Below are 72089 nucleotides of genomic sequence, written 5' to 3'. Positions count from 1 at the left end.
GTAATAGGTTGCACAGGAAGAACATTTTTAAAGTAAACAAGTGATGCATCTATTTATATATGGTATGAATACATTTGCATTACTGTGTGTGTAGAAAAGCAAATAAACTACCCCAATGTCATGCAGAAGCTAACATTAACATTTAAAATCCATGGGAGAAGGTGCTATGAAGATCCATTTTTTATGTCTTTAATAGCCAGAAGGAATTATCTTGAGGGACAGAAGGAACAGATGTTATCAAAACAGTGGTTAGATAAAAGAAACTGGGCTGGCAAAACTAAACTCAGACAAGACCCTTCCTAATTCTAAGAAAGATAAAAGGAGGGAGGAGAAAGCACATTCAAACTTGAAAGGTTCTGTTACTGTGCAACAAAAGTAATATTGGACTGCATCTCATTGATTTCCTAGTCTGATCTATCTTGGGGGTGACAGTTTCTTATAAAAAGTGAAAAATTACGAACTTAAAATGCAGTATTTTCCTATTACAACATTTGTGAATGATTTCCCCAAATGTAGGAAACACATAGTTCAAAAACAATTTTCTGACTTAGAGACTGCACACCTCACTCACAAAGTAACTCTGGGCAGTGTACAATTAAAAATGGTCCTAATTGTATATGAAACACATACAGGTGAAAGTCGAACAATTAGAATATTGTGCAAAAGTTCATTTATTTCAGTAATGCAACTTAAAAGGTGAACCTAATATATGAGATAGACTCATTATGTGCAAAGTAAGATAGTTCAAGCCATGATGTGGCATAATTGAGATGATTATGGCTTACAGCTCATGAAAACCCCAAATCCACAATCTCAGAAAATTGGAATATTGTGAAAAGGTTCAATATTCTAGGCTCAAAGTGTCCCACTCTAATCAGCTAATTAAGCCATAACACCTGCAAAGGGTTCCTGAGCCTTTCAATGGTCTCTCAGTCTGGTTCAGTAGGAAGCCCAATCATGGGAAAGACTGCTGACCTGACAGTTGTGCAGAAAACCATCATTGACACCCTCCATAAGGAGGGAAAGCCTCAAAAGGTAATTGCAAAAGAAGTTGGATGTTCCCAAGTGCTGTATCAAAGCATATTAATAGAAAGTTATGTGGAAGGGAAAAGTGTGGAAGAAAAAGGTGCACAAGCAGCAGGGATGACCGCAGCCTGGAGAGGATTGTCAGGAAAAGGCCATTCAAAAGTGTTGGGGACTTTCACAAGGAGTGGATTGAGGCTGGAGTCAGTGCATCAAGAGCCACCACACACAGATGGATCCTGGACATGGACTTCAAATGTCGTATTCCTCTTGTCAAGCTGCTCCTGAACAACAAACGTCAGAAGCGTCTTACCTGGACTAAAGAAAAACAGAACTGGTCTGTTGCTCAGCGGTCCAAAGTTCTCTTTTCTGATGAGAACAACTTTTGCATCTCATTTGGAAACCAAGGACCCAGAGTCTGGCGGAAGAATGGAGAGGCACACACTGCAAGATGCTTGAAGTCCAGTGTGAAGTTTCCACAGTCTGTGTTGATTTGGGGAGCCATGTCATCTGCTGGTGTTGGTCCACTATGCTTCATTAAATCCAGGGTCAATGCAGCTGTCTACCAGGAGATTTTGGAGCACTTCAGGCTTCCTTCCACATGAGCTGTATGGGGATGCTGACTTCATTTTCCAGCAGGACTTGGCACCGGCCCACACTGCCAAAAGCACCAAAACCTGGTTCAATGACTGTGGGATTACTGTGCTTGATTGGCCAGCAAACTCGCCTGACCTGAACCCCATAGAGCATCTATGGGGCATTGCCAAGAGAAAGATGAGAGACATGAGACCAAACAATGCAGAAGAGCTAAAGGCCGCTATTGAAGCATCCTGGTCTTTCATAACGCCTCAGCAGTGCCACAGGCTGATACCTTCCATGCCACTCCGCATTGAGGCAGTCATTGCTGCAAAAGGGGCCCAAACCAAGTACTGAGTACATATGCATGCTTATATTTTTCAGAGGTCCAATATTGTTCTATAGACAATCCTTGTTTTATTGATGTAATATTCTAATTTTTTGAGATTGTGGATTTGGGGTTTTCATGAGCCGTAAGCCATAATTATCACAATTATGACAAATCACAGCTTGAACTATCTTGCTTTGCATGTAATGAGTCTATCCCATATATTAGTTTCACCTTTTAAGTTGCATTACTGAAATAAATGAACTTTTGCATGATATTCTAATTTTTCGAGTTTCACCTGTAGTTTAAATAGAGAGAAATCTTCTATAGATAGATTTTAGTTCAAATTTACTTTTCTTTTCCCAACTTTCACCAGCAGCAGGCTTGAAAATCTGCAGTAACGTGTCTCACTTTTTTAAGAATATTCTCTTACTCCTTCCAGACCAGAGTATCAGCTCTATAAAGTAAACAAGACTAAGAAAATAATGCCACATAGGTCAGGATAGTAACAATAATAATTCATGAACCTAAACTTCATCTTGTTCCTGATCTGGATTATTGATTGTGCAAAACTTTAATTAGTATATAAGCAAATACTTTCATTCAACAAGAAGTAAGAATATTGTGAATGGATTTATATACTTAGCACAAATTTCTGAATATGGGTTTATCAAGTCAGAATCTATTCATATATTTCTGACAGTTCCTGTTCAGATATTGATGAAATTCAGCATTTTAGAAACATTTGTAGAATCATCCTATATATTCTGTGTGAGATGTCAGCATTCAAACCGTTTCAGCACACTCATTCATAAATGAATAAAGATTGGAACGTAGTGATTAGTTCTTAATAATACAGAAAGGAGGGAAATGTTTTAAAAATATATAAAACATTATAATTATTTTAAAAATATTTTATAGGCAATGTTAATATAAATATCTAAAAAAAATGTCTTGCATACTGAGCAAAGCATTTTGTCAAATACAATATTGATACCGTCTTTCAGTAAAAATGCAAATGACATTCTACCTGTCCCCAATGACATAATGTTTTAACAGATGTGAAATCAGGAAAAATTCCAACATAAACATCTGCTCGACTCTGGAAAACAAGAGAAATTGAAAAGATTTTAATATCTATCAGTGTGTTGTACATACGTCCTAGCTGATGTGGGCAACAGTAGCCTCTAGTATTCTTAGTTTGCATGCGTGAGCATGCTTAGAGTAAAACAAGGCTTCAATTACCTTAATGACCTACAGACCAAATGTGCCCAGACTGATTTAACTTATTACATTTAGAAAGGAATACTGTATGTGGCATGAGTATGAATAAAGCTGGTAATAATTTGTAACATAGAATTCTCACACTAATAATGAGGATTAACATTATATAAGCACAAGCCAAGGATAGATTCATTCACAAGAAATTGGCTCCCTCCCTGTACTGAATGTGTCGGAGGAAGAAAGCCACAATTTCACAGTTTTGCATTACCTATAGATTCCAAATCTGAAAACAATGTCACCTGCTGTAATATTTGTATTGTATCGTCAACCATTCCCCTTATCTTATTAATCTGAGCTCAGAGATCATTGTTCGTGTACTAAGGAGATCAGGTATCTATCCTATTCTTTGTCTCAACTCAGTGCAATTGATCAATGGCATGAGGGGCAGAAGAGGTGATTGCTGGTTCATCTGGTGTTAACTATCACAATTAAAAGATTAAGACTTGGAATGTAAGAAAGGTATGTGGTAAAAAACATCAATTAGTAAAAGAAAGAAAGAAAAATAGGTATTCTGTAGGTTTGCAAAACTAGTAAAAGAGATGATATACATTTGAATGGAAGGTGGTCTGATCTTCTACAACAGAACTGAGGAATACCTGAAGGGTTTATGGCGTGCTATTTTAGACACAATTATTTTAAAAGAAGAAAAAAGTAAAAAGAAATAAACCATCAAAGTAATGCATGATGGAATTTTGGCAGCACAATCCTGTAAGATGTAGGCGATGCCAAAAAAAGTGGGGGGGGGGGAATATAGGGAGGTTTACAAAGTCAAGATGGTGGCTGCCACTGTGTGATGGAAACCCTGTTCCTGTTTACATATCTTGCATATGACAGAGTTGACCACCTTTGACAACCTGCCCCTCGCTTTTTTTACAATCTCCTCCCCCCCCCACCCGCCTCCCCAGAGCTGCTGCTACTTAGGATATAATGGAAGCAAAAACCAGGCTGGATGATAACTGAGGTCTGAGGGAACCCAGGATCAAGTTCAGCTGCAGCAATGAAACCTCATGGTTTAATTCAATAGCTTTTTTTTTAACCTCAAACTATTACAAGGATTATTTTTGTGAGAAAACTGGAGGAAGTAGTGCTATATACCTACTTTAAAGTTCGTGAGAAAAGGTAAGAAGTACATCTAAATAACAACTCTACTTTACCAATACTTTGTTTTACAGATATTTTGCCAGGCATTATTATTACATTTAATTTTTCTATACCTATTTGTAATTTTTTTTTTTTTCACTAGAGAATATTCAGTGAAAATCTTGGTGAATAAAATGGGAATTTCAAACATTGATTCCAACACAGGGATGTCAAACTTGCGGGCTGCAGGCCAGATGCATCACACTCTGGCCACGCCCACCCCTGGTTTAGCGAAGAGGAAAAAAGTTGTGATATGTCACATGGCAATGATTTGATGATGCAAGTTTGACACCCTTGCTCTAATAATATCTATTATTATTGTGGGAGCAGGCCTTCCTGTCTCCCTATAACATGGGTGTCAAACTCTCATCATCATGGCATCGTCACATGACGTATTGAGACTATTTTTCCCTTAGCTAAACCTGGCATGGGCGTGGCCAGCACATGACACATCCGGGCCGTGAGTTTGAAAGCCCTGTCCTATAAGAATCCTTTTGACTTTTTCATCCCCAAATATCAAGCAACCATATAATTTCATATTGAGTTGTAATTACCCTATTTGTACAGTTTTGATGCTACAGACATAAATTCAGAGCAGATTTCTAAGAGTTGTTTTTCACTTTGTGTTTGTTCAGTTGACAAAACAGTTATTTCAGGATTCTATAGTCTAATCAGTAAAGGAGAGAGGCTGTTCAAAATATATTGTATAAATATAGGTAAAAATATGTCCTTCAATCATTCAGGTGTAAGATATTACATTGTTGTTGTTTGGATGACTTAAGTTGTTGTTTTTTTCCTCTTCCTTTCCCACCTCCTCTATAGAATTACAATAAAAGTAGAGCTTACTGTACTTACTGTATTTAGGTTTTTTGCATTATATCCTCCCATATAAAAAATACCTTGAAGGCAAAGCTTATCAAACATGGCATGGCTACATCCATAGGCTAGGAAGGCTTTTAATTTGTTACTTAAAAGATAATATTCCTTCTTGCCCCATATTAGCTGTAAAATAAACATGCATAAATATTAAGTGTTCTTCCTTTACCTGCCCAACTATGCATTGTCAGTCTGTGATTATAAATCTACGCACGTTCACATGCATACAGATGGTCCTTGTTTAACGACCGGTCTCATAGCAACAATTCAAACTTATGACAGACTCTCCCAAAACTACTAAAGATCCAGTTCTGGAGTGGCTGCACACACATTCACAATCACATGACCACTTAGAAACTGGCCCACCAACCTGACCATGATTTACAATGTTTTTTTGCCTGTTTCTGGCCTTTGGGGACGGTTTCCAGCAAAAAACACCCATAGGAAAATGTGGATTCACTTAACAATCATGGTATTCTCTTAATGACCACCACAAAAAAGTAATAAAATGGGGTCCACTCCAGTTCAGTGCCATGATGTACATCATCATGACTTACAATGCAAATTCTGGGATTCATTATACTCATACCTTAAGGACTACCTGTACACTAAACACAAACATTAAGTCTAAAAGTGTCTTCAGTGTCCAATCCTAACAATGGCCCAGTACGATGCCACAGTTAATGGTACTGAAAGATTTAAAAAGATCAGGATAAAAGACCACACTTTTGGTCGCCATGTTACAAAAAAGATGTTGAGACTTTGGAAAAAGTGCAAAGAGCAACTAAGATGATGAAAGAGCTAGAGACTAAAACATATGAAGAACAGTTGCAGGATTTGGGTATAGCTAGTCTAGAGAAAAGAAGAACTGGGGGGACATGAGAGCAGTATTCCACTATTTAAGAGGCTGTCAGAAAGAAGAGAGGGTCAAATTATTTTCCGAAACACCAGAGGGCAAGACAAGAAACAATGGATGGAAACTAATGAAGCAATCTGGAATTCAGGAGAAACTTCCTAACAGTGAAGACAATTAATCAGTGGAGAGGGTTTGCCTTCAGAAGTTGTGGGTGCTTCATCACTGAAAGTTTTTAAGAAGAGACTGGAAAACCACCTATCTAAAATTGTATAGGATCTCCTGCTTGAGCAGGGGATTGGACTAGAAGTCCTCCAAGCAGGGGTGGGATTCTACCATTTCACATCTATTCACTAGAACTGGTTGTTAACACTCTAAGCAGTTCAGAGAACTGGTTGTTAGAAGGAATCACCGGCCTAATCCTGTAAGGAAGGCAGGAAGGAAACATTCTGGTGTTGCTTATAGAAACTGCCTCTCCTTTAACCCTTATTACATTCTTGGCAGGACTAGACTTCCTGTCTCAGGAACGTCTCTGGAGTTTTTTCCCCCTCCTTTGCTGGTACTTTGCTTGTGTGGAGTGACCATTCAAAGGTACAATGGCACTGAAAAAAATGACTTATGACCATTTTTCACACTTATGACTGTTGCAGCATCCCCACAGTCATGACAGGGCCGGCGAGGAGATGCGTGCCTCAATGTGATATTGAGTTGGCCACACCCAGCCAATAACATGACCGCCAAGCCATGTCCACCCAGTCACATGACTACTAAGCTATGCTCACCAACTAAGCCATGCCCACAGAACCGGTTGTTAAAAATTTGAATCCCACCCCTGCCTCCAAGATCCCTTCCAGCTCTATTCTGACTTTGAATTTGAGGATGGATACATTTCCTAGATTCAGAACTTGACAAAGGTTATCCATTAGTGTAACCGTTGCCAACTCCAAGCCATATCCAGCCTTAAACTCTGACTGAAGGGATTGAGATAATCTACTTCCCCTAGGATGCACTATAGCAACCTTCAAGGCTGCCAACAGTATCCCCTGCAATTTTTTTCAGGAGTATATACCTTCAAAAATCCACATTTTTCAGAAATTCATTATATGTCTCCTATTTAATAAATATAAAGTTAAATTGATATACTAAAGTAGGGCTGTCAAACTGACGGCCCATGGAAAGATGTGTCATGCGCAGGCCATGCCCATCCCAGCTCCGCAAATGGGAAAAACGTTGCAAGACATCATGGCAATGTGACACCACAAGTTTAACACCTGTGTACTAAAGAAAAGAGTGGTGATATGCAAAACTTTGGACATAGGAAACATTTCTTCAATAGAACAGATGGTTGGGGGTCAAAATGGGTTGAGGAAAATGAGGAAAAAGGAGATAAGCTTCTGCTTATGAGGAAATGAGGAAAGTGTCAGGATTAATGCAGTTTTGATTTGCAAGCTACTATGCTGCTCCTCCCTCTCTTTCTGTTGGCAACTCTAAAAAGACCATAGAAATAGTTTATGAGTTGAGAGAAAGATCAAAGGGGCTAAGAAGATGGGAGCAGCTCAATTCGTGGGACGTGCTTCACTGGGATATTGTTAGTGGCTGAGGGCAAGGAGGAGAGGGGCTAGGAAAACCAGTGGGATATGATGCATTAGGATATCAACAAAATATCAATAGCAGGCAACAGAGTGGGAAGGCATGAAGAAGACTGAGGTAGGATGGGCCTGTGGAATATGATAAAGGGAAAGAGTAGCTGACATACATTACTATTATCTTCCTCGGCCCATCTGAATTTGTTTTGCTGGAAACTCTAACCGACCACATCACTGGTTCTACTGAATCATGGTTGACTCCAGCCAGTTCAGAACTGACTCAAAACCCCTGCTACACATTGAGTTGTTCCAGGCTTGAAATAAAATATTTTCCCCGTTTCTTAAACACTTCTCAAAGGTGGTTACAAAATGTTTTCCGCAAAGGGAGATGATTGCAAACCAAGCACATGCTGCTCAAAATGATTGTGAAGTGCTTATATTACGAAAAAGATGTAGTAATACCTATGTGAATTTTAAAGCACTTTTCTCTGAAAAAGTATTAACTGAGATACATGTAATTCTGCTGCTTCTGAAAAAAAAGTATTTTGTTCTAAAGCTGTATTTCTTAACCTTGGCAACTTTAAGTTGTGTGGACTTAATTCCCAGAATTCTCCAGCCAGCACTGAAACACACATATCTTAAATTTGCCAAAGTTAAGAAATATTGTTCTAAACCATGGCTGGACAATTAATTTCCTCAAGGGGCCATATGAGAAACTGACACTAGTGTGGAGGGTTACCATCACCAAACCATACCCTCCCCACCGTCTCCACAGGCCAGACACAGGTAGTCAAAGGGCCAGATATGACCCGCAAGCCATAAATTGGCCAGGTCTGTCCTAAAGTATCAAGGAAGTATCAACTAAAATTGAAAGTTTAACACATTTAACTTTATTAGCAATATTTAGGTGGTAACTCTTTATAGAGATACATGTAATTCTTTAATGATTTTTATTTAAAAATCCGTTAGAATTGATCTATTTTTTCTACTAAAACAGGTTATGTTACAATTATCAATAAATCTCACTGCACAAGTCATCCTTTTAATACATTTCTCCAGAAAACTAAACAAAAAGAGAGCCTGTTTTTTCAAAACTTCTGTATGAAAAGAACGAGTTTAATATACTATAGTAAGAAAAACAAGAGATATACTTACTTTTCTTAGTCCAGCAGGAATTTTTCCCAGTGCTTGGGGAAGTCCTGTAATACCCCTTAATGTGTAAGCAGGTGTGAAACACAGAAAGAGATTCACTTTTTGTGTTAGGTGGGGCAGGAGTGAAAAGGCAATAAATCCTGCAAAAGAGAAGAAGAATTTAGCTTTCAAATTGCATGATGACCAATATCTGCACTGCTGTCTATATACCACTACAAGTTTTATTTCTGTTTAGTTTTAACTTTTGGGCTGAATCCTGTAGTGCATTTTCAAGATTCTCTTGTTTTCTGTGAAGGAAGGAAGCTTCTTTAAAATTCAGGCTTAAGGGCAGGAGGAGTTATGCAACCTCAACGACAGGCTGGGAAGGAGGAGTGTCTATTTTATACTGTATTCAAAGAAGTAACATGTATTAAGGCTAGATACTCAAACAGAGCCTTCCTTTCCGATGAAACTACTAGGAACAAAAAAGTGACCACATGACCACTTTGACTGTTCTGGGAAATAAAATTGCCCTGTAGGAATCTAACTTTTTGCAAATACAAAATATACATGGGGCATTTTATTTCAAAAGCAAAAGCCCCTCAGACCCTCACACATCCCCAATTACAATTACATTGTTACCCTTCCAGCTTTCACCCAGAGCAGAACATCATTACTCTACTGGAAGGTCTCAAAATGACTATTTTGGGAAAACAAGACTTTAACTGCTCCACTGAACAAGGCATCTCAACAAACAAAATAGGTTTGTAACACATTAAAAATTTAATTGATAAGGAGCTTGTAATACGTTTAGCAACCTATAGTATCTTCTTCTTCCTTCCCCCTTCCAACTTTATACCAATTTAAATTCAACATGTAAGCACTCTTTGCATCTGATGAAATGAGCTTCAGCTGACAAAGCTGATGTCTTTTAAGCAAAGTTGTCAGTTTGAAAAGGTGATACCAAACTCCTTCTGAATATTTAAAGAAATTCTTCCTTCTTTCCATCTCAGTGTTATTACTCCCTCCACACATGTAAATATAAGGACAGGGTGAGTGAATATTTGGAACACCATTCATTTTCAAACTAAGAAACGATATATAGTGAGCAACTCTTTTGCATGACAAGTAAGATGTCACCTTAATAATCCAGTTTAAAATCAGACTGTATTAATCTGAGCATTTATAAGGGAAGAATATGATAAATTTAAAAGACCAGATCATGTTACTGAAGGAAATGCTAACATTCCTTTTGAGAACCAATTTGATATGGAGTTATGGTGCTGGGCTAGGTGTAGAGAGAATCTAGTCTTCTCTTAGGCATAGATGTCACCTAGACATGGGGCAAGTCATTCTGACTCAAACTTCATCAGGTCCAGCCCTATAATAAGCTGGCCAAAAATTGAAAATCCCATGTCACATCATGCATGGATAGCTTTGCTCTAAGAACTAAGCAAGCATAATAAAAAACAAGTATATAAATGGAGGGCTTAGAAGAAATCAATTTGTAGGACACAATTCCAAAAACTAATAAATGAAGAAAAAAACTTTGGAGAAAAACTGAAGGTAAGGTGGAGTGAGATATGACATTCACTCGCAGAACCCTATATTATGGCTTCAAAGGAGCAACTTTGAAGTTTCTCTATGAAAAATTGCAGTGCCCCCTTCCAATTGGTAGAAGCTGTAATGTTTCCCTTCACTTCATCAGAAGTGGCTATACAATAGGTGCAATGCTTGCACAAAAGACATTTCGGTCAAATGAAAGTAGTTAAACTAAGCAACTTGGCTCTGATTTTGTAATTTCGGTACCAAATCCAATTCACTACTCAGCTGAGTTGAGACACATGCAAATTATCTAACAGGGGCAAACTGATTGCAAATCAGTTTGAGCTCACAACTCAAACACTATATTTTTTATATTCTTATCAAATTGTGGCAAGAATACATATGCCCATTTTTAACTTACCTAGTGTTCCTCCCTGGCCGTGACCAAAGTAATATAATCTATTTTGCTTTGTTTTCTGCAGAATGAATGCTATAGTTGCTGGGATATCATATATGGCCATTTCATGAAAACTGTTAACAAAGAGACACATACACACAAACAAAAGTCAGTGATGATCCTGCTCACCTATCCTATCTTCTCTGGATCTTAGGACAGAATTGCAATTTCTCTCTACCTACAGCCAGAGAAAGAGAAAGGCTAGTATAAGGCACTCTGGAAAGTGGAGATGTCAGTAAAAGCCAGGCATTCAGTCTATTCTATACCCCAATAAATGGCCTTGAAACTAGGAGTCCTGCAACCAGAACAGAGAGGTCATCCTCACAGCAGTCTAAAATGTTCCTTGAATCTTGGCAGTTCAACTGATGAAATATGTTGGATTGTATCCAAGCCAAAAGATTGTGTCAGAAGAAGGAAACCAAAGCATTAATACTGGAGAAGAATACTGGAGAAGACAAATTTTAGCTGTCTCATCCATGAGCTTGGATGAGACAAAGGCAATGTCATGGTGACACATCATATAAAAGATGCTTACAATGGCACATGATTGTGTCTTGTTTGTGGGACATGGGAAATAGTACCTGCAATTTGATGAGGGACTAACACAATATCTAATCCTTTAAAGAACTGCTTTTTAAACATTGCCTGCATTCTTTTCCTTCTTTTGTGTCCTCTTTGGTAAATCCAGAGTGCTAAGATACTCATTACTACTTCACTTATCCTAAATTCAATTTCTTATATTTTTAAAACAACTTCTTATTGCAAAGAACAATTTTAGAAAACTGTACTGTTTCTTTTATTCAGTGAATACCTGTGCAAATATTTTTAAGTTGTCATGGAAAATAATAGTTATTTACAAAAAGTCTCTTGTTCCTTTCTTTTATTGATTTTGGAATGGTCTTTATTCTAACTCATGAAAAAAGAGGGAAGCAAGAGTGAGAGAAAACCTCTGAAGCAGTAGGACATCAGCAAGCTAGTTTTAGTGGCATGATTTCTGATCCATCCTTTCAGCTGAAGTGGCTGTTATATTAGTTCAGTTCACAGATAACTCTCATTATTATTTCATTTATCTTGATTGTGAAAGAGAATGTTGCCCTAAAACATTATACAGTAGATATTATTGTTGGAATACATTGTTGGAATGTATTTTGTGCAACAATTACAGCCAACAGTAGATGATAGTGTTTATAGGTTTGCATCTATGTTATATACTCTATGTCTTTTTGTTCTGAGAAAAGTTTCCTGTTTCCTGTTGCAGTAAAGCAGTAAAGCACATGGTGACTGTGCACTTTTTTTTTGTTCTGTAGAGCTAACAATTATAGAAACTTGGTTGAAGGATAAGTTGGATTGATTTTCATCTAATTCTGCTACTTGGTTTCTCAGGGCAGCATCAGTGCAGCAAGTAGAATACAGGGGAAGATAAGAGTTTCTCTGTCCTTTAGTGTCATCCCCAAATAAACCTAAAATTTAGGATTAGTATAGCTTTGAAGGCTTTAACTTGGCATATTGTTGTTGAATAAGGACCAGCCTGGGATTTCACAGCTACCATGCTCCTGACTCAACCTATAAGTGAAGCAAATGTTCAATTTAGAATTTATTTCAGAGTCAACGGAAGAGGTTGGACTGCCTTTTGAGGAGCCAACCCCAATCTCTGTTGTGGCAAAATCACCAACTGCTGAAATTGTGAGAATCTTAGGAAATTACTTTTTTTTCTTTTGAGATGGAGGAAGAAATTGGACAAGCAGGTTTTTATGTGGGAAGTCTGGTTGTAACATGATACATCTTTGTTGAAACATTCCAGTTAAGATAGATTATATTTAAGCAGTGATGGATTAAGGGTCACTAGTGCCTAAGCATTGACAAATCTTGGTGCCTCCCTCCTTTGTACATACTGTACAAATGAAGCCATATTCTCAACTTTGTGGTACCCACTCTGGGCCTGGTACCCTACGCATGTGCATAGGCTGCTTAGTGGTTAATACACCACTGCGTTTAAGAGATATAATGCCATAAACACTCAATTCCATAAACATCCAGATATTGCTTTCACGTGCTTGGTTGTCAAAAGAGGTAGGTGTAATATTTCTGGGTGTGACCAGAACTATAGAATGCTATTTTGAACTTAGTTGCAGGCATGCTTTTTCTGTGATGGCAACCACACTTTGGAATGCTCTGTCTTCTGAAGTTCCTTAGGCTTTTGTTAAGCACCTGTCATAGACTTTACTTCTTCAGTCAGGCTTAATGAACGTTAGATGAGTGCTTTTGAATTTCTTTTCCTTTTCCTTTCCCTTCTTCATTGTTTGATATATTTTTTATTGTTTACATATAAATATATTGAATACAGTGTAATTGGCCATGGCATCCCAATTGCCATAAAACAGAAGTAAAAACAAAATAACATATGCAAATATATATATACAAATTTTTGTACAAAAATTTCTGACCATCATATGTTAACTCATCTTTTCTTTTCCTTTCCCTTCTTCATTTTTAATGTCTATGTTTCTATATTATTTTTAGCTTACCATGTTTATTATGCATTGCATATTTTCCAAATCACTATGTGGTGCTTTCCTACAGGGAGTATTGTAAAATGATGTTATAATAACTCCCTTGAACATATGATATACCCAAACTCCTTTAATTTTTGACAATTTTCATGTAAAATCTACATACAAATCTACATTTACACACAAAATCCAGTACTGGAATGTATATAATTTTAAAAGCAAAATTAATTTCTAATACTGAAAACTTTGGCATTAGCTGTGCTACAAAAATCTCACATTCATACCATGCTATATATTGTTCATAATTCAATCAAATTTGTTCACATACCAGTAGATATATAAATATTCTTTAAAATTTACTATCCATTGTCCCTATGTATTATCTCTTGAATTTACCTGAATTCCCAGAATTCTTGCTGGTCAATTGAAAATTTCTGGTGTCTTCTAGACCACGTGGTCCCTCTGATATTTATTATCCAGACATCATAACCAGCATCTGATAGAAAAAACCCCAGACTGTTGCTGGGAAGATTTGCAATCCAACATCTCCCTTCAAACAGCAAACCATGTACTAATAAAACAACTTGCTTAGGCCCTGGGAAAGAAATCATGAGTTTATTACTAATTAGCTATGTTGTATATACAGTATATATCATCCCTGTTCATCAAATTGTTGAGAACAAAGGAGTAGTAGAAATACAGGAGCAGGATCTAATATCCTACATTCTATCTCACTCTGCTGCCACTATGTACACAAAAAGGTTAAAATTTGAATAACCAAAAACTAATCTGCTAAATAAATAAACATCAAGCCTTCAATATTTTACTAGCTGTACTGAGTGGTGTGTCTCTAATCCAAATATGAGGATTAACTGGGTGTGTGCTAGGTGCAAATTAAATTGAAAATTCCCTACAGTAATTTTCTAATCATCCATTGATACTGCCCCATATTTCTGGAGAAGCCTATACAATACTTCTCAACAATTGTAAAAACATTTGAGTATTGTGAATTTCTGAGTTTGGTTGTTTGGTTGAAGATGTTTGATTACCCAATTAGGTAATATCATCAGTGCAAGTGGGTGTGGGCTTTGCTCCCTAATTATAAACAGTAGTTGCCTGCCTGGCAGAGATGTGATTTTTCCTTGGTAATTTCTTGATTAGAGTATTGGTTTCTGCTTGATTGTCCGTTGTTAATTGCTGTTAATCTGGGTGTTGATTGCATGGTAAGCAATATAGATATACCTGTCAGATGAGCAAAAAGTCTTCCAGAAATAATTCTGTTTAACTTAAGATAATAGCCATCATCAGTCAGGACTTCATATTCTTCACTGGAATATCCCCAGTAATGGATAATTTGAGGCTGCAAATAAAATATTATCTTTGGCCAGAATCAGTTATATAGTCACTATTGTTCATTAGATCAAGAACTTAGAAGATCTCTAGTTCCTATATTAGAATTATCAGTGCCAAACAAAGCCAACATCTTTGTGGCTTCACTTGTAATTTTAATGAGAGAACAATTTCAGAAAAATTACAGGATAAAAAGGGAAGAAATAATGAATATTGGAAGTATCAAAACTAGTCTTGCTCTAAACATTAGAATCTTCATATCTGCTTTACTCTATTACCATCAATCTGTGAAATTAGATATTTTATAGAATGCCTCGAAAATCTATAGCCAGGGGTCCCCAAATCTATAGCTGCAGGCCAGTACCTGGTTGTGGCCTGTTTGGATCTGTGCCATGGAAGTGGCAGACGAGCACGTGCATATGTGTGCAGTAGATCCATTTGCACGAGCAGTGGGCAAGTGCATGCATACATGAAGCTCCATTTGTGCTAGTAGTAGATATGCATGCCTGCCTCTAGCAAAATGGAGCTGTATGGCGGTGCTCCCTTGCCTACAGCTCACATGGAACCATCCGCTCTCCCCTTGCCAGTTTGCAAAGCCAGAAAGGTTGGGGAATGCTGATCTACAGAATGCCAAAAATGGGATATTGGAGTACGAAATGCTTAATATTTCATACATTTCCTAGGCATTCCCTAGGCATTCTATGCAATGCCAAAAGGCAAACTGACAAAATATAAAATACTACTAAAATGCCATTCTAGCCTTCCTTGTTGCAATAGGTAGGTCAATAGTAATCTTTTTCTCTTGGTTTTTTTTTTTTTTTTTTTTAGTAAGAAAGTCCTAAGCTTTATTTCACATTTCTTCCTTCATTTTCATATATGTCTTTTCAATAAAGAGTTAGCCTTCTCTGCTGCTGATCCCTTTTTGTGGACATCTTGCTCCCAGAGTTGAGGAAATCCCCCCACATTTCTTGGCCTTCCACAAAGGAATCAAAACTTGGTTCTGTAGCCTTGCAATTAAGGGGCTGGTCAGTCCCTTGAAAGCCCCATCTCGCCTATAATAATCGAACACTAAATGGTCATTTTAGAATTTTCCCCCTTTTAATGTTTAATTGTCATTATTTTATAAATCTGAAATTTTTAACCTTAATTTCATTTTTAATTTCTAATGTTATTTTTATACATTGTTTTATTTCTTGGTTATATTATGGTATATTGTACACTGCCCAGAGCATTTCTTTGAGGAAGATGAGCAGTTTAGAAATATGAATTATAACTAAATAAATAATTGAAATTTTAAGCATGATTGTAATGTGTGAATCCAATATTCTGTTTTCAAAGGCATCCAGATAAGCAACTTACAATTGTCATGAATTCTTGAGGATTCAAATGGCTTATAGATCCTTCTGAATTTTTAGTCTGCTGGATTAAGCATGCCATTACCAGAAACAGCCACATCCTAGCTCTGTATAGATTAATAACAGAAAAAAAATATTGAAACGCTTGAAAAATATTAGATTGATAAGAGTAGTTGGATCCCATTCATCTGAGCCCATCATGGTGGACAATTGATAGTATTTTGGGGGGGAGAAGGAGGTTACCACATTCCAGATGTGCATATCTCGTTTTCCAAACTACAATTATTGTAATTGTAGTAGTGCACTTTTGAAGTAAATAATTGGTTTCTATTACATACAGTAGCCTAACTGAACAAATCATTACTGTCTATTTAGAGACCATATTTTTTTTGTATATAGCTTTTTGGTTTGTTCCCTTCTGTAGCCCCTTTTTACCCTCCTTCCCAAACATTTCAGTCTTTTCTACCAGCCAGTCGTTTGCCATATCACTTTTTCTGATCTTACTAACTCCTTGCTGAGATCCTAAGCAACTTAACTAACCATCTTCTTCCAAAGCTCCATTCCAACTCTTCCTTGATTCCTATAACATTGCCAATCCTCACAGCACAAATATAACATTAGCCAGCCTGACATTTTACATATTTCCTCTAAAAGACAAAACTGCCCACAGATTATCTGAGGAAACAATCTCCTTTCTGGCTCTTTCCAAGGAGTGGTAGATACAGATAAAGATCAATAATCTTTTTTTTTTCTTTTTCCTTTACTATAATTCTTTCTTTTCAGATTTTTGTTGTATTATTTTGCCACACTTTCTAATTTTCTTATTATTTTTTATTTTTATTTTCTTATTATTTTACCACCACCGCCGCCACCCCCCAAAAATCCTTAATCTTAAACAAATGTTAACAACAGGACCAATACCATCTCACCTTGCTGTAACCTTGTCCGGCACAGAATAAAAAGACAAGGTTTCAACTGAGAGCTGAAACCAGAAGCTGCCATCTTGCCTTTTTTTTAAAAAAAATCCCCTCCTAAGAACACTCCTGGTCACCCCCTTCCATATGTATTGCATTACAAATCCCATCATCCCCAGCCAGTATTAATAATCACATCTGTTCTTTTCAAATAAATAATCTACAGTATAAATATCATTTAAGTGTAATTTCATGGAGAGGGGGGAGACATGTCATACTTACCAACAAAAAAACCAATGGTAATATTTGTTTAAAGGGGGGAAATAGAAAGAAGACAGGAAGAATAACCTCCTTTGCTTTAAATGTTCCTCAAAATAACTGAAAAAGAGAGAGAGGGAAAATGATGCTTTTCCCCAAAACACATGAAAACATTTTTAACTAGAGAAGGAAGCTCAGTCCTCCTGTTTGGCAATACATTTACTCCCGGTGCTTTACACCCTTAATCCTCCACCAGCATAATTACTCTGGCTTATAATTATAATTTTTCAAAATGATTTCACAAATGGCAAAAATAATTGACTATATATTTCCCACAGATCCTATCATTAAGTGAATAGTTAAAATTATTGAAAGTATTACACCAGATTTACAAAATCACTAAAAAAAGTTTTTCTTTTTTTTACAGCCTCAGTTGAAATGTTCTGTACATTTTTATTTTTAAGAAAAAGCTTGGCCCAAATTGTGGATAGCTAACATCAGGAAACTACTGCCATATCTTATGCATCTGTAGGCCTCACTAGTCTAGAAATACGAAAAATGACTAAATAATCCATTCTTCCTCATATTGAACAATTTCCTTGTGTAAGGAAAGAGGGAGAAAAGAAAATCACTTGTAAGATGTTGCACATTTTTTTTAGGAGGAATTAGTTTAGACAGCTTTAAGGCAGAAACAGGGCTCCAACCACAGATCTAAGTGGCCCATCAGCTTGGATTATGCAGCCAGTCAAGGATTAATCTTGGCTTTCTCCTGCCGGAAGAAATAAATAGTACCAAGCCTGGAGGCTTTGCTCTTTTGACAGATGGGCTAAAAAGGCAACTACCCATGGAAGTGAAGTTTATTCAAGACTTTTAGAGATACCTATCTAACTACGATAGGAGGAACAGTCCTTCTCTGCCTACTTTCCAAGCTTTGCCCCTCCTTGCTGCATTCCAGGGAGGGAAGGCCCATGGAAAATTAGAGAAGACAGGCTATGCCTTCTTCTTTTAAGCGGTGTCACAGAAGTAAAATTTCTAAATATTAGTTTGTTACTCAGCAGCCATCTGAATTCATCGGAATGAAGACAACAGTAGGAAAGCAACCAGTATTTTATGGTACCATTGAAAACATAAACATTTGATTAAATGGGGTGTTAAAGGGGGGTGTTTGGTTGTTCCACTTTGACCTTTTTATTTACATTAAGGGCAGCAAAATAGAGGTGGAAAATAGGACTCTTCTCTATACTCTACTTTGAATGATACAGTTCGGTGAATGAGAACGATGAATCCACATCAGCCAAAAATCCCAATATTAAGGAGACGATTTTGTGAGAGGATGGTTTATAGCTAAAATGGTGAGGAAAAATAAAATACTCAGAAAATTCTGCAACGTGGTTTTCAGGCTTTGTGGAATAAGAGAAAAATATCTTCCTTTTTTTCAGGGGGAAAAAACAATAGCCTTAGCAACAGCAGCAACATGTTCTATGTTATTAAATGTTCAGAGCTGTTTTTGAAATGCTAGTAATGGAATGTAAATGTGAAACTGTCTTCAAATCAAGCCCCTGGGAACCATTAAGGAACCATATATTGAGAAAAGGCCTTTGTCATGCCTTCAGCATAGAGTTTGTGTATGTATGTACTGCTGTTGTTGTCTGACATGTGTTGAGCCCCATCTGGTGGCCGGGGACAAACCTGTCATTGTTTCGATAGAACATCGGTTTTCATAGCATTTTTTACCCTTTCACCCTGAGAAACCAGACCCCATTTTGTAACGTTCTGGAGTAACAGAAACATTTAGAAGAATCCAGCTTAGTCTTCTGAAAACAAAAATCTATATCCCATACATAGCATTGCTGTTTCACTGTTCTGTCAAGCTACACATAGGGTGATGTGTAGTGAGGACAGAACAGACCTTCGTTAATTTATTTTAATTTTCTTACTTTTTTAAAAAAAATGTTTTGTTTTCCCTCTTCAGTTTAGCCTAGTCATTTCACATTCATCTGCTTAGCAGAGTTGATCCTGTTTAGCTTTTAACTGTAGAAAAGCTTCAATGGGTGGTACTACATGCTTGAAAATGCAGAATATATTCAATTCTACTGTATTGTACAGTGTGAGGATAAATAATCCTACAAAATGTGAAAACCCTTAAAAAGCACAAAACATGACTACTTATATGTTATTTCTGGGTATTATATATGATTCACACGTGAATTCTAAATTTTCTATATGGGGGGAAGAGGTAAATCTCTACTTCCAAACTGGAACAACTAAAGATGCTTTTGGCTACATCAGCAAAGAGCTGGCATTATGTCTGAGATCATCCTGAAGACATGTCCCTCAAAAAGAAGTGTCATCCTGCAGCAAGCAGGTTGCAAATAGTAAGTAGTTTAGGAGGAGATACCATTAGCCAGTATTAGACTGATACACAAAAATATCCCTACTCCGTATCACCCACACAAATTTAGTCCCCTACACTAAAAAATATTTAGGTTCAATAGTAACTGAATGACCATACCTGAGTTGAAAAATGTAGACAGATGGCTATAGTAGTATAGAGTTTTCTTTCTTTTTTTTAAACAAATTTTATTCATTTTTTCATATAAAAACAAAAAGCTCTTTTTAGTGGACAACATATTTCCGGGTCATCACTTTTACATACAAATATGACAATAGTTATATATTCATATATGCATACTTAATTCTATTATTACCTTTTCCATTCCAAACTTTCAGAAAGGAGAGAAACAAGCAAATTAATCCTAGTCTCTTACTTTAATCTCAATCAAAACATCTTTTCATTTCATTTCAATTATTTCAAATATAATCCTTTAATATTTATTTTAAAAATAAAAATAAACAATATATGTATGCCTAATAATAATAATAATATTTACCAATGTCTCTCCTTCCTTTTAATGGTCTATATTAATTTATTAATTTAAGTAGTTCTTTAATCTGTCATATTCTGTTTCCATCACACATTCTTTTTATAGATTCTAGATTAATACAAGTTTTAACACAAAAGAAAAAGAAACAAGTATAGGTTTCCCCTCTTTTACTGCTTTGAATGTGACACTCAGTGGTCAAAATATACCTTTATTCCCTCATCTTAATTCCCAATAAACCATTATTTTTAAGTAGTTACAATAATAATCATTACATCTTTTCATTTGGATTCCGCAACATATTTTCCCCCCTTAATTTTATTTCTAATTTCAAAAAAGTAAAAGGGAAAAAATTGACTATTCAATTTCTGGTCACTGATATTGACCTCATTTTTAAACAACTTCACATTCATTTCAATTATTACAATTTCTTCAATAAACCTTAACTTTTCTTTTAAGAATAAAAAATAAAAATGTATATTCATCCAATAAGAGTTATCAGTATCTATCCCTCCTTTAATAATCCATATTACCCTATTTTCTAAATATTTTTTTAATTGCAGATATATTCTTGTTACCCCTTGTCACTCTGCAGAATCCCCTTTTTAATTTATCAACCATTATATCTGAAAAAGCGATTTCTTTTCATCATTTTACTATTTCCATAGTTCTTTATTTCATGCACCTGTTTCTTCCTGCTTCCCCTCCCCCTCTTTTCCCCATATCTTTTGTCATTCCGGTTTATATCCCTCTCTTTCTTGATATCTTCCTTTCCCCTTTTCTTCTGGATCTTTCCACTTCTCCCGATTTCACAGGTATTCCCCTTTTTAATTACCTTCTTAAATCTCAACTTTTAAGCTTTCTTTCTTCCCCCTCATCTTTGTAGTGTTCTTTGTGTTAATTGTCTATTTAAGATGTCTTCTCCTTGAATCGACTCCTCCTCCTCTGAAGTTCTTTCTTCTTGTTCTTCAGACACCATTTCCATTTGTTCTAACACAGAGCAAAGTGATTCGCCTCTTTCCTGTAGTAATTCTCTCATATTTTTAAGTTCCATTTTTAATTCCCGAAGAGATATCATCATTACACACTCTTATATTTTATAATCGTTGAAGTCCACAAAAAACATGCTTACTTTCCTTCTTTCTTCTTTCAGTTTTCTAAAGTTCTCAATTATTCCAGCCTAGGGTCTATACCAAAAACATCAATCAATCCCACAATCAGTCTTTCCTTGCTTCTTTCTTTATTCTGGTTCAGCTTTCACTTTCTAAGATTCTTACTTTGTTTCAATATTTCTTTAACATTATGTCAACACAAGTCCATACAGAAACAGGATGCTTTCCCTTTCGTTTGAGCTCAAGTTTTTGTCAGAAGATGGCATTCTCCATTATAGAAAGTCTTCACATTTTTCCCCTATTTTTTTATTTAGGGTTTTTTGAACTTCAGTATTCCAGCACAATCCAGTCTCCAATTTGTAAATTTTATTATTATTATTATTTGACAATTTTAAGTCCAGCTTTATTTTATGCCTGTTTATTGCCAAAATATTTTAGTCCAATTTAATTAAATCTTTAGTTCCAGCTTCTTCCTTTCCCAGTTCGAAGCCCCGCTTAGCTGTCAAAAATGTTTTCTTATTTTTTTCTCTGTCCCTTTGTCATTTCGCCGCTCACTTTTCTTTTCTTAAAAGTTCAATGTTACCTTAATCCCGGGGTACTTTTGTTTAGTTGTTTCGCCCAATTGTCCCAGTTCAGATGTTATCCACCTCTTTCTTCCCTCCTGCACAAATCTTAGTCCATCTGAGTCTTCCTCTTCAGGGTGGCCATTTTAGACCACCGCTTCAGTCGTCTTTGGAGGAAAAAGACCAAGTCCAGGAGGGGAGATGCGTCTCCTCTCAACCTGGCTTGTGGCTTCTCCTTACTCCACCACTCCTCCAAGGCGGCTTCAACCCCTAATCGTAGTGATCAGGGCTCTCTAATGAAAGAGCACGGACCATAGCCACGGACAGTCACGATCCACAGTCCGTCAGCAAGGAGGGCTCAACCCAGAAGTTGTATAGAGTTTTCTGTTTTCTATTGGTCATTTGGTTTCATGCATCCCAGATATGGTAGGCCCAATTCAACTTATTGATATTTGGCTAACTTGTTGAACTAATTCTATAAATAGTCCCACTTGGCAAACTTTGGGAAATCTAGTGTGGCTTTTTACCAGGCAGACTTGTGCTCTGTGCAGACAATTAAGAAGTGTGTATTTGTGGATTTAACAATAGATGTGATAACATGAGTAGGTTTGATTATCAAATGCTTTCTACTAGTATGGAATTCAAATTTAGATGCTGAATGCAACAACAGCTGAGAGAATAAATGACAAGCTCACTCAGCCTTGATTTGCAATGTTCCCTTTGTTGTTTAATGCACATAAAGATAAATGTGTAGGACATGTTTGTAATAGTATTACAGTTATGGTGATTAAAACTGGATAATCTTTTGATGTAAAGTGATTGACGCTTATTTTCCATATGGAGCAGCAAAATCAAGGTTAAAATCAAGGTAGAGAGGGTGTAAACTCACAGCGTCATGGCAACGTCATGTGACATATCTAGAACTTCGGTAAACCAGGCTGGGCATGGCCAGCTTGTGACACATCTGGCCTGTGGGTCGGGAGTTTGACAGCCCTGACATAGAATATCATAAACCATATGTGTGTGGTTACACAGTGTATAATAAGCACTATGTAATTATCATACAAACTTATTCTGTTTCCCAGCCTTAGGCTAGGGTGTAGTATTTGATCATACAGGTTCATTTAATATTTTACTCAGTGAATATCAGCATTTATATTTGCCAAGACATATTTCTTTTTAGGGTGTGAATTAAAAATAATTTTGGAGAATGGTATTATAGAAATACACTCAACTGCAACCTGGATATACAACATACAAAGAAAGTTACTAATGAAATCTGTCTTTCTAATAATCTAAGGATGTTAAATATGATGTGGAGGCACCATTCCTGCATTATCCATAGACAATATTTTCCATGCTGTGCATATATTTTTCCTAAATCATGTGCCACTACAATATTTTGGTGAGGAGAATTGTCCCCAGGATCTTACGGTTTATAAAATGGTCCTTGGTGATAAGCTCACTAACATTCCATTTGGACTGTTAATTCCAGTAACTTATAAAGGTGATGGACTGTATCCTGCAGAGGCTTTCTTTATATAGATGATGTTGTCCATGCAGCAACTGTAGAAAAGAACTTAGGAGCCTTGTATGGTTTTTATAATCCAATGCACCAATTTTGAGGGATGAGTAATAAAAATCCTATAGATTTAATGACATCTTGCAAGACTCAGGCAAATACGTAGATCTTGAATACACCAGTTATTCAGTTTCTTCTCCAGAACAGAAATATTCAAAGACTAAACTTTTGAGATGTATGTACTCTATAGACACAGAAAACATTTTATGTTAATCTATGACAAAGCCTATTTGTGCTGTTGACAGGCCTCAAAATGTTCATAGACATGCTTCAACCATTTTCCCATAGTATTTCAATTGGATATTGCAACCTTATGAAAATGACATTCAATACATTCCTTGAAAAATGAAAAATTTGAAAAAAAATGGGCCGGCTTTGGGGGATGGGAGTGGGAGGCCTTGTGCTGTCTTGGTTCATTTCCTTCCTCTGCGGCTGCTCTCAGTCAGTGTTGATAGGAGGGGAGAGAGCCAACCCTCACCCATTGCTTTACGGAGTTCCACAGGGCTCAGTACTCTCTCCACTCCTGTTCAACATTTATATGAAGCCGCTGGGTGAAATCATCCATCACCATGGACTGAGGTATCACCAATATGCTGATGATACTCAGCTGTATATCTCAGTCCTTAGTGAGGTAAATGATGCTGTCTCCTCCCTCTTGCAATGCCTGGAGGCTGTTAGGGGCTGGATGGGGAGCAATGGGTTGAAACTAAAACCTTGCAAGACCAAATGGTTTTGGCTTTGGGGTTCGTTGGTTCAGGGAAAATTACCACCTGTAGTCTTGGATGGGGTGGCTACCCTGTGCATAACCTAGGGGTTTTCCTGGACTCATGGCTCCTGTTCGAAGAGCAGGTGGCAGTCATGGCCAGAAGGGCCTTTGCGCAACTGCAGGTTGTGCACCAGTTATGCCCTTTCTAGATCAGCAGTCCCTACTCACAGTTACTCATGCCCTGGTCACTTCCCGTCTTGATTATTGCAATGCACTTTATATGGGGCTGCCCTTGAAGAGCACCTGGAAGCTCCAGTTGGCCTGCATGGTTTTATGCAGACCCTGGTGTGCACATGTGTCATCTCTCATGCAGGAGCTGCATTGGTTGCTGATTTGCTTCCAGGTGCAATTCAAGGTGCTGGTTATCACCTTTAAAGCCCTTCATGGCTTGGGTCTGGGTTATCTAAGGAAACATCTCTTGCGGTCACATCCACCCAACCCATTAGAGCAAGGAGACAGGGAATGTTGTGGGTCCCACCCCTGAGGGAGATAAACCTGGTGGGACCCAGAAGGGCCTTCTCCGTGGTGGCTCCGTCTCTCTGGAACATCATTCCCCCAGAGATTAGAATGGCCCTCTCACTAATACTCTTCTGAAAGGCACTGAAGACCCGGTTTTGGCAGCGGGCCTGGGGAACCCAGAGAGGGATGAAGCCCAGTAAATGGCTTGTGTGATCCGCTGTCGTTGGGGTGGCGGGGTAGGGGTTGGTTTTTGATTTTTTGTTTTTTGTTTTTTTTTGTTTTCCCAAATTTTGTTCTATTATACTTTACTAATTTATTTGATTCTTTTTGTTAGTTTTTATTGTTTTTATTTTTATTTTTTGTTTTAAATATGGTTTTACATTGTGTAAACTACCTCGAGTCACCATGGGTGAATAGGCAGCAATATAAATTAATTAAAGAAAAAAAATAAAATAAAAATATAGCTGATTTCTTTCCACATATTTTATTACCTGATTCAAGATGAAACTCGTGGTGGAGAAATAACAAATGCATTGGGGAAAGCAGGGAGGGATCATGTTCATTTAATATGATCCAATTAACAAATCCTCAGTTTATGAATGTACAATAGAATCTCAGGTGACGTTGGTAACCCATTCCATGAATTCGGTTGTTACCCGATTTGGTTGTCATCAGAAGCACACGTAAAAAATCAAAGGCGCAGTGTGGAAGGGCAAATCGCAGCTGTTTGGCTGTTTGGAAGTACCCGTTCGCAACCAAAAATAAAAAATTTGTCACCCAATTTGGTCATGAACAGAAGGGTTTGTGACCAGAAGTTCTACTGTAATTGGTAGGCTCTGTTATATTCATAACTGAGGATTACCTGCACAACGTCCACAGCATTTAGCTGGTCTACTGATTTAGTCACTTTGTCAAAGACTGAAATAAGATTGGTTTGGCGTGATCTGTTTTTCACAATCTTGTGCTGGCTTCTAATTAAAACTTTATTTGTTCTAGTTGTTTCACAGATCTTTTTTTTTATTAGTTTTTCCAGTATCTTCCCAGCACTAACGTTAGGCTGATTGGTCTGTAGTTTCCTGAGTCTGTTTTTTTATTATTATTTTTTCCTTTTTTGAAGATGGGAACCACATCCAAACCTCAGGTAGTTTCTCAGTGCTTCAGGATTTTTGAGAGATATAGTACAATGGTTCTGTGATAACATCTGCCAGCTTCTTTGGAACTCAGGGATGTTATCTGTCATGATTTATGTTCATCACTTTCAATTTATATTCCATTTATATTGTCTCAGTGTTATCTCAGCGTTTTGTGGTGTAATGTGGTATGATTATGCTAAGATAACAGTTTTTGGCCAGACTATCTGGCTTTTACAGCATATTACTTCAGTGAGAAAATTCGTACCATTGGGTTGCATTTTCCAATGGTAAATTACATTACAAGTATATCACATAATAAATAAACCTAACAGTTATGGTAGTTCATTAAAGTGATATCTGAGGGCCCGGAAGTGCCCTCACTGGGAAAATTCCACAAATGCATAACAATGTTATCTCTATAACTCCAGATGAACTAAACCCCTTCCTATTGTTCTAGTCATGTTTTCAAACTACATTGCAAGTATCTTGTTTCACCTTCATAATTCACAACAGGGCTTCATTGGCAGACTTGTGAGAGCCAAAGACTAACTAATATATGTAACTGTTTATGCAATTATTACTCTGATGATTATTATTTGGATTTTAACCATTATTAGCCACCCAGAGTTATGATGAGATAAGCAGCCATATAAATTGAAATGTATGAATGAATGAATGAATGGTCTCAATCAATCAATCTTGTTTTAAAAGATCAGTAGGATCTTGAAGAAGGGTAACTTGATGAAAAAGAAAACATATATAGCCTCAGTGGGGTGCCTCCCTGGGAATTGCTGCCCAGTCTGGCCCAGATGTTTGGAAAAACCGGACACTGTGGGAAGGGAAAGAGAGAGGAGGAAGAGGAGGAAGGGACTTACCTAGAGGCTAGCTGGCAGGTAAAAGTTTCAAGGGTTTGACATAGTTTGGGGACAGCTCTTTGATCCCTGCCCAAACTGGCCCGGAAGTGGTGCGGCACCTTTCGCCTGTCCTTGGCCTCCTCCCACCTGACCACCGGCTTCTTGAAATGAATGTTTTGTGGTGACATAACATTCATTATCCAGTTTTTAGCTTATCTAGTGTCCCACCTTGTGAATGACCAATATAATAAAGTTTTTCTTGATTAGTCTTATTCAGTATGAAGTCTATTGTTTCTGGAATATCATAGATTGCTATTTCATGAAAACTGAAAGATATACATAGTATTTTGTTTACATAGATTTTGTTTACCTGTGCTTAACTGTCCTGCTGATTTTAAATGCTACTGAAAAGGCCCTGATGTTGTACAAGGCCTAAAAGGTAATAAATACCATCCAGCTGTCTACTCTATGTAATTATGCACCATTCATGATGATGGCCTTGAAATATAAGCAGGTAATTTGGCTTTACTAGTATGTGACTTCATCTAACCTGCTGGGGATACAATGACTGTGTGACAGGTAGGACAAATATGTGCCATGCTTTGGTTATTTATTTATTTTTACTTTAGGTGACAATCTAAAACCAGCATAATGAGTTTTCTCTTGAGAACTCAGGTGAAATGTATATACCTTCAAACACGGGTGGGATTCAACTTGTGTTATTACCAGTTTGGTGACTATGTTAAGCTGTGCCGCCCGGACAGCTGAAAAGCACTGTCTGCATGTGCAGTGTTTGAAAAGACTCTTTTTTCCTGCTTTTTCAACTTCAGCTGTGTCGCACAAAGCAGCTGAGGTTGAAAAAGCAGGCAATAAAGGACAGGTAAGAGCCCGGATGGGCGAGTGGCCAAACAGCAGCAAACACAGAACTGATTCGGTGTCTGCTGCTCTTCAGAGTTACCAGTTCTTTAGAACCAGGCAGAACCAGTAGCTACCCATGGCCTCCCTGACACCATCGTGTCTGATAACGGCCCCCAGTTTACTTCCTGTGAGTTTGAGGTCTTCCTAGCCAACCTAGGAATAAGGCATGCACTTACAGCTCCTTTTCATCCTGCCAGTAATGGCCTGACTGAAAGGGCAGTCAGATCAGTTAAGGAGGCCCTGGCAAGGTTTTGGCCCATAGATTGGCACTCTAGGCTAGCTAAGTATCTCCTGACCCAGCACACAACTCCCTGTGCCACCACTAATAGGTCTCCGGCTGAACTTCTCATGGGTAGACATCTGAGGACCACCCTAGACAGACTCCATCCGCATTATGCCCCAGTCACATCCCTAGGGTCAAAAAGCCAGGCAAGGGAGTTTGCTGAGAATGACCAGGTCTATGCCCGGAACTATGCAGGACACCCTTTGTGGATGCCTGGGCAAATCGTGGCGGTCATAAGTCTTACAGGGTCCAACTGCAAGACAGGCGCATCTGGTGCCACCATATCGATCATCTTAGAAGGCGTTGGAGTGTGTCTGCAGATGGCCCTCAAGATGTTCCTGCAACAGAGAAACCGCCGGTGCCCAAAGAAACTTCCCTCAGATCCACAGGAACGCAAGCCTACCTGAACAGCCATCAGTCCCTCGCCCAGAAACGCCTGAAGCCGAGACACTAGCTTCGTCGGCACCAGAAGTTGTCCAGCAAACAGAAAAATTCCTTCCAGCAGCAGCTTTGTCAGGACTTAGAAGATCTGGCCGCCTGCGCAAGCACCCAAGTTATCTGAAGGACTACGCATGCTCCGTTCTAGGGGAAAGAAGTATGGTGTTCAGAAAAGACTGACCTGAAGTCTTCACTCCAGTCCGCATTTCCAGCGGGAACACGGACCGTTCCTATTGGCTGATGCCATTTGACAGCCAGCTATAAAAGGGAGCTGTCAAATGGCATCAGCTATTGTCTGCCGACTGGCTCACTTGTTAGCGTGGCAGCCGCGGCAACCCTTTATTGCTACAATAAAGTAAAAGCTGAAGTTCGCTCCGTGTTTGCCTCAGGTTATTACGCCGCTCCACAACACAACTGATAGGCTGAAAAATTATGATTTTAACATACATTTTATTTATCACTTTATTCTAGAATTTTTTACCAGATACTCTTTGAGCATTTTTAATTGCACTGGTCTTTGACTGTAATAAATGTTTGGTATTTGGTAGCATAGACTTAACCACTTATCCATGTCATATACTGCTACTTACAGCATCATCTTTTTTTGTTTCCTTTTTTAAACTCTTGCTCTTTAGCCTTCTTCAAACATTCCAAAAAAGCTGAAATAGGAGTTTGCACAAGCAATGGGGGTGTGCTCAGTTCTTGAATTCACTCCATCCAGAAACAGATCTGACCAGTTACTCACTCCCCATTAGTTCACTAATTTACCACATTTCTGGGTAGAAGCAGTACAACGAGGCTGTGACAGTAGCAGCAGGTAAGAAGAGTACACCTTCAAGGTGTGCTCTTTACTTTACATAAAAAATGAATTTTGCAACAACACAGCACTGCTAAAAACTTAAAAGTCAATGTACAGCCAATTAGTCTACTAAAGTTCACTACCATCACAGATGAACATCACACAATGAATAACTACATCTAAAATGAGTATGCACAATAATATAAAACATACAAAGAGTAAAAGAGATAAACATTCACAAATACAATAAACACCGGACTGGCTTTTCCCTACTGGAAAAGGAGTATGTGTATACTTGGCATTGTGAGGATCCCAAATTACCATATCTTCATGTAGCACTACTAACTGTGGAAAGCATAGCTACCTTTCTAGAGGTGATGGCATGCTTGCTGCCCAAAAAAGATAAATGGGTTCTTCTCATTTGTCAGATGAGAGCCCCTTTAGTAACAAGTGACCTATTAGATAGTACACTAATTGAACTAAGGGAAACACAATAACACATTGGAACCTTTCACTGTCTGTAAGCTGGTTGGGACATGTAAGCTCCTGAATTCTTGCTCTGTGAACCTTCCTTTCAACAATATTGAAAACAAGCAATTGAACTTCACCAGAGAAAAAGCTTGCTGGTTCTATAAATACAAGATATTAGATAGCTGGCATAAAATTAAGGTTCTCTGATCTTCAATGCTATGAAAACCAGGATACATAGTTTGAATTCTAAATTGGCTTTCTCCGCTCCTGCTGAAAGCAGATAAGAGGTTACTAGGTGATACTACCTAAAGATTGCTCCCCCCACCCCCACCCTTCTTTGTTTGTGGAGCATCTTAAGACTGATCCTTGATGCTTTCTAAATAATTCATTTCAAGATTATAATTTGTTTTGTTAGATTCATTAGTGTTATATCCATTTAAGAACAAGATATATCCATTTAAGAACAAGTTAAATTAAAATGGATGACTTGCAATATCTTTTATATTAAAAAATGTACATGCTCTATGTAATTTCTGGGAAGTGGTTCTCTCCTCTAAAATGCTAAATGGCTCCAGTAGAAAATCATCATAGCTTTCATTGACTACACCTTGCTGGGGGTGGAGGTGGAGTTGCAGTTCAGATTTACGGTTCTTTGCACACCTGTTCCCTCCTTATGTCTCTGAGTGAATGTCAGCTGGTGTGTTTAAACAATCTTATACAGTATTTGCTGCTCCCTGTTTAGTTCTCTTGGATTTATGCCTGCTTGTAGGAAAGACAATCTTCTATCAGAATGACTTATTTTCCATAAATGCCTAGTTGTTTCTCAAAGGTGCTTTTTCCAAAAGGCAACTGAAGTCCAGTTGTAGTTTTGGAAAAATCACCTCTGGGACAATCAAGACCTGGTTGACTGAGACTATTAGAATAACCATAGTTAGAGGTCTTCTAGTTGAAACCCCTGCTCAAGTAGGAAACTCCATGCAATTTGAGAGAAATGATTGTCTAATCTCCTGTTAGAAATCTCCAGTGGTGGAGCATCTACAATTTCAGGAGGCAAGCTGTTCTGCTGGTTAATTGTTCTGTCAAGAAATTTATCCCAGGTTGGTTTCCTCCTTGATTAGTTTTCATCCATTGCTTCTTGTCCTGCCTTCAGGTGCTTTGGAGAATAGGTTGACTCCCTCATATGTATGGCAGCCCCTCAAATATTGGAACACTGCTATCATGACACCCCTAGTCCTTTTCATTAAACCAGATATATCCAGTTCTTGCAACCATTCTTTATATGTTTTAGCCTCAATCCCCTAACCACTTTTGTTGCTCTTCTCTGCACTCTTTATAGAGATATATTTATAAATGCCTAGTAATTCCCATTGCAAGAAATATCAATAGTCCAGCAAATTGCTCAGGGGGTAGATTATGTACTATCTCTTCTTGCTATGCAGTGAAATCTTTTTCCTTCTCCCATTCACAAAATTGGTATCATTCACAATTGACTTTTTTTCTTCTTTATTCATCTTGTTTAGTCTTGGACAGGAAACAACTACAGAGACAGTCATTCAGGGCTGCAGGAGTTCAGTTGATTTTAGTGTATGGAAGGGCAGATTAGCACTAAACTCTGCTTAATAAAATTGCAGGTATTTGAGCTGCCCGATTTCTCTCCCATTTGAGCCCTTCCCCCAGCATCAGCACAGCAGAGTTGCCACTAAAGCTGCAATCTTGACACAGGTGTTGTAGAAGACAGATGTCCTGGAGTTTTGTAGCCACTAGCAAACAGAATACAGTAGCCAAGCATCCTTTTGAAGGCATCCAAAAGAGATAAAAAGAAAGTATAGCAGCACAGCGAGGCAAAACACAATATAAAGAAAGGTGCAAGTATTCTACAAGTTGGCCTCTAACAGAAGGCCAACAATCCAGTGTGCACTGTTTAGAAAATAAAAGATCTCCCAAACTCTGATAGTGAGATATAAAGAAACTGTCTGTCCAGAGTCCAATGCTTTTGTGTCTGACTTGAGTTTGAGTCAGTATAATTTAAAATATAATTAAAAAAATAAAACTATAACAATGTGCTAGGCTTTCCTTGCCCTTTTAACTTCTCAGGGTGTTATCTGTTCCTAAGGTGCTGACAGCATGTATAGCTCCTTTGAAAATCAGGAAGATTTACTATAGTTTTTTCCCATTTTGGCTCATCGGTATATGGAAAAGGATGTGCTGCCTTCAATGGTTTATCACAGTACCACAGCTTAATGAAATCAAAGCATTTGATTAACCAATCTTTTAAACAGGCATAATATTGTCTCTGGTTTCTTTGTCATGGAAGGTCCTCTTTGAAACCTTTAATTATGTATTGTTTTAATTTCTGCTTCATAGATGATGGGCAATTATGGTTTCATGGTAGATGAATTAATCATGTGTGTCTGATCTAGTCTGGAAATTGAAAATGAATGTGTAACTATATTGAGCTGTGGTGGTGCAGTGGTTAGAATGCAGTACTGCAGGCTACTTCTGCTGCCTGCAATTTGGCAGTTCAATTCTCACCAGGCTCAAGGTTGACTCAGTATTCCATCCTTCCGAGGTGGGTAAAATGAGGTCCCAGATTGCTGGGGGTAATATGGTGACTCTATAAACTGCTTAGACAGGGCTGTAAAACACTATGAAGCGGTATATAAGTCTAAGTGCTATTGCTATAAAGCCCTGAAGTGTATATTAGCTCAAAATAAGAATGTAATGTAACTGTTGTTGTTATGGTAAGGGAATTGTATTAACCACAAATATTATGCACAAGACATTTGTACCCAGATATATATAAAGAAAATATATAAAGAAAAGATGGAATGTTTGTAAAATGAAATAAAAAAGTTTATACAAAAAAAAAAAGAATGTGAAACTCTATTAATTAAACTAGGACATTTGCTTCTTCTAATTTTGAAGACATCAGTTTTCCTACAGATAGTTCTTGTTTAGGAAACACAATTGGGATCAGCAACTTGGTGTTAACCAAAGCAGTCACTAGATCAGGGCTGTCAAACTTGCGGCCCGCGGGCCAGATGCATCATGCATTGGCCATGCAAACGCCCAATTTAGTGAAGGGGAAAAAAGCCATGATGTGTCATATGGCAATGCTATGACAACACAACTTGACACCCCTTTGCTAGGTGAATTTACAACTGTGCTTACACTCTTCAGTTTTCTTTTCTTTTACATACCTGCAAAGGTCCTACAGTAAATGCAATGATTGTCATAAAGTTACTTTTTCATCACTTTCAGAACAATGAAAGTCACTAAATACTTTCATTGTTCGGCAATGTTAGGCATTGCTAAGCAATATATTGACATTTTCTCACTCTAATCACTAGAGTACAGAAGCTTGAAACATTTGCTTTCAGGCAAGCCATTTCTTTATGTAGGAAAAAATCCTAATTCTTAGAAATGTATTTGTGTCTATCATAATTGTTGAAATGTTTACAGGAGGTACTTTCTGAGAAACACTGACACTATAAGCCAAAAATTATAGTGTTGGTTGGAAGGAGCAGTGAGGTAATAATCAGCAAAGGATTAGGAGCCAAAGTAATAGCTTCCTTCAACAATAGTAAAATATATTGCATTGGCTTAATGTTTGAAAATTGCCTGCTTATTTACATATAGAAGTGGGAGCCTGGATATTCTCTAAAGATAAAAGAAAATAATGAGGCTGTGCAAAGAGATTGGATTTAGTGAAGAGTTGTTCAAACCAATAATTCAAGAGAAAGAATTGTTTGAATTGCCTGATCTGGATGACTGCATCAAATAAATTGGCCCTAAATAGATTCAAAAACTCTGTAAGTTTTCTATTACCAGCACTACATATTCTGTTCCATATACTGAGAACATTGATGTAATTGATTCTCTCCAACCAATCAGACTGAGCCAAAGTCAATGTATAGATCCTCAGTTGAGCATCACAAACTCAAGATTTGGTAGGGAAAAAGTTATTATGAACAGGCATTTTTAAAGGCATATAATAGCCGATCACATATAGCTACAATAGTGATTTTCTATTGTCTACGGTTGTGTGCAACTTATTTCTGAAAATTGACGCATGGAAAGATGGAAGGAACAGATTTTTGTTCATTTGTTTATATTTTACAGAAGTGTAACAATAAAAAAAATCATTTCATATATACCCTCAGAGTAAAAATGTAAATTCATTTTCTTTTCCAGTGTCGGGCAGATGTATATGCTGGGATGAATCCTGATTACTCATCTGTAAAAAATATGAACCACTGGAGCCAGGTACAGTATGACTTTGTTAATTAATTTCAAGGCAAATCAAAATTGAGATATCAGAGTTTTATATTTAAACAAATGATTGATATGGGTACAAATAGGTAACCACAAATGTTTGTTTGTTGGTCATGTAGTTTTAAAATTACTTTTTTACCTTTCTATATTTTTAATAAAATGTCTTATAAAGAATCCTATTACTGCGTTGTGGGATTCCTTGGACTAGGAACATGGCTATCTAAGATCTTCCTTGCAGCTCCCAGATATGTTTCAAATATGAAATTTTTTGACTCTTAAAAGAAAGCAAAACTGGTACCAATGCATGTCTCCACTTCTAGTGATTTCCTGGAACAACCAAATAATAGAAGAAACATCTCATAATTAGAGAAGTGTTTTTCCTATTTACAATTAAGAAATGCTTTTTGCAGACAACAGATGCTTAGCATAAGTTCTATACTTACTTCAAGGAACTCTTGTTTGTCATCATTATCCAAATAGAGAAGCCACTAAGGTAAGTTACATCTATTCCTTCCCAGTTTATTCACCTAATTTTTCAAACCACCTGATTCTCAGATGATACCCAATCAAACACTTTAAAAAAATATAATGAAGTGCAACAGTGACTTTATAATACAGGGCTGTCAAACGTTAGCTGGATGTGTCATGCGCTGGCCATGCCCACACCCAGTTTAGCAAAGGGGAAAAAGTCCCAATATGTCACATGATGATGATGATGTGATATGAGTTTGATACCCCTAAATGTAATAAATATCATCATACTACCTTGATGTGCTTGTGGGGCTTGTGGGCTCTGGACAAGATGAAAGTTATGTCAGAGGTTAAACCACACTGGACTTTACCAAAGAACCATCAAACACTGTCTCTCCTATAAAATATATAATGAGTAATAATTTACAGATCCATACTGGATCAGTCATTGCCTAGGACAAAAGGACGACACTAAGTGTTGGAGTTCTTGGATATCTGGTGACAAATAGACTACAGCATCCAGGACTGTGGGTTGGCCAATCAATGATAGCAGCTGCAGGATTATTGGGGAAAAAAGTTTTTTTTTCTTTTACAATTTATACAAAGTTGAAAGAAGTAATAAACTATTATTACAAATCAAATCCAACAAAAACAGGCTATCAGAAAAGAATGCACAAATTCTGGAAAGAATGATATCAACAGAACAGAAGCTAGCAGATCAATGTTGATCTATAATATCAAATAAAATATTCACAGAAAGAGAATTGGAATAATTGAAAAAGTCTACCTAACGCAAAGAAATCAGAGAGAAGTAGTTCAGACCGTGGAGTAACAGTAGAGTTGACAGTAGAGGGAGATAGCATATTTATTAAATCATTTTCATTGTCAAAACTGGGACCCTCTCCTCTGGTTTCTCCTCAGAAAGATCAAAGTCTTCTAAGTTAGAAGAATTAAAAGAAATAATATATATCATATAGAACAGCACAGGATAATTCAATTCCCTGCATTGATGCTTTTTCTAGAGAAAATGTTGACAGCGAACAGAGATGAATGAGAAATCGAAAAACCCGCTTTGGCATCAATAGGTAATTAAACTGGATAATTAAATGTCAAGGGGATAATAAGGATTTCTGAACACTAAAAAAAAAAACTTTTTCTTTTGCTGTAAGTGGGAAGGGAGAGGAAAAAAATAAGAGCAGGATTCAGAAGGAGGAGACTGACTGGAATTTAAAAGAATCTGATTAAATTCTAACAAGACTTCTAAAAGATACATTTTAACTGGAACTTTGTAACTAAACAGGAACCCCAGGAAGAGAAAGTGAAAAAAGAAGAAAGTGTCAAAAGAAACAGCTTGTGTGTATTTGGATTGCTTGGTGACTTTGGGACTTTTGGAAATTATATTTGAATGACTAAAAACACTTGGGTGGCTGTTTGAAAAATTTTTTTTTACAATGGCATCACTTGTGGATGAACTGAAAATGGAATTTTAAAAATACAAAGAAGAAGAACAAGAAAGGAAGGGCTCTCTTGGCTCTGTTTTTCAATTCTTAGAAATGGCGATCTGTACCTACGAGAAATTACAAGAAAAGACTGCGCAACAAGAAGATTGGGACAAAGAAGAAGCCATCTTTAACGAACAAGTAACTTTACTTGGGGAAGAAAGGGGAAAGGAGGGAAAGAAAATGGAGACTTTAAGACCTAAAAAAACAACCAAAAAAGGGAAAAATAAGGTGAAAAGTGGATATAATGTTAGAAAGCAACAGAAAAGGGGAATACAGAAGAGGGAAATGGAGGTGGAGAGACAAGGGGGTAAAAAGGGCAGAGAGAAGAAGCAAGGGAGGAAGGAAGGGAAGAGAAGCTACAAAGGTGTGGAGCAAGATGTAAAGAAACAGGACTTATTTAGAGACAGTGGGTAAAAACTTAACGGAAAAAGTGATTCTGCAAAGGTACATAAGATTGTATTGTTATATTTGTATTAGAAATAATGTGAGAAAATTGGAAACAACATATGATTAAAAAGTGGGATAAAATAGTCAGTGTAATTCAGTGAAACTTTTGTGAATAAAATAAATGAAATAAAATAAATGAGAGAATTGAATTAGGAAGGAATGGGAACATTTTAATGACACAATGTTTTAAAATATAAGTGAAGTGGGGGGGAAATAACTATGGAAAGTTTATAAATGTTCCCATAGAAGTATGATACTTGTTTGAAAAGTAATGTGTAAAATGTTTAAGATTTAAATGAATATTAATATTAACGATAGATTTGAATTGGTATGGATTGTTGTTTTAATTATATTATATATTTATAATTTTTTCTCTTTTTAAAATACACTGTGTGTAACTTTAGAATGTACTAAACAGAATCTGAATGTAAGCTATGTATTATACTAAGTGTTATAAATTTAGGGGAAAGAGATAAAGGCGTCGTACTCCAATCAGTGATTACAGGAGAAATTTTGTTTATTGAGAAAAGATAATAGACAGATGGAAACAGGACAGACAAAGAATATAAGTATAATGATCTGAACTGAGATGAAATAAATAAAATAAAATTAAGAAAGTTAAAAGAGGGGAGAAACTATATAGAAAATGTAGAATGGTAATAAGATATGGAATGGTATATAAAATGAGCATGAATTTGAATTTGTGTCTGTACGAAAAGATGTAACCCGGGATCAACCTGCTTTCAAAAAAGATGTTTTATGTTTTTATGTTTTATGTTTTTTTTGTTTATGTTTGTTTTTAAAAATCAATAAAAAATTTATTAAAAAAAAGATTTACAGTTACGAAAATTACTAATTTAAACCATCACCTTGACAGTACAGCGTTCCTGACTTAAGAAGAGGATATATAACTTTTTGGAATTAGCAGCTTCCTGGAATGAATTTGACCTCAGCCATGTGAGTATACTCACTCTCTTTTATTCCTCTGCAATTCCAAAAAGACTTTAAAAAAGAGGGTAGCTTGAAGAAAGAAAACTGCAATGAAGAGAAACTGAATACAGAATGGTTGTGGCCTGCATAGATTTTCAGTAGGCATCAGAATGTAACATAAGGTCAAGAAAATCTTGCACATTCAGAATTAGGAAATGCAGATTATTTCCATACTGTATCATTGTTATTCCAAATATTTCTGGCAGACTAATATAGCTGCTATGGTGAAAGTTCTCTTCTAAGCATTCATGCTAAATATTCAAGACAAAAAAGCTTGTTTGCCCCCTACCTTTCCAAAATTCTTGCTTGTCTATTTAAAATGTTTGGTGTCTTCTAGACCAGGAGCTTGCCCTGCAGTGGTGGGATTCAAATTTTTTTACTACTGGTTCTGTGGGCGTGGCTTGGTGGGTGTGGCATGGCTTGGTGGGTATGGCCTGTGGGCATGGCAGGGGAAGGAGACTGTAAAATCTCCATTCCCTCCCTACTCTTGGGGGAAGATTACTGTAAAAACCCCATTCCCTCCCCATCCCACTAACCTGCTTTCCAGCTCTGTTCTCCTGTGCAGGGCAACAAAAGAAGACCCAGCCAATCAGCTGGGACTCAGGAGGAAGAGAATAGATGGGGGCGGGGCCAGTCAGAGATGGTATTTGCCGGTTCTCCAAAATACTCAACATTTCTGCTACTGGTTCTCCAGAAGGGGTCAGAACCTGCTGAATACCACCTCTGTTGCCCTGATATTAATTCTCCAAATGTATCTAGCATCTGCTTTAAAAAGCACCTGCTTTGGGCAATGACTATCTTTTTTTGTTTCCAGGATGTCCTATTGTTCATTGGGATAGCTCCAATAATATATTTCCAATGTATTAGTCAATTGAAGTTTACTATCATCATACATTCATACAATGAATAACCTTATCCAAAATGAGTATGCATACATAATGTCATGCCCCTGTCGGAATCTGACTTGGAGGTGGAGGCTGAATAGCTGACAGGGAGTGGGAGTGTGGCTCCTTTGGCTGTGAAAGAAACTGGGGAAGGGCAAAGTCCAGCAGGGCAGAGCAGGGAAGAGGCAGAGCAAGGGAGAGGGAATTCAGAGGAAGATCCAGGCCCACTCCCTCCTCATCCTAGGGCATGCAGGGAGAAAAGGAGAAGGGAGCAATGTGAGTTGTGTGGCTTACAGGGGAGGAAAGGACTCTGATTCCTTTCATTAACTGCAGCTGAGAACACAGTGTATAAAAGAGGAAACTACGCACAGCAAGTTGTTGGGAGCAAATGTGAAGTTTATCTTGTATTGTTGTGGCTTATCTGGGTTCCTGGTGTCTTCCTAACTGTGTGAGTTTTGCCGTGTTTTCAAGTCTCCTGCCCTGTCAAGTTAATTACCTCAGCTTGGTTTCTTTGGACTTTTAGTTACAATTTGTACGTACCTGGTTTTAGACTGAATTCTCTACACTATAGTTAAAGGCTGTTCCTGGGAGAGTTTTTCTCCAGCCGAAGGTAACTTGGACATTGGGGGCAAAGTTGGAGATAATAAAGAGACTCTTCTTGCTTAATTGATTGTGTTGCCTTTGTGCCATGCCCCGGATCATCACACATAATGTAAACCATACAAAAGAATAACAAAAGAAAAACATTCACAAATACAATAAATGCTCAATGAATTGGGAAAGGGGTGTGTATGTGTTGTTGTGATTGTGAGGTCTCTACATTACACTCTCCCCATGTAGCAACGGTGTAGAATGTAGCCACTCTGTAGAGGTTTTGACATATTTGTTGCCAAAAAGGAAAATGGGTTCTTCTCATCTGTCAGAAGTACAAACCCAATAGCAGATGAAAAGCTGCTTAACAAGAAAGAGGATCATTATAACACACGTGGGACCTGTCTGTGAGAATCTCTGTCAAGCTAGTAGAGACATGTAAGCTCCTGAACTGTCTGTCGCTCTGTGTTGTTGTGTCTCCCTTTCGGCAATATGGAAGGCAAGCAATTGAACACCACCAGAGAGAAAGCTTTCTGATTCTATAAGTACAAGATATTAGACAGCAGGCATAAGAGTTATCGGATCTTCAATGCTTTTGAAGATCAAGTCACATAATTAGAATTCCAAATTGGCTCTCTCCACTCCTGCTCAAAGCAGATAGCAGGCTACTAGACGACACCATCTAAAGCAGGAGTGTGAAACTCGTGGGCCCGTGGGGATGCGTCATGAGCTGGCCATGCCCGCCCCCAGTTTAGCAAAGGAGGAAAAAGTCACAATACGTCACGGGATGACAATGTGATACTGCAAGTTTGACACTCATGATCTAAAGATTGGTCCCCTTTCTCATTGGAGGAGGCCTCTCAAAACTAATTCTTAATGGTCTCCCAGAAAAGTCATTTTGAGATGATTGTCTTACTTTGTCAGCTTCATCCATGTTATTTCCAATTAAGAACAAGATAATCATTTTAAGTAAAAAGAGTTAATGCCTTATTATATAATTTGATTAAATAAAAAATACATCTCCTTTATACATTTCTCTGTGCTATTTCTGAAAAGTGGTTCTCGATAAAATGCTAATGGCTCCAGCAGCAGATTTTCATTGCTTTACAATGACTACACCTTGCTGGGGGTGGAGGTGGAGTTGCAGTTCAGATTTACGGTTCTTTGCACACCTGTTCCCTCCTTATGTCTCTGAGTGAATGTCAGCTGGTGTGTTTAAATGATCTTATATAAGATTTGCTACTCCCTTGCATGTCTCTTAGATTTAACAATGTGAGAAATAATCAAAATCAGAATCAGCCTTTTCAGAATGGCTGATTTTTTTTATACTTGCCAAGTTGTTTCCATTGCAAGAAATGTCAATAATCCAACAAATTTCTCAGAGGGTGGATTATGTACTGTTTCTTCTTGCTATGAGATGAAATATTTTTCCTTCTCCTATTCACATAACTGGTATCATTCACAAATTACTTTTTTTCTTCTTTATTCATCTTTTTTTTTTTTTAGTCTTGGACATTCAGGGCTCCTGGATTTCAGCTGATTTTGTGTCCCAGGTGTATGGAAGGGCAGATTAGCACTAAACTCTGCTTAACAATATTGCAGGCATTTGGATTGCCCTGTTTCTCTCCCATTTGAGCCCTTCCCCCAGCAGCAGCATAGCAGAGTTGCCAATAAAGCTGTAATCTTGACACAGGTGTTGTAGGAGACAGGTGTCCCGGAGTTTTGTAGCCACTAGCAAACAGAATACAGTAGCCAAACATCCTTTTGAAGGCATCCAAAAGGGATGAAAAGCAAGTATAGCAGCACAGCGAGGCAAAACACAATGTTAACAAGGTGCAAGCACTTTACAAGTTGGCCTTTAGCAGAAGGCCAACAGTCCAGGGTGCAGTTATTTACCAGCATTTGTAGGAAGATATAAAGAAGCCTTCTGTTCAGGGTCCAGTGCTTTTGTGTCTGTCTTCAGTTTGGATCTGTCTAATTGGGTATAAATTTCTTCAAAAAAATTAACAGTGTGCTAGGCTCTTCCTTTATAATTTCTCAGGAGAGTGGTCTGTCTCTAAGATGCTGGCAGCATGTATAACGCCAGTAGATATCAGAAAGATTTACACTATTTGTTCTCACAATGGCTTCTGAGTGAGAAAGGGTGTGCTACCCTGAATTGGTTTGTGAGTATTTGCATAAAGATTGTTACAATGCTAGAGCTGGATGAAATAAAAGTTAGTCTTCTGCATATTAATAACGTCTCGGGTTTCCTTGTCATGAAAGGTCTTCTTTTTAATTTTTACTAATAGCATTAAATATAAGGACAGAGTCAAGAAGGCTAAGGATCAGAATGAACTAAGACTTGCAACAAAAATATTGTAAAATGTTTCTTTCAATATTTAAGAAGAAAGAAGAAATCCCAGGAAAAGATTGGTTCACTAATGGGAGAAGATGGTCAGAAAATGACAGGGAGAAAGCAAAATTGATTCATTCCTCTTTTGCATCTGTCTTTACTCCAAAAGGAAAAAAAATAGTCCAACTATCAAAAACAGCACCACGGAAGACGGAATAGGAAGGCAAGTCAAAATGGACAAGCAATTGATAAGAGAACATCTATCTGCTTTGGGCAAGTTCATATCACTGGGACCAGAATGTTTACATCCCAGGCTGCTGAAGGAGAAGACCACTCTCCTGAAATGAATAAAAGCTTTCATAACTCCTGGAGCACAGAGGACTAAAAAAAAAAAACTGATGTGGTTCCAATCTTTAAAAAGGAGAAGAAAAATGGCACAAGGAAACCACAGATCAATCAGCTTGACATCAATACCTGGAAAAATTGTAGAAAAGATCAAGGAGTGGGTTTTTAAGCACTTAGAAATGAACAAGGGTAACTCCAGGGGTAGGATTCTACCAGTTTGGACCAGTTGTATAGAACCGGTTGTTATGATTCTGTGCACTTTGGAAGATAGAATCAAAATTCAGAAAGGTCTTGACAGACTTGAGCATTGGGCCCTATCCAACAAGAGACAGTTCAGTGATGAGAAAAGTAAGTTCCTGCAGTTAGGCAGGAGAAATACACAGGTATAGGATAAGCAGTACCTGGCTTAACAGTAGTGCCTGTGAGAAGGACCTAGGTGTTCTGGTGGACCATGGCTTAAGTTTGAGGCAGCAGTATGTTGCAACTTCCAAAAAAGCCAATGCAGTCCTAGGGCTGCATCAACAAAGGATAACATCAAGATCACAAGAAGTGATAGTATTGCTTCATACTGTTCTAGACAGGCCACTGTGTCCTGTTCTGTTCAACACAATACAAAAACGATGCTGAGACTCTAGAAAGAGTGGAGAGAACACCAACAAAAATGATCAGGTGTCTGGAGGCTAAATCGTATGAAGAATGGCTAAGAAACTAGGTGTGTTTAGCCTAATATAGAGAAGGCTTAGGGGAGACATGATATCAGCCTTCCAAAAAGGGAAGGGAAGAGGGTGTTGATTTATTCTCCATAGCCCTGGAAAGCAGGATTTGTCAGAGGGAAGTCCAGACTGGAAATAAAGATGGATTTCCTGGCAGTGAGAATGCTGGAGGTTTTCAATAAAAAGATTGAACAACCATTCATTCAGGATGATTTAAGAACTCCTCCCTTGGGCAGAGGTTGGACTAGAAAGCTCTCCAAGGTCCTTTCAAGCCCTGTGATTAGCTACTGTTTTAATTTCTCCTTCTCCTGGATAATTTCTCCTTCTCCCAGCGTTAATAGTAGACGAATGAATGGCTGGAGAGCATCTAATCATGTCTGCCTGTGATCCAATTTGGACATTGAAAATGGGTCAGAGAGGGCTCATCTTTCTTACGTCCCTGATAGGTAAGGATGCTTGTTGCATCTTTACTAGCTGCTTTGGACTTGAGATTTCCATGGTATGCTACCACATACTCAGGACTTTTCTAGTACTACAAGTACAACATGTCATCTTTATCTGGTGAGGAGAAGTTAAATCCTTTGATTCCTGACTCTCAAGAGATTTGGGCTATTTCCTTTTCTTTCTTTCTTTCTTTTAAAGTTTTATCACAAATTTTTCTTCTTCTCACATGCAATTTAAGGTGGCAAACAAATCAATACTCCTATTTTTCCCACAATAACCCTGTGACATGAGTTGGGCTGAGAGAATATCTGACTCAAAGTCACCCAACCACATTGGACAGCATAGCTGCTCTAGATTATCCCTTTCCAGTGTTGGAGGAGGGGAAGGAGCTCAGCTGTAAGATTGCTGAAGACTCGACAGAGGGGAAATAAATTGAAACATCTGAATGTAATATAATTTTTACAGATATTTCTTCAATAATATCCTTTGAACATAGGCTATTCATAGAAGCAGATACAATTACTGACATTGATATCATGGCTACTATTTTCTGATTTCATCCTTCAAAAGCCTATTTCAGCGTTGTTATTGTGATGGCCATCTTGCAGGCCAGTGTATCTTTCCTTTACTGAAAATTTTTGGTCGCTCCTATTGTCCAATGTTTGAAATCTTAAAATTATTAATCTGTGTTATATCATGTAAAAAATAAATCAGATCTATGTCCTCTGAGAAGCTATTTTTACTCAATCCCAAAAGTCTTACTGTAAAAGTTTGTTTAATAAACTGATGTTTTCATAAACATAGTGAAAACTAATAGAAACTAAACTAGAAGAAAAAAATAAAAAACAAAAGTTGATGCAGAAAGAAAAAAAGAAAAAAAAGACAACAAAGACAATAATAAAGAAATGGCTTCCAACCTTCAATCACAATGAGCATAAGCTGAACAGCCATTCGTTTAGCCACCATTCAAAGTTACAACAGCACTAAAAAAAGTGACTTACAACCAATCCTCACAGTTATAACCATCGCAGCATCTCCTCGGTCACATGATCAAAATTTGAGTGCTTGGCAACTAGCATGTACTTCTGATTATTGCAACATCCCAGGGTAATGTGATCACCATTTGCAACCTTTCCAGTTGGTTTCTGACTAGCAAAGTCAATGCGGGAAGCTAAATTCACTTAACTAGGTGATTCACTTAACAACTGCAGTGATTTGCTTAATAACCATGGCAGAAAAAGTTGTAAAATCGACCTCCTTGCCCAGAAATGGAACTTCTGATCCCAAACCTGGTTGTAAATTAAGTTAAAAATAGAAAACACTTTTCTGCCCAGAGCCTAGCTTTGATCTAACTTTTATCTGTGCCAGGCTTTTATTGTTTGTGGTATTAATCAGTGGTGGGATTCAATTTTTTTTTTACTACCGGTTCTTTGGGCGTGGCTTGGTGGGCGTGGCATCTCCAGTCAGAGGTGGAATTTGCTGGTTCTCTGAACTACTCAAAATTTCTGCTACCGGTTCTCCAGAACTGGTCAGAACCTGTTGAATACCACCTCTGATATTAATCTATTTATGTATTATATTATTTTATTATTGATACTGTTTTAATGGCTTATTGGCAGCTGCCCACAGTTTAATATAAGATGTGCAGCTACATAAATATTTTAAACAGATAAAATAAATAACATCTATACTTCATCATCATCTTCCATCTTAGTTCAGCAAAAGTCCATTAGAAATTCCAGAAAGATCAAACAAATATTTCATTGCTGGTCAAATAGTCCAACTTTATATTCATTCTTTTTGCTCTGACATATAAATCTTTCTTGTGGTACTGCAGAATTTAATCTTTCTTGCTCTTTGGAATTTAAAAAGGAGTCTTCAAAGCTTTTACCAACCGACCTTTTAAATCTCGTAAAGAGACACCATTCAGGATTTCTTGGCCAAGCTGTTTCATGTCCAAATCCTTTTTTTCATAAATAACAAGCATCCTCAGCGATAAGAAGACATAATGGTAATTGTGTAGCAGTTTTTGTTTCTCTTAATTCCATCTCTTGTTTCTCTGAGTCAGCCAATTTAAAAGATAAACTTGATAACAGATTTTACCCTAAGGGTATTCAAAATGTCTTAGAAAATTTGTTCAGCTTAGCTCTTACATCATAGCTTATAATCACATAAATTGCTACATTCACCAACTTACTTGTACTTTACTATATTCTGTTAAACTTTATGCAGCATCTGTTCAGTACTCAAGGTCTCCTGGACAATAAACTTAACAGGTAAGCTTTAGACTTTTACAACTGAATTTCTTACAATGACAGAACTGATCAGTGATTCTATCTGGGGATTATGGAGTTTGAATCCTTTAAAGGGCCAGGTTTCAGAATGAAAATTATCCAATACTTTAAAAAAAAAACAGGACAACCAAAATACCTATTTCTCTCTGTCTTTTTCCACAATATAACTGTTTGTGTGGATTGAAGTATGTGATATGTTTTCCTCATTCTTGTGTACCTAATTTTCATTTTCAGTACATGAGAATGAGGATAATATATCACATACTTCAATCCACACATACATTTATATTGTAGAAAAACAGATTTTGTAGTTATCAAAACCAATATCTTCTCTGTGCCTCTTAAAAAAGTTTTATTTTACTATTTTGTTAAATAAACTTATATTTTTGAACTATATAAAGGAATATTTTTTGTAAAGAACAAATGGTTTTTATTAGTATCATTATTATTTCTATGGTAGGAATGGTCGACCATCTGAAAAATATAAATCTAGGAAATGCCAACTAATAAATGTTACCAAATTGTTTTAGTTGTGAAGATAATACAGCCAGGCCTTTGGAAAATATATTCTAATACCTATCAAAAAAGATTCTTGAAGATTTTCAGACATTAAAATTATAACCTTAAAACATAATTATTTTACCCACAGGTGGGATGTGGGCGTTTCTGGTATTGGCATGCTTAATCCAGCAGACTACAAATTCAGAAGACTCTTTCAGTAGAAGACATTTGAATCCTGAAGGATTCATGACAATCGTAAGTTGTTTACATGAAGAAACTATATCATTTTTTTTGAAAATTTTTATTGATTTTTAAGAACAAACATACTCAAACAAAACATAAAACATAAAAACATAAAACATCTTTTTTGAAAGCTGCTTGATCCCAGGTTACATCTCTTTGTACAGACACAAATTCAAGTTCATGCTCATTTTTATATACCATTCCATATCTCATTACCATTCTACATTTTCTATATAGCTTCTCGTCTCTTTTAACTTTCTTAATTTTGTTTTATTTATTTCATCTCGATTCAAATCATTATACTTATATTCTTTGTCTGTCCTGTTTCAGCTGTCTATTATCTTTTCTCATTAAACAAAATTTCTCCTGTAATCACTGATTGGAGTATGACGCCTTTATATCTTTCCCCTAAAATTATAACCCTTAATATAATACATAACTTCCGTTCGGATTCTGCTTGGTACATTCTCAAACTACACACTGTATTTTAAAAAAAGAAAAAAATTATAAGTATATAATATGGTTAAAACAACAATCCATACCAATTCAATTCTATCGTTAATATTAATATTCATTTAGCATTTAAACATTTTACACATTTCTTTTCAAATAGGTATCATACTTCTATGGGAACACTTATAAACTTTCCATAGTTACTTTCCCCCACTTCACTTATATTTTATAAAACATTGAATAATTAAAGTGTTCCCATTCCTTCCTAGTTCAATTCTCTCATTTATTTCATTTATTTTGTTCACAAAAGTTTCACTGAATTACACTGACTATTTTATCCCACTTTTTAATCATATGTTGTTTCCAATTTTCTAACATTATTTCTAATACAAATATAACAATACAATCTTATGTACCTTTGCAGAATCACTTTTTCAGTTAAGTTTTCACCCATTATCTCTGAATAAGTCCTGTTTCTTTACATCTTGCTCCAAACCTTTGTAACTTCTCTTCCCTTCCTTCCTCCCTTGCTTCTCTCTCTCCTTTTTACCCCCTTGTCTCTCCACCTCCATTTCCCTCTTCTGTATTCCCCTTTTCTGTTGCTTCTAACATTATATTCACTTTTCACATTATTTTTCCCCTTTTCGGTTGTTTTTTTAGGTCTTAAATTCTCCACTCTCTTTCCTTCCTTTCCCCTTTCTTCCCCAGATAAAGTTACTTGTTCATCAAAGATGGCTTCTTCTTTGTCCCAATCTTCTTGTTGCACAGTCTTTTCTTGTAGCTTCTCGTAGGTGCAGATTGCCATTTCTAAAAATTGAAAAAAGGAACCAGAAGAGCTCTTCCCTTCTTGTTCCTCTTCTTTATATTTTTTAGATTCCATTTTCAGTTCATCTACAAGTGATGCCATTGTAGAATTTTTATAAACAACCACCCAATTGTTTTTAGTCATTCAGTTATAATTTCCAAAAGTCCCAAAGTCACCAAGCAATCCAAACACACACAAGCTGTTTCTTTTAGCACTTTCTTCTTTTTTCATTTCCTCTTCCTGGGTTTACTATTTAATTGCAAAGTTCCAATTAAAATGTATCTTTTAGAAGTCTTGTTTAGATTTAACTTTAAGTTCTTTTGAATTCCAGGCAGGCTCCTCCTTCCAAATCCTGCTCTTATTCTTTTCCTCTCCCTTCCCACTTACAGAAAAAAAAGGATTTTTTAATGTTCAGAAATCGTTATTGTCCCCTTGGCATTTAATTATATTTACAGTTTAATTACCTATTGGTGCCAAAGCGGGTTTTTCCGATTTCTCATTCCTCTCTGTTCGCTGTCAACATTAGGAAGGAGAGTGAAGAAAAAAAAACTTTCCCTTTTCACTTTCATTCACTGCTTCCGAATCTTCTTTGGAAGCGATGTATCTTTTATAAATTTTTAATTCCAGGATACCTTGGTTGTTGCTTCTTATCCCGGTCAGCCAAAACTTTCACTTCTTAACTTCCTCCTGCACTTTCTTTTCTGGCTGAGTGCTTCTTTGAGGCGGCCATTTCCGACTGCCACTCTTGCCGCCTTTGGGAAAGGGAGTTTAGCCAGCTGGGGAGGAAAGATGCAGCTTTCCTCGACCCTGCTGGAATCTCCCCCCTCTTCACCACCTCTATGGGGTGGCTTAGCCCTGAAGCCAAACTGGCTCGGGGTGCTCCAGTGGCGAGCCCAGGCAGAAACCGCACACGATCGCAGATTCATGCCTGCCGCCGAAGCTCTGCAAACCGGAAGTATGACTATATTGTTTTTTTAATGATTGTGTTCATTGCTTCTGTCCTTGGCATGCCAAGGAGTATTTATGGAGATTCTGAATAATCCAGGGCTTGGCTTGGTTTTTGGTTTTGGTTTTTCTTATGAGAAATGAGAAACTGTTTCAAAGAAAAAATTAAGAAAATCTCATTGCCTTTTGGAAAGAGCACCTTTGAGAAAACCTCTGAAGTAGAAATGGAACATGTTCTGTTCTGCTGCCCAATAGGGATAACAGTACATAATTACAAGGTGCTGACCTATCTTAGGAGTAACTCATTGAGTGGAGCATTCATTCCACCCACTGTTCTAGGATGAATCATATCATACAAATTTTAGCAGCAAATCAACAAAAGATCTGCTACTACACCCACCAAATGTCAGCTAATTGTGCTATATTCTAATCAGTCTGTTTGTGATCTAACATGCCGATCCAGTGTAGCTTTTAATTGCTCTGCATTTATAATTTCTGCATGTTCCATCTGGATTAATTTTCCCAGTGCCACTATCTCACTAAAACCAAAGTTACATGGAACAGAAGTCAACTTCAACTTATTGAGAATAGCCGTGCACCTTATATATTGAGTAAGAATTTATTTCTTTTACAGCCTGAAATCACCCAATATTGGGGGTATCCCAGCGAAGAATATGAAGTTCTGACTCATGATGGCTATTTTCTTCAGTTAATCAGAATTCCTTATGGAAAACACTGTCCCCACCATAAAGGTAAGGCTATAATATAGCATTTCCACACTTGAATTACATATACAGTATATTCAAAGGATCAAGAAAAACTCACTCTGCCTTTTGGAATGAAGCTACTTCAGTTTTCAACTTTGACTGGAAAAGAGTTCCTTTTTACGCCCTAGATATTTGGCTTGGATATTATATTGCCATTCTACAATGTGCAGGTGTTAGCAGTATATTATGATGAGTGGTTCATTCCAAGATTTCTTTGAACTTGTGGAACCAAAGAAATGATAGGTTGTTAAGTTCACCTGGAGGTTTTCTGTGTCATCAGGGTCACCTGAGTGGTGCAAAATGGTGTGGAGCTGTTGGAACTGTTGAAAGGACTGTGTTGTAGATTGGAGATGGATGACATCATATCCCTCCCCCTCTGTTGATAGAGGGCTGTTCAATTTGGACATAGATGGTCTCTTTAACCCCTCGTTCAAACCAGGGGTCCTCTCTGTCCAAAATAGGGACAAAATACGTCTTCAAAAGAGTGGCCTGTTTTCTTTTAAACACATCGTCTTGGTGTGTTTATTTTCCTATGTTGTGCCATGCATTTATGAAGTGGTTGTTTTCTTTCCCCAATGTACAGATCTGCACATGGTTCACTGCATTGTACTGCACATACCACGTTGCTCAGTTTATGTCTGGGTGTTTTATCCTTGGGGTGGACAAGCTTCTGCCTTAGTGTATTCTTGGATTTGAAGTGTGCACATATGTTATGTTCGGTGAAGATCCTCCTGAGCTTTTCCAATATGCCTGCAATGTGCGGAATGAAAACGTTTCTATTGGTAATCATGAAAGGAGAGCACTAAGGCCTTGATTTCCCCAGGAGGGAATATTGCAAGGCTTGACTTAGAGCTAGTGAAGTTTTGAATTGGTACCTGGCAGTTGCAGGGGTGTACATGGGGCAAACCAGGTCAGATTAAATCCTACTGATAATTCGAATTGCTACTTTATGGGTGTCAATTAACTTCGATCCTTGCTCTTGATGGGATCAGGCTCAACATGGAGAGCTGGTCTATGATCTGTATATCTTCCTAGATCTACATCACACTGATAGAAAGAGAAAAAAAACAGGTGTGAGTCTTGGCCAAGAGTGCTCTGTCCAGCAGAACCCACCAGAGCAATTACAGCACGACATGGACCAGGAAACTTCTCTGATAGGAACCTTGTGCACCTGACAAACGCAATACTACATTGGATTGCCTCTAAGAACAGCTTGGAAGCTGCAGCTGGTGCACAATAGGAAAGCTAGACTGCTACTGTAAAGATGATACTGATGATGAAGTCGTTGCACAGGTTACCAGAAGGATTTTGGCTCCAGGAATGATTTTAGGGAATTACACAAATAATTTATAGCTCTGTCAATCCTTTTATGTTATACATTTAATGTGTTCAATTGTTATACAATTTTATAGCTGGTTATTTGTCTGAGTTCTTTCATTTGGGCAGTTTACAAATATTGTGAAAAAATATCAGTGGTGAATTAGTGTAGCACAATTAAGGTTTTGCAGATATCTGGATTTGAAGGACCAGCTGTGACTAACAGCATGTGCATACCATGTAGTACCTATTCAGGATATATTACACCAGCTGCATCTTTTCTGAGGTTCTTGTGGCTGTCTTTGCAGAGGGCCCATAATTCTGGAAACATAAGCATCTGGTTAAGGCCAGAAATGGGCCCTTTCCCGGTGTTCCAGAACTTCTGGAAGGCCCATTTTTTGCCCTCCCTGAGCCTCCACATGGGCCTTGCACTTACCTGTGATCCAAAACAGACCGTGTGGCAGGGGCGGTGGCTGGGGTCAGTCAGGGGTGGGATTTTCTGGTTCCCCAAACTGGCCATAAAATTAACAACCAGTTTGCCCAAATCAGGGCGATCCAGTAGCAGCCCACCCCTGCATAGATCCAAGTTATATTTTGCCCTTTCAATCAAAATCTCCACACAACCGTAGTATAAGTGTAATGCTGTAAACAACGCAGAATGTATTTCCTTTAATAATACACTATTTCTGGAGGAGCATTGTATGGTACTTATATATACATACAATAAATCATGGATTCTTACATTCTTTTACAGGGCCCAGAGCAGCTGTTTTATTGGTACATGGTTTTATGCTAGAAGGGAGATGTTGGATTGCAAATCTTCCTAGCAACAGCCTGGGATTTTTTCTAGCAGATGCTGGCTATGATGTCTGGATAATAAATCTCAGAGGGACCACATGGTCTAGGAGACACAAGGAATTTACAATTTACCAGCAAAAGTTCTGGAATTTCAGGTAAATTTCAAGGAGAGTTGATAATGAAAATATTTGGTCAAGTCTACAAATTTATTGTTTTAGGGTGAATGTAAATTAAGATAAGCATGTGCATATTATATTAGTCAAGTTTAAAATGGATACAATGAGCATTTATTCGAAAAGCAATGTCACAAAATAGAAACACATAAAAATAAAGCTTATTTCATTTAACCACCATATATTTTCATTCTAATTTATTCATTAAACACATTTGATTGTCATGGCAAAAATATGAATTTTGAAGGCAGAAAGTAGGGAGAAAAAAGATATGTATGTTTCAATCTGTTTATTTCTCATAGGCTACTGAAGCTCTTGCATATAAATTTAAGGATAGAGTAAGATTCTTTGATAATCAAGATATCTAGGATCTGGAAAAATATTACATGTATTTCTTGTAGATGCCAATCTTATGATATTACTAAATAATGTCTTGGTATTCCTCCCAATGAGTTTTTTTTACTACAAAAAAGTAGGCTTAAAGTAAAAAAAAAAGCAACATGGAAAGGTGGACTTAGGAAACAGGAATGGGAAAATGGAATTCTTTTAAAAAAGCAGTCAAATTGGTCTGCTAGACCTCATGTTGTGAATCTTTGAACTGTAAGCAACAGGTTCCCATGAAAGAAACCTTAATAAAAGCTAAATATATTTTGGAGGCACTGGTTCCTGCAACCAGGACTGTGCCATCTTTGGTGCTGGATGGACTCAGAAGGCAGTCTGGAGAGTCATCCTAGACTCACAACTCCTGCTTGTGGAGGAGGTGGCAGTCATGACTAGAAGGGTTTTTGTTCATCTTTTGTGCCAGCTTACACTCATTTGTGCTCTAATCACATCCAGATCACAATTACATTGCTCTGCAGGGTGCTGTCTTTGAAGAATATCTGGAAACTTCATTGACACAGAATGTGGGTGCATGAGCCATTATGTGCACTCTTAGAAGAGAGCATGTTACACCTATGCTCTGCAAGATGCATTGATTCCCAGTTTGCTTCCAGGTCTAATTTAAATCCTAGTTTTCATCTTTAAAGTCTCTGATGGCAAGGGACTGTGTCTCTCCCTAATTACATTGACCTGCCCAGTTTGATCTGGCAAAGAAGATATGCTGTACTATCAACTAGGGATCAAGAGGCTTGCTTTCCCTGCCATAGCAACCACCTTATGGAACATTCTTCCCCCTGCAATTAAATTGGCTCCACCCTTTTGACATTTCTTAGGTACCCAAGGTCTAGTTGTGTTATCAGGCTTCAACTCCCAGCCGAAGAACCAGATGTCAGATATTCAGATGTCTCCATTGTTGAAGATGCCAATCTCATCCTCCTAACCCTATAGTGTTGATTTTTATAGTATTATATCTGTTGGTTACTTGATTATTGTATGCCATCCAGTTACATGTGATGAGATGGGCAGCTTTACAGATTTGAATAATATAAGATAGTGTAGCACAGGGGTGTCAAACTCAAGGCCTGTGGACCGGATCTGGCCCACAGGGTGCTTAGATCTGGCCTGTGTGGCCACCCTGGAAACAAAGAAGGACTGGTCTGTGGTGCCTCTGACAGAAAAAATGGAGCATGGGAGGGCTTGACAGTTTCCTGTAGCTCTCTGTCAGTGAAAATGAAGCTCAGGGACCTCCATTTTCACTGGCAGAGGGCTGCAGGAGGCCATCACAGCCAAAAATGGAGCCTTCAGCAGTGACATCATGTCATACCCACCCAGGCCATGCCAACTCTGGCCATGCCCTGTGACCCCCTTAGTCAAACACAACCCTGATATGGCCCTCAATTAAATTGAGTTTGATACTCCTGGTGTAGCATAGCATAGTATAAGTACAGTATATTATACAGTAAAGAATAAAATACAATACTATACAGTACAATAATATAAATCCCTTAAGAGCCTTCAGTCAGTGCCCAACTAAATCACTATCACCAATACCAGATATACATTGTTCTGGGCAAATCTACTTTGAATTAGTAATTTTTTAAATGGGGACAATTACAGCATGTGTATGGTTGAGGCCTTGATCAGTAGGCCTTGATCAGGTACCTCAACATTAAGGTCCAAGAATAGTAAGAAACAAATAAAATTATAGTTGTGTATTTTTGTGTTACAGTTTTCATGAAATGGCAATTTACGATATACCAGCAACAATAAATTTCATCCTACATAAAACAAAACAAGACTCCTTATATTATGTTGGCCATTCCCAAGGAGCAACAATAGGTAAATTATATAACCTTGTTATCACATTTTTCTGTTTTCCTATGTCTATAAAAGAAGGATCTAGCACTGGCTTTTCAATTGGATTGAACAACTGCAAGAAAATATCTATGTAAATGTGTTTGTTTTTCAGCTTATCCCTAGCATTCTTTGGCTCTGCTATGAAGCCTTCAAAATCTATTCTGATTAAGGGCTACTGATAGATATCCTCCATGAGGATGTCTGTCAAAAATATATAAGTGCCATTTCAGCCAGTACAGAGTAGCCCTTGGAAATGCACTAAAGCAGCGGTCGCCAACCGGTGGGCTGTGAGAAAATGTTGGTGGGCAGCAGAGAAATCTCATCCCCAGAGCACCTCCCCCCACAAGGAATTAATCCAGGCTGCACAGAAGCACAAGGCTACGTCGCCCACATCTACGTCGCCCTGCAGGAACCCTTCCCACCCACTCCCTCCTTACCTGGCAAACTTGCCTGCTAAATTGCTATTTTTCTGACCATCAGCTGTTCTGCTGTGCCAGGAGATTTAGATTAGCTAGGAAGCAGGAACTGGTTGGATTTCTTGCTTTCTGGCTAGTCTTTAGATCTTTGACTCTGCTTTTAAGCATAGCCGAACCTCCCTTAGGACAGAAGGTTCTATTAGGCAAGCAAATTTTATGTGACAGACTGAGCTAGCTGATGGCAGATAGATAGATCTCTGAATGATTCTGTGAGCAACACAATCTGCCTGCCTGCTTTGCCTGATTTTGGGTAAAAATTGCTCTTCTTTAAATAAAGAATTCAATATTTACATACATGGGGTGTTGTGAGTTAATTTTGTGAGTTTGCTTGCAAGCAAATTTTATGTGACAGTCTGAAATAGCCGATGGCAGATAGATAGATTTCTGAATGAATCTGTGATTCTATGAGCAACTCAATCTGCCTGCCTGCTTTGCCTGATTTTGGGTAAAAGTTGCTCTTTTTTATATAAAAAATCAGTATTTATATAAATATTTATAATATTTACATACAAGCCATGCCCAGCCAATCACATGACCACCAAGCCACACCCACATAACCGGTAAGTGGCCCCTGGGATTTAAAATTATGAGTGTGGTGGTCTCTGAGGTCCAAAAGGTAAATGTGTGCAACCACACATTTAGTTAGCTCCCATAAAATGCCTAAGTATCACTTTTGGTATTTTCAATAAACAATATTGTAACTTGCTGGAAAGCCTTTCACCGTCAGAGGGACTTTAAGAGGGTTCCTTTACAGAGCATTTGTCTAATTTTATTTATTTGTCAAGCACGCATTTGATAATCTATATATGTATAAACATGATTATTAATACATGAAATAGATACAAATAAAACGGAACATTAAGACAGGGACAGTAGGCACGTTGGTGTATCTATGCACCCCCTTACAGACCTCTTAGGAATGGGGTGAGGTCACTGAGTAGACAACGTTTGGGGTTAGTGGAAGAAACCACAGTCAGGAAGAGTATTCCAGGCATTGACCACTCTGTTGTTGAAGTCATATTTCTTACAATCAAGTTTTGTGCGTTTTACCCTGAGTTTGTATCTATTGTGTGCTCATGTATTGTTGAGGTTGAAGCTGAAGTACGCATTGACAGGTAGGACATTGTAATGGATAAAAATTTTTGTACTACGCTTAGGTCAAGCCAAAGGCAGCATAGTTCTAAGTTATCTAAGCCTAAAATTTCAAGTCTGGAGGCATAAGGTATTCTGTTACGAGTAGGGGAGTGGAGGACTCTTCTCATGAAATATTTCTGGACTCTCTTGATTGTATTAATGTTTGATATACAGTGCGGATTCTAGACAGATGAGCTGTATTCAAGAATTGGTCTAGCAAATGTTTTGTATGCTGTCTAGTTAGCAGTACAATATTACTGGAGAAAAAGCATTGAAGGATTAGGTTAACAACTCTTAATGCCTTTTTGGCAACGTTACTACAGTGGGGTCTAGTACTTTGATCATCAGAGATGAGTACTCCAAGGTCCTTGACAGAGTGAGAGTTGTCTACAAGGTCTTGTCCGTGCAGCTTGTATTTTATTTTTTGATTTTTTTTCTTGCCAATATTTGTTTGTTGAGATTTGAAGTTGCCACTTGTTTGACCATTTTGACATATTCAGTTCCGTTGCCTCTTTTTCTCCTCATATCTTTTTTCATTCTGGAAACTTGGTTCAGATCAGTTCAGGCAAACTGGTAGTTATGATTTTGCGCAGTTCAGAGAACTTGCAAAACCTACCACTGGCTGGCCCTGCCCAATCCAGGCACTCCTCATCTTGTCCATTTGCCTGGCATAGCTGCTGCTGCTCTCTGTCTGGCTCCCTGGCTTGCCTTGACCACATGGTCCCTGAGGGCCAGCCACCTTGCCTGCCTTCAGCTGCATCCCACACGGCGTGCTCTGCGTGGCCCAGTTGAGCTGCCCTGATCTGCCTGGCAGCCTGGGTGCAAGCAGTAAGGCCTGAATACAGGCCTAGCTGCCTCCCATGTGGCCCAGCCAGCTTGCTTGCCTTCCACATTCACACAGTCCTCTCCACACGACCCAGATCAGCCTGGATGAGCCTGCTAGCAGCAAGGCCCAAATCACAGCCTACCATGTCGCCCAGCAAGCTTGCCTGCCTTCCCTGGAGTCCCCAAGGCCCACTGCCCTAGCTTCCTTTTACCAGCCTCCTTTCCCCCCAGTCTCCTTTTGCCAGCATTCAGCAGGCAGGCTTGGCAGGCAGTCATGATCTTTAGATGGGCTTTTATTCTGTCAGCCCAAGGATGGTGGGGAGGGGGAGGAAAGGTACGTAGGAAATTGCCTATCACTGCAGCATTGGTCATGTGACTGACAGTCACTAGGAGAACCGGTTGTTAAATCACTTGAATATCTCATATTGACATTCCTTAATTTTCAAATGGAAAAGATGGCAGAGTTTGTGTTTTCTTGGAACAGAAGAAGAATTCTTTCTCCTTTGCCTAAAAATATGCCCTCTGTATCAGCACTGGGTTCTCTCCCTATGGACACTCTTCTGCATGAATATAGGAACAGTCAAAGCAGGAGAAAGAAGTCTATTATGTGAATATTAACAATTCACACATATCTGTCAGCCATTTCATTCATTTACTAAATTAACCACCATTTAACCCCAGACTGAGAATTCATAAAGAAATCCTTCCAGCCTTAGAAATGTAAAAATTGTGGGGTTTAATTTTTTGGTGTGTGTGGGGGGGGAAAGGGTGGGGAGGGGGGAGAGAGATTTTCTCAAAAAGAGGAATAAGATTCAGGTCATCACTAAAAGTAAAGAGAGGAATCATATAATCCTGCAGTTTTAATCTTTCCTTTTTTGCAGGTTTTGTGGCTTTTGCGATCCTGCCCTGCCTCACTGATAGAGTGAAGCTCTTCATAAGCCTTACACCTGGTTACTCCTTGAAAGGTGTTTCTGGGACGTTTGGTGTACTTGGAAAAATTCCAGATAGATTGAGAGAAGTAGGTATTTACCTATTCAGTTGTTCTACCTGTATGCTCCAAACCTGGCTCTAGAGGGATAATGCACGGTTTTAACCCCCAAAACCTTATATCATGCTTATTGAAGTATGTTTGTTGCCAAAGTTATATAGATTAAAATTTAAACAGAAACATTTTTTTTTGTAGTATATAGGGGTTGCCCTTGAAGAGAATTTGAAAGCTCCACCTGGTTCAGAATGCAGCAGCCCAAAAGGGGGCCTCTAGGGTCAACGTTCTGCCTGACAACCCCAACCAAAGCAAGCATGGCCGAGACGATCCAATCTCCTAATGCAAAACTGTATTGAGTACCTTATTTTGGCACAGATGACAGCAAAACCAGATCTGAGTAATTCCTGTGCAAACCCAGACAGTTAAAGTTTAGATTCTCCCTCCTCCAATGTGACAGGTCACATTGTCCAATTGAGTCTCATGGTATTGTTATGGGAAAGTCTTTTGCCAAAATGTCCTTGGTTTGCACGGCTGTTTTCTTGATGTCTGGAGCCTACAGTCCATCTTCCCCTTCCCTCCCTCCATAGTTCATTGACAAGCTGAGAATTCTGGAGGCCCCTAGGGTGGCACTTGTAACACCACTATTTCCCAATCTGCATTGATTGCTGGTTAGTGAGTCTAATTCAATCTATTAGTTATCACCTTTAAAGCCCTTCATGGTGTGGAGCCAGAAACTGTCCCACTATCTCAGATTGCCTGGATGATCATATCACTTTTAGACAGTTAGCAGGCAACCTAGCATTCCAAAGGACAGGGAACTTGTCAGGAGACAAAGGCAAAGGTGTGAAACTGAGTAGTGTTGCATGTTTCCAAGTGGGAAGCACAGTTGCAGCCACACAATTTCCTACTGAGTGGCTATTTCACTTAACAATGGAGTTGCCTGTCCCAATCAGGGTCATTGAGTGAGAACTACCTGTGCATGACTTTGAGTGGCTTAACATCCAAAGAGAATGAAACAATAAAAGCAGAATTAAAGCAGAATTAAAAACAACAAAAAATAACATTTTCCTTCCTGTTTAGAAGTCATTTTTCCCAATTGTGTTGCAGCGAAGGGCAGAATTGTTCAGACTGAAATCTATAAAATTTCCAAATGCTACAAATGTGAATTTGTAGAGAGGTGTGAAAAAGATCAGATGGGGGAAATCTAGATAAGGACTTCCAATGATAAATTTAATATGGAGAAAGTAAAATTCATGTTGGAAAAAGTGGAAGGTGCTTGGAATTAGAATATTGATGGGTTATTTTTGTTTTGCAGCTTATATGGGGCACAAAAGAATTTTCCATTTTTAGTGAGAAAGTAAAAACCAGCCTGATCTATGCATGCAGCTATCCAGGGATTGACCAACTGTGCCTACAAAACATTTTCTTTTCAGGAGGGTTTAACAAGAAAAATCTAAATGTAGTAAGTAACCTCTATTTTTATATACACTTTCTACGAAGAAGGTACTTTTAGCCAAATGAAGTAGACCAAATCAGGAAACCACAGTCCACTGGAAGATTAGAAGCAATATTTGAAGCAATACACTTGAAGCAATATTTCTCAACCTTGATGACTTCATGTGGACTTGAACTCCCAGAATTCAAAACTGAAAAAGATTGGTTTAGCAGAATTTTAGAGGTCTGCCTGTATTTTCCCTAGCCTCAACCTGTCCCACTCCCTGCCTCATTCAGCTTGACTCTTAATGAGTTGCCCCATCTGAGACAGCCTTGTGTTGTCTCAATGGGCACAAAGTGACACATGAGCAAAGATGGGGGGGGGAAACCAATTCTTAAAAACCTGCCCTGTGTTTGTGTCTAAAAATTGTATAAATGTTTAGAGGAAGAATTTATTGAGAAATGTTGACATTATAGACCAAAACTGATAGTGTTGATTGAAGGGAGCAATGAAATAAAAGACACCAAAGGATGAGTTGCCTCATATAATATAATATTGCATAATATATTATATTTATTACTATATTGCAATATATTAATACTTCCAGTAAAATATATTGCACAGCATTCAGTGTTTGAAATTTGCCTGATTATTTACATGCAGAAATGGAAGAGTGAATTGGATATTCTCAAAGGATATAGGAAACTCAGTGGGTTTCAGAGATTGGGTTTAGTGAAGGGTTATTCAAACCAACTATTCAAGACCAAGAACCTGGTCTGAATCAAAGGACCTGGGTGTACTCATCTCTAACAATTTATGTTCCAAGATTTATTGCAACACCTTTGTTAAAAGAGCACAACAAGTTGTGAATTTCATTCTATGAAATTTTTCTTTCTGGAAATATTGTATTGCTCATTACTGCTTACAAAACATACATTAGGCCAATCCTAGAATAGTGTTCAACTGTCTGGAATCCTTAATGATCCTAATCATACATTAATACAATTGAACAAGTTCAAGAGTACTTTACAATTTTTTTTGCATTCTTCTCTACATAATAGAATATCCTATGCTATTAGGCTTAGTTTGGATAGTTTAGAACTGCAACATTTGCAGCCAGACATAGGCATTGCATACAAAATTATCTATAGTAATGCTTACTTGTAAATGACTTTTTTTAGCCTTAGTCGTAATCTAATGCATGTGAATAACCACTTTAAACTTAATGTAAACCAGTCTAAACTTGACTGTAAAAAATTCATTTTTTGTAACGGAATTGGCAAAGTCTGCAATAGCTTACCTGATTCAGTTGTCTCAGTCATTAACTTTCACAGTCTTAATTCTAACTTCTATGGATCTCACTCCATATATTTAGGTGGTCCCTAAAGGAGCTTGTGAATGTGTACTGGTATGCCTATTGTCCCTATCACATTTTGATTTTCTTACTTTGTTTGTTCAAATTTGTAATTTGTGCTTGAGGAATAAAATTTAAAAAAAATGGCCCCAAACAGATTCAGAAATTTTATAACTCTTCTGCTACCATCCACTGCAACTTCCATTCTACATATTGAGAATATTGAAGAAGTTGAATGATGTAATTGATTCTCCCCAACCAATTAGACTGAGGCAAAGTTAGTGAATTGGCCCTCAGTTCAGCATCACAAATTAAGGGTAAAATTATTATAAACATTTGGGGAGACATTTTAAAAGGCATATAAGAAGAAATCACTTACTCACATATTGCTCCAATAGTGTTTTCCTATCGTCTGTGGTTGTGTGCAATTTATTTTTGAAAATTGAAGTGTGGGAATGTGGGAAGAAACAGTTATTTTTCCCAATTACTTTGTATAATATATAATATTGTTATATAACAATATAACAATAAGTAATCTTTTCATATATTCCATCAGGGTAAAAATGTAAATTCCTTTATATTTTTCAGAGTCGAGCAGATGTATTTGCTGGGATCTATCCGGATTTTTCATCAGTAAAAAACATGAATCATTGGAGTCAGGTAGAATATAGTTTAAATTTGTTAATCAAAATTGACATGTCAAAGTCTTACACTTAACTAAATGGTTTGTATGACTATAAAAGACATGACAAATAATTTGTTTGTTTATTGCTCATGTAGTTTTAACATTTTTTTTACTTGCTTACATTTTTTAATAAAATATTTTTTGATAGACAGTCCCCCTTGCCACATTGTGGGGTTCCTTGATCAAAGAACATGCTATCTAAGACTCCTTGCAGCTTCCCATAAATTGGATAAATAAATATGATAAAATCTAAGATTTTATGGGCCCATCTTGTCATTTTAACCATAAAAGTAAATTTCCAAAATCTAGGAGGAAATTATTTCTGACAATAATTTTTCTTTCACTACATTTAATTCCCATGTGAAAGTCTGTTCAGCACTAATCCAAGATATTCCTTATCTCCCCAAGTTTTATTTTTGAGTTAAGATTTCCCATTACATTTGGGTTAGTTTCTTTTATTAGTTGTACATGTTTAATGTTTTAAAATTTATTCATTATACCATTACCGTACATATTTAGTAAAATAAAAAATAGTGAATACTATTTTTCACTGTTTACTGTTTTTACTCTTTTAAAGAAATTTGTGGTTTTTCTATAATATTCCAGAAGAAAAATTTTCTGCATACATCTGTATATCTATCATGTTAATATTTATTAACATTAAGATTTCATAATTTTTAAATTGTAGATAATAGTTTCATTTCCTTTTAGATTATACGTTCTGGGGAATTTAAATATTATGACTATGGTCCTAGGAACAGGGAAATATACAATAAGGTAAGAAAAAATATGATTTTTTAGAAAAAGTTCTAATGAAATATTGTCTTCTTATAATTTATTCAACAGCTGTGAATACTTCCAAACTATTACACAATTAGTTGAAATGTGAGTTACACAAGTTTACATATATAAACAAGTAGATATAGACCTTTGTATCCTTCTATATTTTATATCTGGGAAGTGTAGATATCCATCTTTTTGAAAACATAATCTTTTCCTGAGTCTCACAGAGATGAAATTTCCAGTAGGCAGAGTCCAACTTCTCATTTTGATCTTACAGTTTCTCTAAAAGAAGCTGTCTCAGATCCTAGATTTGCTTTGCATTTTTGTATCTCAAAATCAGTGAAAAGTTTGTCCTTCTATTGCTCATTCTCTTGAACTCAAAGGAGCTATAGAGTGTTCAAGTGATAGTGACCTAAAATGGTAATGGTAGAATCGGATGCTTCATAACTGAAGGAGAGGCTAACAAAACCATAGCAAAAGCAAGAAAAAAAATGAGGTGGTAACTGATAACTGAATAGGACAGGTGGAGGTTCAGAAACATATATTGTCTGCTCTGACTCTCTTTCTTGGAACTCCCAAGGCTAAGATGGCTCCTTTGCTGGCAAAAGATTTGGAAAGCCCTTAAAAGCCAGCTTTTCTCTCAACGTTCAGGGATGAGGAACAGTGTTGGGTGAATTACACTGATATTTTTCCCCCCGCATAATTGACAGAAAAAAATACCAGAGATGAATGTTGAGCTATTGTGGAAATTTCTAACGCTTGTCTTCAGAATTATATTTCCATAAAGCTATTTGTAGTATATTTATTGTAAACATCCTAGATTGTTAAAACTGAGATAAGCTCTTGATAATCAAACAATGAATCAATCACGCTCACACTCAAAGAAAAAGATAAAGATGCCATGTCTTGCTAGGAAAGCCCTCATGTCTTCCCTTGAAAATAATTTTCTAGCCTAGTTAAACTTCAGTGTCCTCAAAGAGAGCCAGACATTTTCCATGGCTCATTTAATAATAGCATAACAGGTACTGTTTTGGTTGATGATCCCTCTCCTATCTCTCTTGTCTTGCAGTCAGATGATGGTTTCTTAATTTTAGATATTAACTTTATCTAAACACTTGAAATTAAGACAGCATCATCTGGCTGAAGACCATAGAAGAAGAAGATGGAAAGCTATTAACAGATAATACCTTTTAAGCAGTGGTGGGGTTCAAATTTTTTTACTACTGGTTCTGTGGGCGTGGCTTACTGGGCCTGGCGGGGGAAGGATAGTGTAAAATCTCCAGTCAGAGGTGGTATTTGTCGGTTTTCCGAACTACTCAAAGTTTCTACTACCAGTTCTCCAGAACTGGTCAGAACCTGCTGAATACCACCACTGCTTTTAAGCAAAGCTATCAGTGACTTCCTCTTGATATTGTTGTCCTCTTGCTTTCTGGTGCCACATATTAGCAGCTTACTCATATAAGCAACTTACTCATCACAGCTTTGCTGTCATTGGCAGATAATTCTGACCATTGACTTCACTATGAGTTTAACCAGCTATCAATATTCCATGAGTCCATCAAACAACTTCTCTGCACAGTGGGTGATTCTCAGATCACATTCTTCTTTTTTTTTCATCCGTAGACAACCCCTCCCCTTTATAAAATAGAAGATGTTCATGTACCAGTAGCCATGTGGAGTGGAGGAAAAGATATTGCTACAAGAAGAAGAAATATTGAATCATTGATTACTCGAATCATTTATTTAGTTTTCTACGCAGATATTCCTGACTGGGAACATTTTGATCCTATCTTGGGTTTGGATGGCATACAACGCTGTTATCCTGATATTCTTGATTTGATGCAGAAACATAAGCATTAATATCAGTGTTGGAATTTCTGGAGAAAACAATATCTCAGCCACGTGCCTGTTTCTCAAAATCTTAGCATGTAGCTTTCTAAATGAAATAAGATTATTAGAAAACAAATTATGCATACCCTTTACAGAATTTCCAAGATTAAAGTAAACATTTTATGTTTTCTATATTTTCTCTATTCATTACTTTTATATTTGTTTAATTCATTACTTTGCTTGATTGCTTATTTTACAGAAATTTATGTAAATCAAAGTTTCCTGATTAGATTAGCTGATTTTCTTTGTGTGTGTGGATAGATGGATATATATATATATATATATATATATATATATAGATATAGAGAGAGAGAGAGAGAGAGAGAGAGAGAGAGAGAGAGAGAGAGAGAGAGAGAGAGAGAGAGAGAGAGAGAGAGTGTTGTTCCATGGTACTTTTAAGAAATTTCAAATTATGCTGTATCTGATTCCTCCCCTCAAATGCTGCACTCTGCTGTACTCAATGTGGCTGAACAAAAACCTTTGTTGTAGAAAAATATTTTTATAGACTAGGTTACTTTTATTTCATTATTCTAGCTAAACTGGAACTTTAAACATATATTATTCCTATAATAATGTTCCTGTAGTCTGCTTTGTTGTATTTTACTAAGAAAGGTAAGAGAGTAATCTTCCAGTGTAGATGCTGCACAACATAAGACATTTTTAAAATTTCAAATTCTCTGCATTAGAAGCTTTGCTGATAATGTTGTGCTTTGTAATACAAGTGGTGGAGGAGGTGTGTGACAATGGGACAAATTCAATTAATCTATATGGTCTCTATTTCTCCCCCACCCCTTATGTTTACCATTGCATCAGTGGACTGATTATGAGCAATCCTACCAAAGATTAAATCATCTGTTTCTCTTTTATAATTTCTAATGTCATAATAATACATCTGGCAGATAATAAAATACCATGCTCTTAAATTCACTGTTTCATTCACAGCGAATTTAAGGGCAGGGGAAAACATGCTAACACTCTGGAAGATAGAATCAAAATTCAGAAAGGTCTTGACAGACTTGAGCATTGGGCCCTATCCAACAAGAGACAGTTCAGTGATGAGAAAAGTAAGTTCCTGCAGTCAGGCAGGAGAAATACACAGGTACAGGATAAGCAGTACCTGGCTTAACAGTAGTGCCTGTGAGAAGGACCTAGGTGTTCTGGTGGACCATGGCTTAAGTTTGAGGCAGCAGTGTGCTGCTGCTTCCAAAAAAGCCAATGCAGTCCTAGGGCTGCATCAACAAAGGATAACATCAAGATCACAAGAAGTGATAGTATTGCTTCATACTGTTCTAGACAGGCCACTGTGTCCTGTTCTGTTCAACACAATACAAAAACGATGCTGAGACTCTAGAAAGAGTGGAGAGAACACCAACAAAAATGATCAGGTGTCTGGAGGCTAAATCGTATGAAGAATGGCTAAGAAACTAGGTGTGTTTAGCCTAATATAGAGAAGGCTTAGGGGAGACATGATATCAGCCTTCCAAAAAGGGAAGGGAAGAGGGTGTTGATTTATTCTCCATAGCCCTGGAAAGCAGGATTTGTCAGAGGGAAGTCCAGACTGGAAATAAAGATGGATTTCCTGGCAGTGAGAATGCTGGAGGTTTTCAATAAAAAGATTGAACAACCATTCATTCAGGATGATTTAAGAACTCCCTTGGGCAGAGGTTGGACTAGAAAGCTCTCCAAGGTCCTTTCAAGCCCTGTGATTAGCTACTGTTTTAATTTCTCCTTCTCCTGGATAATTTCTCCTTCTCCCAGCGTTAATAGTAGACGAATGAATGGCTGGAGAGCATCTAATCATGTCTGCCTGTGATCCAATTTGGACATTGAAAATGGGTCAGAGAGGGCTCATCTTTCTTACGTCCCTGATAGGTAAGGATGCTTGTTGCATCTTTACTAGCTGCTTTGGACTTGAGATTTCCATGGTATGCTACCACATACTCAGGACTTTTCTAGTACTACAAGTACAACATGTCATCTTTATCAGGTGAGGAGAAGTTAAATCCTTGGATTCCTGACTCTCAAGAGATTTGGCTATTTCCTTTTCTTTCTTTCTTTCTTTCTTTCTTTCTTTCTTTCTTTCTTTCTTTCTTTCTTTCTTTCTTTCTTTCTTTCTTTCTTTCTAGTTTTATCAGAAATTTTTCTTCTTCTCACATGCAATTTAAGGTGGCAAACAAATCAATACTCCTATTTTTCCCACAATAACCCTGTGACATGAGTTGGGCTGAGAGAATATCTGACTCAAAGTCACCCAACCACATTGGACAGTACAGCTGCTCTAGATCAGTGGTCACCAACCGGTGATCTGCGGCCCATTGGTGGTCCGTGAGAAAAGTCATTCCCAGAGCACCCTCCGAAGCAATTAATCCAGGCTACATGGGAACACAAGGCTGTGCCGTCCACATTGGCCCACTGGAACCCTCCCCATCCACTCACTCCTTACCTGGCAAACTTGCCTGCTAAGTTGCTATTTTTCCTTTTTTTCCCCCGACCATCAGCTGTTCTTTTGTGTTGGGAGATTTAGATTAGTTAGAAAGCAGGAAAATGTTGGATTTTTTGCTTTCTAGCTAATCTTTAGATCTTTGGCTTTGCTTTTAAGCAGTGCTGAAATTTCCTTAGGACTGAAGCTTCTATTATTCAGTGAAGACTCAGGTAGCCGATGGCAGAAAGATAGGGATGAATCTGTGATTCTGTGAGCAATTCAATCTGCCTGCCTGCTTTGCCTGCTTTGGGGTAAAAGTTGCTCTTTTTTTAAAAAAAATCAATATTTACATAAATATTTGTAATATTTACACACAAGCCATGCCCAGCCAGTCACATGACCACCAAGCCATACCCACAATTGCCCACAGAACCAGTTGTTAAGAAATTTGAATCCCACCCCGGCCTGTGTGTGTGTGTGTGTGTTTGTGTGTGTGTGTGAGAGAGAGAGAGAGAGAGAGGGAGGGAGGGAGGAGGGAGAGAGAGAGAGGTTAGATCAGATCTCTTTCTCTCTCTCCCACCAATGTTAGCAAGCCACCGTCAGTCAAAATTCATATTTCTGGTCTCCGGGATTTAAAATTATGAGTTTGGTGGTCCCTGAGGTCCAAAAGGTTGGCAACTCCTGCTCTAGAATTATCTAAATGTTTCCAATGTTGGGGAGGGTCTTAGCTGTAAGATCACTGAAGACTCGACAGAGGGGAAATAAATTGAAACATCTGCGCAGGTATAACTATAAAGTCCTTCGATATTGTCCAAATCCAAGTCCAATTATAAAGTCCAGGTCCTTCTATGGTGAAAGGCAAGGGGAGTGCGTCAGTTGGGAAACTGGAATGTGAGATGGTCTTTGCAAGAAAGGGACATATTAGTCTAACCGAGGGAGTTTAGGAGCATCTTATCTGGGATCCTGAAGGAATGTAGCCTGCTAGAAATGAGAGAAGCAGCAAAGAAGTAGAGTAAATTTTTACATAACACCAAGACAGGGACACCCAGAGGACATCTGTAGGAAGAAAAGCTGTGGTAGGATGCTAATCAATCAAGGTTGATGGAGATGGATGGATATTCAACACTACTCAGAAAGACAAAGAATATTTCCCCAAAAGGGTAAAAAATTATGCTACAGACAATAATATCTTTCCTAACAAGTGGAGAGGCTAAAGGACTTTTTAGTGTGTTTAAGATGACAAGAAGCCAGAAAGTCAATGAAAACAATTCCTTATGTATATAATTATTAATCATTTTGATTATAATAGTAGCATCTAATGTAGACTAAACTCAGAAGAAGAGAGAGAGGAGTGAAAAGTGTAATTAAAAAGAAAGAAAAAAGAAAAAAAACAATGTCATAAAAATATGTAAAAATGACTTCTAACCATCACAACTATAAATACATTTTCACTGTTTCTCAAGTTACATTTATCTCTCCTTCCCATCTCTTATATATAAACAAATCCATGTAATATCATTTTTTTTCAATCCTGGTGTCAGCAGAAAATCCAAAAAGGATAGCCAGAAGAAACAGCCTATATTTTTTAAACCTTGATCATTTAAACCAACTTCATATTCCTTCCATTTACTTCTATTCTTTAGTTCATTCAAATATTGACTTAAGATTTGATTTCTGTTCATTTTTCTCCCATCAAAGTTTTTCAAGGCTTTAATGAGATTCTTTTGTCCATCCAATGGGAAAAAATTATCTACCGGTACTTTAATCCCTTGGTTTATTATTTGTATTTGCTTTTTAAATTTTATAATCTTTTAGAGATCCAGTGAAACATTTTTGTCGTCATTATCTTGGCCTGGCAGCTTTAAATCCACTTTCGATACCATCTCCATGTTGTCAGGAAAAAAAAGTCATTTTACACATATTTCTTCAATAATATCTTTTGAACATAGAAGCAGATACAATTACTGACATTGATATCATGGCTACTATTTTCTGATTTCATCCTTCAAAAGCCTATTTCAGCGTTGTTATTGTGATGGCCATCTTGCAGGCCAGTGTATCTTTCCTTTACTGAAAATTTTTGGTCACTCCTATTGTCCAATGTTTGAAATCTTAAAATTATTAATCTGTGTTATATCATGTAAAAAATAAATCAGATCTATGTCCTCTGAGAAGCTATTTTTACTCAATCCCAAAAGTCTTACTGTAAAAGTTTGTTTAATAAACTGATGTTTTCATAAACATAGTGAAAACTAATAGAAACTAAACTAGAAGAAAAAAATAAAAAATAAAAGTTGATGCAGAAAGAAAAAAAGAAAAAAAAGACAACAAAGACAATAATAAAGAAATGGCTTCCAACCTTCAATCACAATGAGCATAAGCTGAACAGCCATTCGTTTAGCCACCATTCAAAGTTACAACAGCACTAAAAAAAGTGACTTACAACCAATCCTCACAGTTATAACCATCGCAGCATCTCCTCGGTCACATGATCAAAATTTGAGTGCTTGGCAACTAGCATGTACTTCTGATTATTGCAACATCCCAGGGTAATGTGATCACCATTTGCAACCTTTCCAGTTGGTTTCTGACTAGCAAAGTCAATGCGGGAAGCTAAATTCACTTAACTAGGTGATTCACTTAACAACTGCAGTGATTTGCTTAATAACCATGGCAGAAAAAGTTGTAAAATTGACCTCCTTGCCCAGAAATGGAACTTCTGATCCCAAACCTGGTTGTAAATTAAGTTAAAAATAGAAAACACTTTTCTGCCCAGAGCCTAGCTTTGATCTAACTTTTATCTGTGCCAGGCTTTTATTGTGTGTGGTATTAATCAGTGGTGGGATTCAATTTTTTTTTTACTACCGGTTCTTTGGGCGTGGCTTGGTGGGCGTGGCAGGGGAAGGATGCTATAAAATCTCCAGTCAGAGGTGGCATTTGCTGGTTCTCTGAACTACTCAAAATTTCCACTACCGGTTCTCCAGAACTGGTCAGAACCTGCTGAATACCACCTCTGATATTAATCTATTTATGTATTATATTATTTTATTATTGATACTGTTTTAATGGCTTATTGGCAGCTGCCCACAGTTTAATATAAGATGTGCAGCTACATAAATATTTTAAACAGATAAAATAAATAACATCTATACTTCATCATCATCCTTTCCATCTTAGTTCAGCAAAAGTCCATTAGAAATTCGAGAAAGATCAAACAAATATTTCATTGCTGGTCAAATAGTCCAACTTTATATTCATTCTTTTTGCTCTGACATTTAAATCTTTCTTGTAGCACTGCAGAATTTAATCTTTCTTGCTCTTTGGAATTTAAAAAGGAGTCTTCAAAGCTTTTACCAACCAACTTTTAAAATCTCGTAAAGCTGTTTCATGTCCAAATCCTTTTTTTCATAATAACAAGCATCCTCAGCGATAAGAAGACATAATAGTAATTGTGCAGCAGTTTTTGTTTCTCTGAATTCCATCTCTTGTTTCCCTGAGTCAACCAATTTAAAATGTAAACTTAATACAGATTTTACCCTAAAGGTATTCAAAATGTCTTAGAAAATTTGTTCAGCTTAGCTCTTACATCATAGCTTATAATCACATAAATTGCTACATTCACCAACTTACTTGTACTTTACTATATTCTGTTAAACTTTATGCAGCATCTGTTCAGTACTCAAGGTCTCCTGGACAATAAACTTAACAGGTAAGCTTTAGACTTTTACAACTAAATTTCTTACAATGACAGAACTGATCAGTGATTCTATCTGGGGATTATGGAGTTTGAATCCTTTAAAGGGCCAGGTTTCAGAATGAAAATTATCCAATACTTTAAAAAAAAAACCAGGACAACCAAAATACCTATTTCTCTCTGTCTTTTTCCACAATATAAATGTTTGTGTGGATTGAAGTATGTCATATGTTTTCCTCATTCTTGTGTACCTAATTTTCATTTTCAGTACATGAGAATGAGGATAATATATCACATACTTCAATCCACACATACATTTATATTGTAGAAAAACAGATTTTGTAGTTATAAAAACCAATGTGCCTCTTAAAAAAGATTTATTTTAATATTTTCTTAAATAAACTTATATTTTTGAACTATATAAAGGGGTTTATTTTGTAAAGAACAGATGGTTTTTATTAGTATCATTATTATTTCTATGGTAGGAATGGTCGACCATCTGAAAAATATAAATCTAGGAAATGCCAACTAATAAATGTTACCAAATTGTTTTAGTTATGAAGATAATATAGCCAGGCTTTTGGAAAATATATTCTAATACCTATCAAAAAAGATTCTTGAAGATTTTCAGACATTAAAATTATAACCTTAAAACCTTAAAATTATTTTACCCACAGGTGGGATGTGGGCGTTTCTGGTATTGGCATGCTTAATCCAGCAGACTACAAATTCAGAAGACTCTTTCAGTAGAAGACATTTGAATCCTGAAGGATTCATGACAATCGTAAGTTGTTTACATGAAGCAACTATATCATTTTTTTTGAAAATTTTTATTGATTTTTAAGAACAAACATGCTCAAACAAAACATAAAACATAAAAACATAAAACATCTTTTTTGAAAGCAGCTTGATCCCAGTTTATATCTCTTCATACAGACACAAATTCAAGTTCATGCTCATTTTTATATACCATTCCATATCTCATTACCATTCTACATTTTCTATATAGCTTCTCGTCTCTTTTAACTTTCTTAATTTTGTTTTATTTATTTCATCTCGATTCAAATCATTATACTTATATTCTTTGTCTGTCCTGTTTCAGCTGTCTATTATCTTTTCTCATTAAACAAAATTTCTCCTGTAATCACTGATTGGAGTATGACGCCTTTATATCTTTCCCCTAAAATTATAACCCTTAATATAATACATAACTTCCGTTCGGATTCTGCTTGGTACATTCTAAAACTACACAGTGTATTTTAAAAAAAGAAAAAAATTATAAGTATATAATATGATTAAAACAACAATCCATACCAATTCAATTCTATCGTTAATATTAATATTCATTTAGCTCTTAAACATTTTACACATTTCTTTTCACATAGGTATCATACTTCTATGGGAACACTTATAAACTTTCCATAGTTACTTCCCCCCCTTCACTTATATTTTATAAAACATTGAATAATTAAAATGTTCCCATTCCTTCCTAGTTCAATTCTCTCATTTATTTCATTTCATTTATTTTGTTCACAAAAGTTTCATTGAATTACACTGACTATTTTATCCCACTTTTTAATCACATGTTGTTTCTAATTTTCTCACATTATTTCTAATACAAATATAACAATACAATCTTATATACCTTTGCAGAATCACTTTTTCAGTTAAATTTTCACCCATTAACTCTGAATAAGTCCTGTTTCTTTACATCTTGCTCCAAACCTTTGTAACTTATCTTCCCTTCCTTTCTCCCTTGCTTCTCTCTCTCCTTTTTACCCCCTTGTCTCTCCATCTCCATTTCCCTCTTCTGTATTTCCCTTTTCTGTTGCTTTCTGACATTATATCCACTTTTCACCTTATTTTTCTCTTTTTGGTTGGTTTTTTAGGTCTTAAATTCTCCACTCTCTTTCCTTCCTTTCCCCTTTCTTCCCCAGATAAAGTTACTTGTTCATCAAAGATGGCTTTGTCTTTGTCCCAATCTTCTTGTTCTTGTAGTTTCTCATAGGTAGAAATCGCCATTTCTAAAAAGTTGAAAACATAGCCAAAAGAGCCCTTCCCTTCTTATTCCTCTTCTTTATATTTTTTAAATTCAATTTTCAGTTCATCCACAAGTGATGCCATTATAAAAAAGATTTTTAAACAACCACCCAAGTATTTTTAATAATTAAAATATAATTTCCAAAAGTCCCAAAGTCACCAAGCAGTCCAAATACACACAAGCTGTTTTATTTAACACTTTTCTCTTTTTTCACTTTCTCTTCCTGGGGTTACAATTCAGTTGCAAAGTTCCGATTAAAATGTATCTTTTAGAAGTCTTGTTACAATTTAACTTTCGATTCTTTTAAATTCCAAGCAATCTCCTCCAGCCAAATCTTACTCTTTATTCTTTTCCTCTCCCTTCCCACTTGCAGCAGAAAAAAAAAGTTTTTTCAATGTTCAGAAATCTTTATTATCCCCTTGGCTTTGATTTTCAGTTTAATTACCTGATGATGCCAAAGCGGGTTTTTCTGATTTCTTATTCATCTGCTGTCACCGTAAGGAAGGGGAGTGAGAAAAAACAAACTTTCCCTTTTCACTTTCCTTCGTTGCTTTCGGATCTTCCTTGGGAACGATGAATCTTTTTTGAGGTTTAAATTCCAGGATATCTTGAATGTTGCTTCTTATCCCAGTCAGCCAAAACTTTCACTTCTTAGCTTCCTCCTGCACATTCTTTTCTGGATGAGTGCTTCTTTGAGGCCGCCATTTCTGACCGCCGCTCTACCGCCTTCGGAAAAGGGAGTTAAGCCAGCTGCGGACTCCCCTCAAAATCCTGCCGGGTCTCCCCTATCTTCAGCCACCTCGACGGGGTGACTTTAGTCCCAATCGCACTCCAGCAGCGAGTGCAAGCAGAAACCGTACATGATCACGGATTCCTGCTGCTGCCGAAGTCCAGATGAAGGACAGGACAGACAAACAGGACAGACAAAGGATATAAGTATAATGATTTAAATTGAGATGAAATAAATAAAATAGAATTAAGAGAGTGAAAAGAGGAGAGAAGCTATATAGAAAACCTAGAATGGTAATAAGATATGGAATGGTATATGAATTTGAATTTATGTCTGTACGAAGAGATGTAACCTGGGATCAAGCTGCTTTCAAAAAAGATGTTTTATGTTTTTATGTTTTGTGTTTGGTCTGTATGTTTGTTTTTTTAAAATTAATAAAAATTTTGGGGAAAAAAAAGATGGTCATCTGATTTGCATTGTTTTTGAAAGTCAAGTCGCATACTTAGAATTCCAAATTAGTTCTCTCCCTTCCTTCCATAACTAGATAGAAGGCTAGTAGGTGACACCATCTAAAGATTGATTCTCTTCCACATCTGTGAAGGCCTCATGAGCCTACTCCTAGACAGCATGCAGAAAAGTCACTTTAAGTAGACCATTG

At 37.2% G+C, this 72089-nt stretch overlaps 2 protein-coding genes across 2 annotated transcripts in view; one reads left to right on the top strand and one right to left on the bottom strand.

Moving 5' to 3' along the window:
• Positions 1 to 16114, bottom strand: part of LOC113442745 (lysosomal acid lipase/cholesteryl ester hydrolase-like) — a 20189-nt gene extending 4075 nt beyond the window's left edge. Inside the window, exons 1-7 of the mRNA XM_026710502.2 lie at positions 16019 to 16114; positions 14552 to 14669; positions 13706 to 13904; positions 10764 to 10873; positions 8822 to 8958; positions 5207 to 5353; positions 2958 to 3029 (exon numbers count right to left, since the gene is read on the bottom strand). Of these exons, the coding sequence (XP_026566287.2) occupies positions 2958 to 3029; positions 5207 to 5353; positions 8822 to 8958; positions 10764 to 10873; positions 13706 to 13904; positions 14552 to 14669; positions 16019 to 16114 (879 nt within the window). The remainder of the gene's footprint in view (positions 1 to 2957; positions 3030 to 5206; positions 5354 to 8821; positions 8959 to 10763; positions 10874 to 13705; positions 13905 to 14551; positions 14670 to 16018) is intronic.
• Positions 16115 to 45391: 29277 nt separating this feature from the next.
• LOC113442779 (putative lysosomal acid lipase/cholesteryl ester hydrolase) lies at positions 45392 to 62514 on the top strand. Its single transcript, XM_026710552.2, has 9 exons — positions 45392 to 45493; positions 48319 to 48436; positions 50523 to 50721; positions 52850 to 52959; positions 56294 to 56430; positions 57713 to 57859; positions 59775 to 59846; positions 60583 to 60648; positions 62278 to 62514. Exons 1-9 carry the CDS (start codon positions 45392 to 45394, stop codon positions 62512 to 62514), a joined length of 1188 nt encoding a protein of 395 aa, XP_026566337.1.
• Positions 62515 to 72089: the final 9575 nt, after the last annotated feature.

This window comes from Pseudonaja textilis, chromosome 4 (genome assembly GCF_049901715.1).
Source record: "Pseudonaja textilis isolate UNSWEBS1 chromosome 4, rPseTex1.2, whole genome shotgun sequence".
In the NCBI taxonomy this organism is placed as follows: Eukaryota; Metazoa; Chordata; class Lepidosauria; order Squamata; family Elapidae; genus Pseudonaja; species Pseudonaja textilis.
This window is presented reverse-complemented; position numbering and strand designations above follow the sequence as displayed.

Bases quoted from the DNA above. Each gene is read 5' to 3' on its own strand.
- LOC113442779 (XM_026710552.2), top strand. From the start codon at position 45,392: ATGTGGGCGTTTCTGGTATTGGCATGCTTAATCCAGCAGACTACAAAT. The intron at 45,494-48,318 runs GTAAGTTGTTTA...TTTCTTTTACAG, and splicing joins CTGAAGGATTCATGACAATC to CCTGAAATCACCCAATATTG. The intron at 56,431-57,712 runs GTAGGTATTTAC...TTTGTTTTGCAG, and splicing joins TTCCAGATAGATTGAGAGAA to CTTATATGGGGCACAAAAGA.